This window comes from Daktulosphaira vitifoliae, unplaced genomic scaffold (assembly GCF_025091365.1).
Source record: "Daktulosphaira vitifoliae isolate Bord-2020 unplaced genomic scaffold, ASM2509136v1 Scaffold_3, whole genome shotgun sequence".
NCBI classification, from domain to species: domain Eukaryota; kingdom Metazoa; phylum Arthropoda; class Insecta; order Hemiptera; family Phylloxeridae; genus Daktulosphaira; species Daktulosphaira vitifoliae.
In genome coordinates this window covers 16,394,534-16,466,622 of record NW_026099574.1, presented here as the reverse complement: position 1 = coordinate 16,466,622, position 72,089 = coordinate 16,394,534, and the positions used below count along the sequence as shown (strand labels likewise).

Sequence of the window (72,089 nt, the reverse complement as noted above, 5' to 3'; positions counted from 1 at the left end):
CGATTTAAAAATTCTTAAGACCTAATTTAAAAACTGCAAAAGCTACTCAAAAAACTTAATTGAACGTGGCTTTTCTTCTTTCGCTTTCAAAACTCGTGTCGTGGTTTGGTTTGGTAAAGCTGTGGATTACTTCAAAACTCGTGATGTTATTGAACACTTAGTGACGTGATGCGCGTACATACGTGCCACTCTAATATTTCAAAGCCCAAACGTCACAACTCGCAGTGATCCGTAAGGATATTCAACGTTTCGGAGAAAAAAAATAATAAAGAAATAACTATCGTTTACTCTCTAAAAAGATTTTGCGAGAGCCTTGCAGTTAAGCTGTTTCATCTCCACCATGTCAATAACGGGCTAGGAACATTAATATTAACTATGTGTGTGTCTATGGAATATCACACGCACAGAATAGATATCAATGGAACATGACAGCAATCGCACGTTAAAAGTACGTTGCGTCAAACATGTTCTGAGTACCATAACACACAACTCAATATCTTTTTTTACAGTGTTTATGGTGGATTACCGTGAGCCAATTTTCAATGGATGTTGTAGCATATCAATAAATTTGTCGGTAACAGGCGAAGACCAAAACAATAATACCGATACTTAGTTTCAATCGCAATAAAAATTGTATCTAAACAGTTAATGCATTCAACAGCCAGCAATAACAAAATAGCTCAATTTTATATTTGGCTGATATTGCTAAAGCAAAGAATACTATTGACAAAGTATATTATAATATACACCGCCATTCAACTATTGGAATTAAGTACATATTTTTTCAGCGAAGAAACCCTAGTTTAAACATGACCATTTTGTATTTTCTTACTGCAATATATTACTGCTACATCTTATGAATTCAAGTAAGTTATAATAATCATAGAAAGCCAAAATTCACTTAAAAATATATTAATATTATATGGTATGTTTATGTTAATTAAACAGAAATTGTAAGTCTGTTTAACAACTTTATAATGGTGCTGTTTGTAACATTCCGAGAAAATAAGTTAATCAAACATTACGTTTGAGCAATACACGGACAACACAAACAAACTTAAAGCTACATTCTAAGTAGTTCAAAAGTTCCAAAAATGTTCTATCGAATTGGTAACCCTATCCAACTATCACTAGTTCATTCATCAATATATAATGAAGATATGCTTTGCCAACCATTTAACTTTCTAGTTTGCATCGTTAACTCGTTATACTGTATATTTTTATAGTTCAGTAAGGGAGGATTTTTAGTTTTCAGTACTATAAGGCTCTTGGGTTTTACCAGAACATTAAATTACAGCAACAGTTTTCTTATTATAATTATTATTTTTGGCGTACATAAGATTTCTATAAAATACAATTTCTCGAATATTGATTATACTAAATTCAACCAAATCATAACGGTTTTACATTTTAATTTAATATTTTATTATGAAATATTAATTGATAAATTGCTACACATTCATTTTCAATATTATTTTATTAAATGACGCTAAATTAATAACTCTAATTTTAATTATTTATTTGCGTTTGTTTAAAATTCAAATCACCAATAATTGAGTCGAAAACATGTACCAACAACAATGGTTCATTCAACCTCATTGGAATGTGTAGGTATTCAAAGGGGGTCTCAGTATTGGCTTAATATGATTAAGTCACGTATTCCTATTATACAAAGTTTGGCAACGGAGAAGAGACGACTGTTTTGGAATATTCACTAATAGTAGTGCAGGTTCTTAAGGATTTGCCTGCCGATTACTTTTTATCGCATTAAAACGTACAAATAATTACAGATAATCTTTGTTAGATTTTTTTGTTTGTCTTCCTTACCTTTTTTTTTAATATGAATTTAAAAAAACAATTGAAATGTACTTTCAAACTACATTCCAGTGAAAAAAAAAGCAATACATTAACCAATCCGCCGGAGGTTCTATGGAAAAATATAATAATATTTAAATCCGTCCGGATAACGTCGACCACTGTTGTTAACGTCTTGAAACTTCCTTCGCCCCAAATGAATTGCATATATATATATATATATTTATTCCCAACGGATGTCCGCTTTCAAACGGTTCTTGCTCACTATTTAAATATATATATGTATTTTGTCATCAAAATACATTTTATTCTATGTAATAGCTTTGTCTAATCTTCAAAAGTTTTAATACACTAAAAATTGTCAGTGAATATACAATTTTTTAATTTTTAAATTGAAACAGTATGACAGTTATCTAATTGATTTCTGGTGGCCATCGAAATTGTAGAAAACATATTCTCTTACTATCAAATATTCCTAGAGAACCGTTTAACATACAAAAACTAGAAACTTTACTCAAGTATCTCATGAAATATTCAGTAACCTGCATTTGAGCCCATTCCTACTTAACGCACTTTGAACATGAAAATTCTGAACCTACTAAATATCATAACAAAATACAGTGGGACCATCGGTGTTATTTTAATGATAACTCGCCAAAGTATTCAACGAAATGTCATCAAATTCAGCATTCTAAATTTTAAACTACCAACTCGCGTCTAAGTAAAAAAAATTATATGATATTTCTATTATTTGCATCACATTAATTAATTATTTGAATAAATACTATGTGTTATTGCTGTTTCTATATGTTGTGCGACATATTTTATTTCCGAAAATAAAGCGATACTGATTTATCACCAAATTTTATTCGGCTAAGAAATGAATTTTTAAAACATGAAGGCTACAAAAGGCAACATAAAATATACTCGTACCTACATGAGTTAAATCAACAATGTCACGTCTTTTTCGAGTTAACAAATACGCCAAAAAAATATTATGTGGTACTTTATTTTCACTGTAAAATATAACAAACCGCCATAATATAACTGCTTTGCGGTAGTAAAGGCCGCGATTGTATATCGAAGAAAGTTTTTAAATAGTTTTTTCAAACTTATCACACCACAAAAAAAATTATCTTATTTTTGCAATAAATAAAAATTCTCTTTTTATCTATTTTAATAATGACGCAATATATTTTAAAAAAGAATATGGTGGAAAAGAGAAAACATTAAATTAAATATAATTGTCATAAATAATTCAACTGGAAGCTTTTTTTATAAATTTCAGTAGAATTGATTGATCAACATAATATTTCATAAACACTGTATTATAACCCATTCTAATAATAGCACAAATGATAATACATAATCCTTTACCGGTTCATTTTAATGGCCATTAAATATTCAGTTTTGCGTTCAGATGGAAATATTATGATACATTTTTATTCAGTTTTGTGTTTAATATAAAACTTTTTTTTTTTTCGTGCTGTGATTCATTGTTCATTAATTTTTAGAGTAAACGTATGTATCATTTGCGATACTTAGTATTCAGTAAACACGTTGCATTTAAAAACTACAATATTTCCCTAGAAAAAAATCAATTTTCCCACCACTATCACATAATAATTATTTTCTATTTCAAATTTATGTTACTTAGATATGTTTATATGATAAAAAGCATAAATTTTATAAGACCATATGGTTACAAATAATATTTAATCAAATTGACGATAAGAGAAAAAGAGTTTTATGGGCAATTAACTTAAATTTAAAAAAAAACTACCCTCCTATTACATACGAAGCAAATAAAATATATAAAATGCTATAAAAAATCCAATTAGTTTAACGTATATTCTCATTTCCTTTTATTATAAAACATTTTTTTTTAGCTTTTAGGTTTTTATTATAATACTTTATAATTTAAGCCAGTAGCATAATTATGAGATCGCAGAGGTCGCGCTTGCAATCTCTGACGAAATCTCTAAATCTAAAAATTTCAAATATTATGTGGTAAGGGATAATTTTTTATTTTACATAGAATGTATGGTAATACTTTTAAAAAAATTCAACCTATTTATGTTTATAACATAATTTTTTTCAGCAATTATACTTCTAACTTAATTAAAAATGTATTATTGTTTTTAATTCGACAGTGTTAGATTCAACTACATTAATATCGTTTTCTTTTGACACATTAATTATAACAATTTGTTTAGTAAGAGCTGAGAATTTTCATGGACGGACATAAAAAAACACAATCACAAAACCATTACCTTTTCATCTTCGCATCGAAGCTAAAAAATTATTAATTAAATTGATAAACCAATAAGTCTCGGAAGTTGACGAATTTTCATGTTGACTATTTGATTTAATGCTAAATAAACTAGAAATTCATTATATATTTAGAGATTTTTAGATATTGGAACATATTGCTCAATTTTACAATTTTTCAAAGCATATTTTATCATTTTAAAAACTTATGTTTAATAATATTAAAAATTCTTACTACATAATCTTGTATTATATTATTTTTAATGTTAATTTTAAAAAAGTTGATAGACTCTTTTTGAAGGTTATAAGGAGTTTTTAAAAGTTTATTTGCGTGTTTTAGTATTTAAAAATAAAGCATAATTTACCAAAATACCATTTATACCAGAGTCAATATTAACTAGATTGAATACTTAGTTATTGGCTGCTTCCTACTACTACAAAAATTATAAGGATATAATAGTACATAGTGTATTTCTGAATCTACATTCTGAAGATGAACTATACCTGTTAAAAAAGCTCAATAACTTATTGAGAACCCGCAACGGAAAGTATTTTAGCATATATTAAATTAATTTTTGGTTTTTACCAAAGAATATTAACAAATTTGAAACTTAAAATATTTCTTTATCGGAAGCATTTGATTTGCAATCTTCGAAATAAATTAAATGTCTCGAAGAGTAAAACCGGTGCTGGAATATTAAAAAAATTAAAAAATGTGTTGAATAAAAAAATAGTGGATTTCAAACAATAATTTACATTTTTAAATATTAATAAGGCAAAAAACTTCAATGGACGGTCTTCCCGATGATAGACTGATAACGATATAACTCACTTAATATATGTGCCAATTGCATTGACTGGTGTAAAATGTAGCTTTTCAAAATATAAAATATTGCTCCTGGAACTTGGTGATCTTAAAATTTTGAAACATTAAAAAACGTTTAAGTATCCCAATGCAACACTTTTAAAGCTCAGAGTAAAATTATGCCTGACGAAATTTAATTTTAATACTTTTTCATTGGTGATCATGCTAATTTTTTTAATGAGTTTCAGATATATAAATTCAATTTAATACAGACAATTTACAATTATTATTTTATAAAATAAAAAAATATCTTTTTTTATATTTATTCATTTTGTATTGTTTTTTTTTTTTTTTTTGTATGATTAATTAAAAATTAAAAATTTATTTATTACTTAATTATTTAAGTAATGATTTAAAACATTAGTTTTTACTATAAATGGGCTTTTTAAATATTTATACAAAAAAATAAAATATCAGAGCATATTTTTACTTTTTTAAGCGCATAAGTACACGCTTATTTAATAATTTTTAAAAGAATTAAGTTCCAAGCTCTACTAGTCAGAATTTTCATTTATGTAGTTAAATAAATACTTAGCTACTCTTATACTAAATGACAACTTGATCATTTTTATAGATAGTCGTGTAATTAATTTAAAATAAAGCCTTAATAATTAAATATTTGCTGGTAAACACAAGACAAACTGCTCTGAAACAGTAAACAATGAACTATGCATACTGACATTATAAATGAATGAGCTAACAAACAGTTGGTTTGTTATGCATTGTAACAATTACTGCTGTTGTGCTGTATCATCATTTATTTAGAATATCTATGAATTTTTCAACGCGAAAATCAAATTCTCGAAGTATAATAATTTATACTCCTGATTTCATATAAAATAAAATAGAAAACAAGGAGGATCAATTTTATAAAATAATTGGAATGTTTTGATAAAATTTACTAAGATACGCTAGATCATTTTAAAGAGTTGGAAAAACCAAAAGTCTGATTTAATAACGAAAATTAAACTGAAAATATAGAGAAGAAATTTATCCTAGCAACTGTTTTACTTATCCATATTAAATAAAATATTTTTATTTTATTTCTTTTTCATAATCTCGACTTCTGGCTAATATATTTTTATGTGATAATTAATTTATATTTACTGTTAATTTCCTTTAATTTTGACAAATTATTTTTCTAGTAAAATTTTATGTCAATAATCTTTAGCTCAGATAAAGTTAAATGTTTACCTTTACCAAATATTGTCTCAAAAGTAATAAAATTAATGAGAATCGAATTTATATTAGACTCTATTTTTCATCATTTTTTATTTAAAGAGATTGATTTTTTTTTTTTTTTCAAACATGTAAAATACATGAATTATTATTTTAACGCGAAATTTCCTCAATTTAATTTTGTACGTTATAATTTTTTGTTTATTTAAAAATGCATAGTAAAATTTCAGTTAAATATTTATCCACATTTTAGTTAAAAATTAATTAAAAAAAACTCACCAGGCCGTTCCGTCCTAGTCAACCGGTTGTTTCTGACAATAGCATAGTCGTCGGTGTTGTGATCGGCGACAACAAATGCAAAGCGGTTTACGCGCACTCGAAAATCGCTTGGACTCGACGTCCGTCATTTTTAAACATCGAAAAGACAAATAAAATAACAAAAGTATTACTTATGGCAAAATTAAATTCACTCGAGAATTTAACGAGGGATTTTTTTTCATCTACGAATACTAAAATACTTGAACGGACTCGCGGTAGTTATTACTACGACGGCGGCGGTAAACGACTACGGTAAACTGTGGGAGCGCATAAAAATCACACCCGGAAACGTCGGACCGATCGAACAGGTGGTCCGGGAAATGATGAGCGACGGCGGCTGCTACGACTCTAGAGAGAGAGAGACCCCAGGGCCGTACCGTCGAGCGCGCACGCCCTCTTCTTTGCCACCCGGTTGAAGATCCGGCAGCGACCTGTGGAGAGACCTATAACGGCCGTCGGCGCCGTAGGAGGGGGTGAACAGGACGCAAAAGGTTTTACGACCGACACAACACTAGTCGGTGGACTTTACGCTCATTTTATGATCCATTCATTAAATACATGATGTACGCGTTGTTCAACGGGACGATAATTTTTTTTATTTTCAAAAAAAGTTATACTCCGTTGCTCCTTTCATTGAAATGTGTGTAGATGTTGGCGCAACAGACCACAACCGACTGCCGCGTTGACTACGCGAATAGTCATCGTGCTAATGTTCAAGCACCTCCCCCGCTCACGCTTTGGATGGGATCGAAAGACATTCGCTGGAAATGCGCGCACGACGCTTTTGGGTTTCCCCAGATGGCCTCAACATAACTTTTCTCTAACATAAAAGTGACCGCGTGTCAACCATTTGCTATACTTATGCCGTTGATTGTACAACCGTAAGTATTCAATTTTCTAATGCATATTATTATGTATATCATAACACATTTTACACTTTCAAGGTGAGAACACAATACATAAATCAATATTTCATACAAAATGTATCTAAATATTTTTCACGAGAGAAAAAAGGGACATTTATCAAATAATAAATTAAAAATTCAAATCTTTATTATATTTAATTTTCATTGAAGCAAACTGGAAAACAATAATAAATCTATTTACTTTACATGTTGACAATGTGTTAAATAAAATATGACAATAAAAACAATAAAAATTATTTATGAACTAGAGACCAAAATAATAAACGTGATGCTTAAGAAATGTTTACTTTCTCAGTAGAATTTTATTTAATTGTCATAAAGAATTGCTATAAATTTGTTAAAATGTATAACATTTAACAAAATTACCAAGATTTTTTTTAAATATTTTAAGAGATGAAAAATCTTCTATTTAAACGTTTATTGAATTATATAATGTTTAATACATACAATAATAAAAGGATTCTGTGTTATAAACGTTATAACATTCCGTTCAATAATTTTTTAAATAAAAAACATGTTTGTTTAAGAATAAATAGTAGTATAATACAATTTTTTTAACATTAAAATTTAAAGCTTAAAAAAGAAATTTACAAAAAAATAAACTAACGTTGTTGTTTTAAAGGCACCTATAAATGCATGTATGGTATATTATATTCCTCGTTATACAATTTATAAATTTCAATATATTTAGTTTACCTTGTTAATGGATAATCTGGGAAAAAAGTACAAGCATAACGAATATTTAATTAAGCTTATTGAATCTGAATATTGCTAATTCTCAACTTATTCAAAACAGGCTTTAAGTAAAGTAAAATTGAATAACTTTTAGTCTATATAATCTTGTATTAAAAAAAATGATTCATTTTCGTCACAGAACTTTAACAAAGTTAATTCTATCTTAGCATGCTTGAAAATTATAAAACGTTTAAGAACCTTTATTTAGTTTTATGTACAAATTAATTGTATAAATCATAAAATTCTTCTATCAACCGATCTGGGATAATTTATCCTTTTTCTGCATTTTGTCATGTTATTTTTTCCAATACTCGAGACTTTGTATTATATTATATTATATTTACTAAACCATATCATAAATACTAGTTATAATACAAATTATTCTATTAATACAGTAACCCAATATTAATATTAATTTGCAATTTATGTAGACAAAAATCAATTTAATCTAAACAACTATGGTTTTAAATTTACTAAAACAATAGGTGCATTAGTAAAACAATGAATTAAAAAATATCTTCATATGTACACCTTTTACATTCATAAGATAACAACAGTAGATCGCAGTTTTTACAAAATAAACACGAAAAATAAAAATAAAAATACTCATATCAAACACGTTTAATATAAAGCTTAGATTAGAAATTTAAATAAATGTAAATTTTGATTGATGGTTAATAAATATAAATTATTGCAAATCAATTATACTATTTTCTATTTTTTTGATCATAATAAATATGAACAGAAGATGATAACATATTCTTCTTAAAAAAAAAAATTCAGAGTTATATTCAGAATATTTTTTCGTAAGGGGTTCAAAATATATTGGATTGGATTAGGTTTGGTGGGGTTTATATACATTATATTTATATGTATTTTAAAAATTTCGGAGGGCCCGGAACACTTGAAAACTCCTATCCACGACCTTGTTCCTGTTTAGAATATTTTTTTTCAAATCGTACTTATTTTTTCCAATTTAATATATGTATGTATTTTTATTTATAATTTATTTATTCTTAGAATATTATATATGTTATAATGATTGATTTAGATATAGAACAAATTTCTCGTAATTTTTCAATTTTATCACAAAATTATTATTTATCAAAAATTGATCTGATAGTGAATGAACACGAAGAATAAGAATTGAAACGATCTCGTTTTTCTTTAAATCTTGATGAATATATTTTAACTAGATATATGTATTTTACCAGACTTAAGAGCTAAAATGTTTTTTCATTAGATAAAGTGTATGATAAGTATAAAAGTATTTTAAATCTAAATTTAATTAATATTCCAATTTCAAAAAATCAACATAATTTAAATATAACAAAAAACTTTTAAGCAAATGTGTTATAATTCACCTCAAACAAATTACTTATTGAAGAAATAAATATTTCTATGCGACATAATTAAGAATAAGACATAATATTTAATAAAAAAATAACTCAAGAATTCCGATTTTGCAATTATGAGGTATTTGAATTAAGGTTTTACTGTTTTTATAATAACTTTCATCAAAATATTGAGAATTTGGCTTCAATCGGAATTAAGCTACTTGAATAGTTAATAAACATAAGACACTGGTGTAGCCAGAATTTCACGATGGAACGGGTCTTGAAAAAAAAAAGTCTACTAAATCCATATTTTAGTCGTTTTTTTCCTCATTACGTCATTTTAGGAAGTTTGCTGTCAATGGGAGAGAAGGCATAACTCCCTTGACTTCCAGACTACGCCACTATATATATGTTTCNTCCTCATTACGTCATTTTAGGAAGTTTGCTGTCAATGGGAGAGAAGGCATAACTCCCTTGACTTCCAGACTACGCCACTATATGTTTCAAAAGTAAATTTTATTTTTGATCTCGTGAAAAGTGACAAAAAGTGAGTTCGTATATTGAAAATTTTCATATTATGAATATTTTAAACTTGAACATTATTGCCTCTATATAGAGTGATTCTCTATAGCGATCACCCTGTACATACATGACTGTATGGAATAAAACTTAGTCATAAAATAATTCATGAAAATGACAATTAATGTCTTATTTTGCTAATCTAAAAACGAATTTATAACAATATCGCCTTAACTATGGCACCAATATCATACAAAATAACTTCCCTCTCGATTATGAATTTCAAATACAGTATTCCTATATAGTAATGAAATCAAGTATATTATGCAGCATTGAACTTACTCAAACAAAATAAAAAATTTAATAACAACAACACATTACAATATATTGATTTCACTCTGTTATTGTATATTTTATGATTAAACTAATTGTTATTTTTGTCAAAGTTTTACTTTTAGGGTTAAATCAAAATTATAAGTAACATATAAAAAAAAAAGCAAAATGATTTTTTAATATCCAACAGTAAAATAATGGAACATTGTTTATTGGTATTTAATTAAGTAGGAAAATTCCATAAATTTGTCAAGTACCGTAATGTTCTTACATACTTTACCGTATTAAGATCAACATGCACACGTCTTTAGAAAAACCATGAGTATTCCATAATTTATTTGTTATTTAGGTATAATTTTCTCGACTTCAAAAATCAATTAACCGATAAATCAGTATAATATCAAATACTTTTCATATTTATTTTATCTCCAAAATGTTATTACAATAAATTAAAATTTTAAAATCAATGATGTTTTTGAAACTTATTAATATTTTGTTGTGTTTAATAAAACATGTGCTTTTCATATATTATATAAATTCAATAGTATTATTGAATCGATCTGGGAAAGTAACGAATCAATTATAATTTCCCTCAGTTCATCAAAAAATGCTTATAAGGATAAAATAAATAAAATTTTTATAATATTTACTGATATTACACCTTTGTATAGATTGTAATTTTTCTTAATAAAAAAGAAGAAGGGGACTTGATTAAAACATATTCAAAACGAACCATTTAAGTGCTCATTTTCCTCACTAATATTATCACTAGCATTATCTTCTACTGATTTTTCTTTTCTTTCAATTGGAGCAATTAACCAAGGATAATGTCTAAAAGACCAATCTTCATCTATTACATATTTTTGATACATACGACTTAAAAAATAAGATTTAAGAAATTAAATTAAAAATAGTGAAAAAATCAGTCTAAAATAATGACTATAATATATAACATCTATAGTTTTAAAACAGTTTGTTTATAAAATTGAAATTAAAATAATACTTAAAATAACAGATTTTTTCAAACGAAAATCCCTTCAATTAAAATTTTACCAATTAATCATCGTCAAGTATTATTTCTCCTTTTCTAAAAAAAATTAAGTCACTTCAAATTTCAAAATAAAAGCCAGTATTGCAATTTAGATTTTGGAAACCTTAGTTAAAAATTACATAAAATTCACCATATAAAAATGCTTACATCGTTATTATAATTTAAAAATCCTGAGCACACATTGAAATTTACTAATATAGTTATAAAAACTAGATCTAACTACCTTTGTAAATTAATTGAGCAACGCAGAAGTATCATAAGTTACCTCATGGGGACATATTATATATTACTCTTATTAATAAAATCATGTTATTAGATAATATCGGTAGCCCAATTTGAAGCAAGTGATAAAAATGTGTCGAAAAATATTAATTTTCTTACTTGTATTATTTACTTTCATTAGCGTTTATTTTTAATGATTATTAGTATATAAAAGATAACCAATTTTTTAAGTATCATTATAATTACAAGTATAAATAATTTAAAATACAACCCCATTTTTTCAATTATAATCATAAATATTTACTATTTTTTCAAAGTCAGGTGTTCATATTTTCTTAAACACTCTTTGTATTTATTACTAAGAGATCTATATTTTTTTCCAACCACAGTATCCGTATTAGATAGTTTATTTAATATAAGTGTCGAGTCCATCCTATTTTTTACTGTAAATTCCACATCAACCAATACAAGATTTGGACTAATCATAATAAAAAAAATAACATTATTGACGAGTTAAAAATGATGCAAAAGCAATAAGCACAAGGGAAGTTAAACATTCCAGGTGGAAAATTTAAAGCGGCGCAAAGTTTAAGAAATTATAAAAATATTTAAATTGTATAAAAAATTCTTATCTAATAACGAAATAATGTATTATTATATTACTTGGACAAGTGTTAAATTATATTATTTCAAAGATAAAAATTAATTTTATTTTTCAGAAAAGAAGGTAGCACAGTGGGGTAGCAGCATAAAGTGGACATGATGATATCTGATTTTTTTTTTATTGCTTCTATTAGTCCATTAAGGGCCATAGCGACCTCCCCCTAGGAGGAGGTTTTCTTAACCATTTATTCTCCGGGACGGGTGGTTAGTCCGTTCTCGGTAAAGTGGGATGGCGACTCCAATTACCGAAATGATCTCTCGTTGGGCAAATGAAGCCACCCGAGGCAGTGCGCGTCAAACACTGCCGCGTTACCGACTGGGCCACACCGTCCCACTATGATGATATCTGATAGTGATTAAAAACACTATCATAAGAAACGCTTCTAGTATTTAATAGTATTTAATTTTAAGAAACGAAGGATTATTCCAAAAGCAAAATTAACTCCTATTTTCATATTTATATCCGAATTTCAGGTTTTATGATTTATAAATTTTATAAGTGTGGTATATGGCCATTTGCACAAAGTAGATACATCGTCGAAACAATTTTTTTTTTACTTATAGTACGTAACATAAACTTAAATTTTACATATGTTTAAAGGACGCAGTATTTCTGAAACATTTCCAAAAGTTAAGTTGAAAAAATTGACTTTTATGAAAATGTTGCTATTTTGAATCCACCTCTGTGGACAGGTAAAGGGTCAGGTTTACAAAATATAATTATATGTATATATATAAATGAAAGAAAAATATCGAAGGTGTCTATATAAAAAAAAAATAATTTTGATTTGTTCATTTTTATAAATTTTAAATTCATAGTTTATTTATAAAAATAAATTTAATTCTTATTTTTCTTGTATATTTATAAATACAAATCATTTTTTTTTAATTATGAAGGGTGTTCGCATCATTTTAACAATCAATTAAATACTTTAAAACATTAACTATGCATTTTGAAAGTAGAATTTTCCAAAGTAATTAACAATTTTTAAAAATTGTATTTAACTTACCAAGTTTTCAAATTTGTCGATTTTTAACTTTTATCTTGGTTTTATAGGTCGTTTTATACATTGGCTTCTAAATTGTAATTTATTCTTTATTTTTAAAAGCAATCGACTTTTTCATCAATGTTCTAAAATGAACGATGACCTTATTACACAGAGTTATCCTTAATGTTTCTCGTTATACGAATTTAACGAATAATAATTATTTGTAATTTTATCGCCGTGAAATTTTCAATAAAATTAATATATGGGTATGTTTAACTTTATGTGAATGACAGCTCAATAAATTTATTTAAAGTTGTAATTCATCAATGAAAACATTAAAAGACGAGACTATGAGAAAATTAATTTCATCTATGTAAATTAAATTAATCACATGTTTATAAATGTAACTCTAATTTTAACCAAAAAGTGTTAGTAGATGGTTTTCAGGAAAACTTTTTACATAACTTAAATGCAAATTAATTATTTATTTAAACTAATCTTACTAAGTTTCGTAATTTTAATAGACATGTTTATATAGTTTTTAATTTATAACAGTTGTGTTGTATGGTGAAATATTTATTACCATTTATAATTTATTATTAAAAACGGATTGAATTATTGAGCGCACGAAATAAAATATGTAGCACCGTATATTTTATGGACCAACATTATTATCATATTATTTTGATTAATAAAGTAACAAACCAATTATACAATAAGGAGAAAAGTAATTCATAAACTTAAATCAACTATAAAAAATTGTTAAGTTTAGTTATTTAGTATTTTCTACAAAATATTATAGTTGGTCTAACTGCACAGGTTACTTTTTTTTTTTTTACTAAAAATTAGTTTGACTCTTTATTAAATTAAACTATATAATATTTTCTTCCGTGCAATAAAGGGACAGTTTTCTTAATCATTTTTCAAGAGTAGGAAACAAAATTTCTTGCAAAAAACCTGGTAATTTTTTTCTGCGAACAACATTTTTAATAATGATGAACCATTATTTAAATTACAATAATATCATATTATTTTACTTGTAATATAAAATGGTAAAATTTTAACCTCCCGTAATAAAACACCGCTTTAAGGCATACCTGTGATAAATTGATAAGCAGTGGCGTCAACAAGCATCGCAACCGGTTATCAGAGAGACACAGCTATTTAAAATATAGACATTTTCTGACAAATTGTGTACCAGCCAAGAGTAGCTGGTATTACCAGTTTGCAATTAGTAATAGTTTTATTACTTTAGCAATTTGTGAAAACAAAATAGGTTTTTTAAAGTTAAAAGACGATAAAATCAATTATATTTATGCAGAATAAGTCTTGGAGTTTCGTTATTTATAAAATTTAAAGTAGACTAAATGTAAACAATAGTATCTCTAGAGAACTGTTTTCACCATTCAAATAAGCCCAAAGGTTAATCGAAGTAAATAATTTAATTGGTATAAATTATTTGCTCCTCTTTACGTTTTTGATATTTGTTTTCGACCACATTAACAACCACAGTTCCGATTGTGGTAACAACTGAACTCAAATAAATAGTGATCAAATGGCCTGAAGCGAGGTATATTATAAATGTATACACTTGTTAATTTTTCTTAAATATGGTCTGATGGTATGGAACTAAATATATTAGTTCAGTATACATAATATTGATTTTTTATATTTATGACAATTTGGTTGCCACTTAATTGTTTTATCCCTTTCTAAAAATTATCTTGATAAATTAAATTATATGATAAAACTTAGATGCGATAATAGAGTCACAGTTTAAAGTTTACAATTTCCTTAGCTTAAATCTCAAAAATGTATAATAAAAGTGTTTTTTTATGACTCAGTGTTTTTAGGTTAACACTTTTGACAAAGTTTCTTAACGATTTAATATTGCAAATGTCACCAAAACAGCTTTCGATTAGTTTATGATTTATATTGTTTATGCGTAAATAGGCGTTTTAACATAATGGGTAACTTGTCATTTAACTTGTGGAAACTACTAATTATATGCTTTGTGAAAGTTTAGAACTATATTAGTACGAGAATATCAAATAATATATCCAATGGTAACTGACTGTTTAATAAAATTGTCAATCTGAACAAATTTAACGGGCTACATAATCATTACACTATCAACTCATTATCAAATGATAACATTTTGTAAAATCTTAAATTCTAAAATAATATATATGTTTAATAAAAAATTTAATCATTTTTCCAAAAATTACATTACTCATTTGTCTAAACGTGTAACCGTTCATTGACTCTCAATTGTTCCATTTTTGTAACTAACTTCTTATTATTAAACTTAATAAAATAAAGAGAAAATGAGTAGGATAAAATTGAAAGTTACTTTTAATTCGGGGTGTGGTTGAGGAGCGTTATAAAATAACATAAATATCGACTCTTATTGATTGTTAAAATCTTACCTGATAATTTTTCTTGGTTCTTATATCTTAAATAATTGTATTAATCAATGATTGATAAATAAAATAACATAATTCGATTTAGTTCATAACTTTAATACGTAAAAACTTCGTCAATGACGATCACAATATTCGCGTTTGGTTGGCTAGAACACGATAAGAACAGACCAGAGTAAGGGTTTGCTCTACCTTTTTATAATACTTTGTATCCCCAAAAATCATCATTGTCTTATTCTTACAGAATAACTGTTTATTGATAAGTAAACTTAAAATTAGAAATTATTACAGATAAATAGTATACAAATCATTTTGTCATTTTATATAACATTAACATGGTTTTTTATACTTAAGATTAGGGTTGATACAATGCGTTTAATTATTAAAATTAGAATAAAGAAATAGATAACAAATATAATTTATAGAGTTCTTCTCAGAAAGAGTGATTTTAAAAGTGACTATTTATTGATTTATGATTGAATTGTGTGCATTAAAATATAACTAAACAATATGCGTTTGTTGAATATTTCTCTTAAATGTTTATTTAAATTTTTTGATTGAAAAATATTATGTTCTTTTAAGAATATAAATATAATGTATAAATATCCCATGTTACGGTAGTGACGAGTATATTACGACAGTTGATAGTTTCTATTTAAAAGTGTGATTATTATTTTAGCTTTGATGCACTACTAAAAAGCTACTGTCTTTACTCCGTCATATTTTTTTCATTTCATTACACATGACTANAAAGCTACTGTCTTTACTCCGTCATATTTTTTTCATTTCATTACACATAACTACTCTGCTTTTATTGAACTGATTTACAAGCTGTGTTATTGAGCTTATGTAAAATTAATGCTAATACAATATATTTAAAAAAAGAACTATTTGAAAATATTGTATCTTTGAATAATTGGCCATTTAATACAAAAATCATACTTTTTTTCAAAATTGGTGGATTTTAAAGTGTTTTATATAGCAGTAGAATATCTACATCGTTCAAAACTAAAGTTATATGTTATAGTTTATTTATATAATTAAAAAAAATAGATATTCTGACGAATTGTTTTCTATGACCAATCAGACTCTAATGTCGAAAATCATAATTTTTAGTGGATATGTTAATTTTTATTAAATTAGTTTCAAATACACATTGAAGCATTTAATGACAGCAATTTTAATTAATTTTAGATATCTATCAATCCTAATAAAAAAAATTAATAGACTCCATTTTGCTGGATCTGCAATGTACTTTTTTTAAATTCATACTTATTTTAACTCATTAACCGTAAATGTTTTTCACTCATAAAAAAGTACGTGTTCTATATATTTTTTTATTCTTACTACATTTTTTTTCTCTTTCAGCTCACTAAAATACTAATATTTGAAAACATTCACTGTCTTATCTTTGTGTATAGGGAGACTGTTATATAAAAGAATAAGTTAAATGAAAAAAGGTTTCCGAAAAAAGAAAAAGGATTTGAGACACAATAGAAGAAGAAAAAAAAACGCAACCTTTTACAATGACCAATAGCTCGTCATCTGTACCAGAAACTTATAAACGTAACACATATACGTATACTATCGAGTATCCCGTTTTCTTTAAGTAAAGAATGATGTATCATTTTAAAATGAATACCTTATACAACTTGAATTTTAACGTAATGAAAATTTTACAATTATTATCATTTTACAAATTTTCGTTACATTAGCTGCAACAGCACTTTCATTAAAATTTCAATTTTTATATAATAGCATCAAAAAATGTTTAATAATAATTATTGATAATGTGTTTTTACGTATTTAATTTCAATGCAAAGCTAAAAAGACATTGGTTTTGTGATAGTACCCATTTTTTTATGACTATACATAAAAATTACCATGAAAACCCAACCGATTTTAATGATCGATACGTCAAAAGAACCCCATTTTAATCTAATTAAACCTACCACTGTCAAAAATGGAAAAATCTCCTTAAAATTTTAAAAAGTATCTTAAAATTACGCTACTGTGAAAAACGGTAATTTAAAATAAAAATATTTGCATTTTAAACAGCTACAACTATTTTTAAACCTAACAAAACATTAATAGAATGTACTAGGAAATAATTTTCTTTAGTATATCTATTAGAAAAGCTAACTATTAGCTTTCTTTTAATATGTTTTTTATGAAAATTATATTAATAGTCTAACTACAAGAAGCTTCTTGTTATAACCCTAGGATTATAATGACCTTTAAATGAATTTAGTATATACAAAATGCTTTCTTGTATACAGAAAATATCAATTGTATAAAACTGTGGGTATATAAACTGAAGGGACATATCCCCTAATCCCATAACATTTAATCACATGCGATGGTAATTAACTTTTAAAAATTTCTTGATATATAAATTTGTAGAGATGGTAAACGTTATTCTTTAAAAAATTTAATTTTATTCAATAAATCTAACAATTTTGACCATTATAGAATTCTTTTCATAACGTATTGCTTAGTTAATTTTAAACACCAATGTAACAAAAAATTAATTACATTTTTCTTGTTAATTAATTATAGCTTTAGGAACGAAAATTGTATTTTGTTATAGAATAAATCGAAAATATTGTTCCAAAATTAATAAAAAATTGTGATTTTTTTCTAAATGCTTTAAAAATTCCTAAATATAGCAATATCTAAACATAATATCACAATAATCAAAGTTAATGATTACATTATGCAAAATATAATTTTTGAAAAATATCATGTTCAATCACTATTTGTAGACAATCTATTAAATAAATTAACAAGAGTTGTAGATAAATTTCACTTGAATAAAATTATAGTTCTTTTTACATAATACTTGTAACTCTAAAAACTTCAAAAATTAAGTTGAAACCTTTAAATATATCTAATAGTAGACTTATGAATTCTATTGCTTAAAAACATATGATATTTTTAAGCAGGTGAAGTAATTTAAAATTAAGAAAAATATTTTATAACCAACTATTAAAAATATAAATGACACTTAGTAAATGAATACAAAAAAAAAAAAATAGTATATTAGCTAAAAATAACAATAAATTAAATTAACTTTTAAATAAAAAATTTAACTAATCTTACTTAGAAGCACTTTATTACAACAGACTTTTAATAGAAAATACAAAAATACAATATAAAGTCTTATGAAGTAATAAACTGTGATAATATTATGTAATTTACACAATTTTCATTTTGTATATGACATGAACACATTTAAGTTAAAATTAACATATACTTGAAAAATTACTTTACAAATCAATAATAAATTAAATAACAAATATTATGTTAACAAACGTTATCTATTTATCTTGTAATTTACAAAAGTATTACGCTTTACATATTTATACAAATCATTAAATTAGTTGTTAAACAAATTTGGAGGAATAGTATCAATTACACTAAAAAGTAAAGACGTGTTCAAAGACATTAGCTAGTATTTTCTTACAAATTAATTTTACTAGATAGAGGAAGACTAATGACTAGAGCTGCAAATATTTCAGAAAATAAAATATACAACTACTTAAATAAATGTATTTGTAAATTACACACACATTAAGAGACAACACGTTATAACACTTTCTTTCAAATATATTCTTAATGCATTGTCCAGTATGGCTTTAGAGTCTTTATTTCACTTTAATGTAACTTTTCAAAATCTTAATATTTTTTCTAAAAATATAAAGGTTCATTAAACATTTTTTTGTTTATCTTCTAACTAATATGTAAACTTTTACTCAACATTCAGAGTCAACTATATGAATGATTTTCATCAAATGTGTTAATTTAGATAGTTAAAACTATCAAACCCGTTTGTTAGCTATATAACAAGGTAGTGGTTCACACTTATCTACAGTTCTAATGAAGAGGATCTTGATGTCCAGTCTTCTTGGTTAATATTTTTTAAGTTTTCCTGATTGTAACTACTATCTGATTCTAATGCTATGACACTTTTCATGTCATTAAACTCTTCACCAGATATACAAGAGTTATCATTATTTTCTAGAAGTGTGTCATCACTATTTATAATACTCAAATCTATTTCTGAAATTTCTGATGCCCCGTACAAATCCTCATTAAGTTCTAGTTTTACATTTTCTATATATTCTTCACATATTGATTCGTCAATAGGGTTAGCTGTTTTATTATCTACTGCACTAGATTGTATTTTAACAACATTTTGAACACTGATATCACTTGACTTAAGTATTATTTCTTTTGGAATTACTTTTATGCTTTCCGATATATCTTTTGTTTGGGATTGAGGTCTTAAAACATATGTTGTTATAATTTTATTAGTTGTTAGTGGTGTTACTTTATTAATACTACTAAGTCGATTTTTTGTAATTGAGTTAGAATCAAGCTTTTGTCTGGTGATCAATACTTTTTTGCCTATTGCTGGACTTGACTTACCATTAATTGGTTTCTGATTAAAATCTTTTTCAGTCATAGCTTGCTGAAACTTATTTTGAATCAACTTAGACTCTAAAAACTTGTTTTGTAATTTATCAGATATTTTCAAAAATTGTTCTGGTACATTGGAGGAACTATCTTTTGTGGTAAGATCAGGGAAAATAATTTTACTTTTTCCTAATAACTTTTTATGAATTATTGTATTATTTAATTCATTAGATTTTTTTTTGGTGAAATTAGATGTATTTATAAACAAGCCGCTATGTTCAGATAGTTGTTTTTGACAAGTATCTTCTAATTCATTATCTTGAGATGAAAAGTCATCTTCAGAAAGTTCAATATCATCACTTAAATCATGTTCTTTATTTTCATCATATTCCATTTCTTCAGTATCTGAGTCAATATGAAAATTTTTCAAAGCTTCATCAGAAAAGGAACAATTAGCTTTACCACATTGGCATGTAAAAAATTTACTCTTGACTTTCCAAAACGCTGTCCCATAATCGTAACTAAAATAATACAAACATATAAGAAATTATTTGTAACGTATACATGAGATATACCTTAATGGTTCAAACTCTGAAATATCTTGCACAGCAAAAAAGGCAATTCTCGGAAATCTCTTATCATGATGATTAATAAATGAACGTACAGACATAAGATTTGGATCACAAGAATGATTAATGAATCGTGATACATTACTGTAGTTAAAGGCATCTATACAATATAACTCGGTAGCACCCTAGAATTAATCATTTTTCTTAAAAAAAAACACTTAAAATTATTTTCATTTAGATTACTGAAAAATAGACTAACAGGATTTTCTAGATTAAATAAATAAGAATCTTCTTTCAGTCTATTAGCTTTCTGATCAGTAATAATTTCTCCAACATATCTATAAATGTATAAAATATATGATAAAATTAAATTGTAATGAAATTATTTTGATATAATAATAACACTTACTCGCACACAAATGTCCCACGAGGAATAACTTGACGAGTTCGTACCCCCCACCCCATTCCAACATGTCTGTATAGTTCTAACTTTACTTTAATACCTTTTTGGATAACTCTATTGCCACATCGCTGTTTATGACATTTACAGCGTAAATTGCATTCATACAAAATTACACTTGGATCTATTAAATAAAAATCACAATATTAATTGACAATGTTAAATTTTAAACTAGCTTTACTTACTGAAATAATCAAATTCAGAATTAAGACGTCCATTTTCATCATATAAACAATCACCATTAGCTTGTACACATTTACAAGCATTGGTATTGCAAGCCCCTTCACAATTACAACTCTATTAAAAAAGATTTATTAATATTTAACTTGAAATAAAGAATTTTAAGTTTTAACTTACTGCTATATGAGACATAGCTGAATCAACATAATTTCCCACATCGTAACAATTTTCTTTAATATATGTAAAATCAACTGGTACTTCATCATCTATTTCGTTAACACATCTTATAGGTATTTCTTCACAGCCGTGAGTAATATCACTGTAAGAAAAAAAAATTAATATTAAATTTAAATTTTTATTTAAAAAAATAATTGACATACTCAGACACAACAACAGGTTTTTTTTTAATAAACACTTTATTATTTTCAACTAAAACCTTATCTAAAGTTTCTTGTTTCACAACATTCAGAGGCTTAATAGCTGTTACTGATTTTCTTTGATCAATTGAGATGTTTTTCAACAAATTATAGCATTTTGTGTTTGGTAAACAGTAGTCTATAGGTTTTTTTTTGCTCTTGTTTCGGTGATAAGCCATAGCACCTTGACTTAAAAGGAATGAAACAATGTCAGTAGCAGATTTTCTAGCAGCTATATGGCTGTAAATCAAGTTTTACACATAAGAAAAATGATAAAAATTAATTTTTATACAGGAATAGAAGTATATTGTGTGACTCAATTTACTATTAAAGTCAATTTAGCTATGAGTATACACATTAAAAATTAAAATAGGTACCCTCAAAGCTTTTGAATTTGAACTAATCCAAAAGTACAATTACATTAGCAATCAACAAATCATATCTTTTATGAGTGATAAGATCTTCCAATAAGACAAAATTAATTATGTTGTATAAAGGTTACTAATTTCATAATAGAGTTAAAAAAAAAAAAACTTACAGAGCAGTATCTCCAGCATCATTGACCATGTTAACTTCAGTATCATATTCAACTAAAGCTCTAACTACTCCCAAACATCCTGATATTGCTGCCCAATGTAAAGCTACATTATTTTCATCATCAGATATTCTAGTATTTGGGTTACAACTAATAAAGAATCTATAATAAAATTGTTTTGAATATCACATAAATTTCAATAATTGAAATAATTATTATTTTTTTTAAATATTGTTCTTACTTCACAACATCTATATGACTATTTTCACAAGCCCATACAAGAGGAGTCCACCCACCATTATCCTTCCAATTTATCATGGATGGTCTTTTTTTTACAATTAAACGACAACATTCTAATCTTCCATGCTTAGCGGCTAGATGTAATGAAGTCATACCTTGAGAGTCCTTTAAATAAAATTTAATGTTATTCATTTTAAAAATAAATAGTACATTAAAATTTACTTTGATTTCAGGAGCACCATTTTTTTTCAAAAGTAACTCAAGTACTTTAAAATGACCAAATTTAGCAGCCATTCTTAAAGGAGTTTTTTTTTTTTCATCAATATGATTAGGATCACTGCCAACTTGAAGGAGAATGTGAACTAGCATTAAATTCCCTTCAATACATGCAGCATGTAATGCAATACGATTTTGATGATCTTTAAATAAATATGTAGGATTTCCACCAGCACCTTAAATAAAAATTAAAAATATTATCTGCTATACTTTAACATTATTAAATTGTTTATTTACCCAAAATTGATAAAACCATTTCAACATCATTTGACTCACATGCCTGATACAATCCATGAATTGAGTACCTATAAATGAAATATTATACTAATATTTATACATTCCAAAAAAATAATAAGAATACCGATTTTAATCATATAATTTAAAATACTCTTTAATAATTTATCAATATAAAATTACTGACTATTATATTAGAAAGTAGGCTCTTAACAAAAATCAAATAATCAATATTAAGAAAACAATCAATTTAACTCGCATTTCATAATTAAATTTAATAAAAAATAGTAATAATGAAACTACTTACATAGTGCGACTAGAATCACACATTTCTTTTTGAAGTTTTTGTAAATATTTAGAAAATTCTAACAAATCAATTTCTGGTGGACAATTATCTGTAGTCAACTTTTCATGACCTACTTTTATTGTCATTCTTGATACATAATTCTTATTTTTTGTCTTCGATTTTTTAATTTTTATGCATTTTCGTAGCTCCAGGTCATACACATCAATTGTTCCACAATGAAGACATCCTTTGTCTTTTTGGTGACAACCAATATGAAAGAAATGTTTATTTTTACACATCATAAATATTCCCTGGAAAAAGAAAAAATATGCACAGATATTCACTGTATATATATATTTTTTTTTTTCTAATATTTTTATTAGTTTCGATGCAAAGCTGAGAAAATAATTTTACTATGTGTTTTTTTCAATTGAAACTACCATAAAATTATTAACATTTCAAAAATATTAATATTAAATATATTTTAAATTATTAAAATTTAGCCTGTTTTTCGAAAGCATGATTTTCTATTTTCTTTTTAAAATTCTAATAATTTTATTTATTTTTTAATAAATGTTTGAAAGTTCTTAGATAATTTATTATCTACATTTTAATCTTATAAAATATTTCAATTTTAACAGGATGCATAAAATGTTGTACTAAACAATTTGAAGATTAAATACATGTGAAACTAATATAAGCGTGTTAAAAACAAAAGGCACATAAAACTAAAATTTAGATTTTCTAGTTAGTTAGCAATAATAAAATTGTATGTAATATTTTTCATTGTAAAAAACTAAATTTGGTTGTTCTTTAATACTAAGCTTCATTTAAGATCAATAAAAATAAATATATTTTTTTAACTATATAAATTCTTACACATATATACAATTTTAAATATAAAGAATTAATTAGTTGATAAATTTCAAGGATTAAGGTTAACATTTTTAGTTTACTGAAATAAGTAACTAATCTTACCTCAGAGCAAAACTTTCCACAACGTGGGCAGCTATGATGCAAAAAAAACCGTTTCATATGATGAGCACAAAGAGTTAAAAAAGGTAATGCAACATTTGCTCGGAGCATAGGCATATATCCATAATTATCAAGATGAAAAGCTAATCTCATACAAGTTACGATTTTACCATCAACACAATCTTCAGCTTTGCAAATAATTTTACCTTCATCAACTACAATAACTTCAATATTTTTATAACATAAACATAAGTGATTGTTGTCCTGTAGTCTTTGACTAAAATCTAAAGTTTTTTCTAAATAGAAAAATTTGTTTTTAATCAAAGAGATTGCATAAAAAGTTTGTTTTGATAAAAAATATAAATTAAAAATACCTTCTATATCATTATTTGATAGTACACTGCTATCTACTTCATCTTGATAAGTTCTATCATTAGACACAGTACCAAAATCACTTGACACTAAAAAATGTAAAAATTAATGTTAATTTTAATCTAGAAAAATCTATCAGACTTATGAAAACATACCTGACATTGAATGTCTCTCCGAATAAGTTTCAGATGTATCATTATCAAAATATGCAGAATCTGAACTCATATGACTTGAAACATTTTTTTTTATATTATTTTTGCGATCTTTTGGATTTGATTTTTTTTTAAATATATTATATCTTCCTCCTCTAAAAAATTTCTTTTTTTTCTTTTTGGGTTCAAAAATATTTTTTTTTTTATTAAAATCTTTCAAATTCTCGGTTTCTTCAGATAGTTCTATTTTTGAAACAGTAAAATCAGCAGGTTCTACAGTTGGTTCTTTTTTAACTTTTGTCACCAATTTTTTTTTTGAGTTTGTTTCCATGTTAAAAGTTTTTTCTTTACGAGCAATAGCTGATTTTAAAACTGATTGATTACTGTCATTAGATCTTCTTGAAGATCTTTTTAAAGGAGGAGTTTCGAAAGAAGTTTCATCTAATTTTTTTTTCTTTAAATAAGAATTTGTACTGTAGTCTGTTAGATTACTTGAGCTTACATATGAATCAGGCTTATTTTCATTTGGTCTTAATGTAAGAATAATTCTGGGTTTGACAACAACAGGTTCAACGGCCTCTTTCTTAATATTAGATGTGTTTAAGGATGTACTATCAGCTTCAGTTTGTGTTTCATACATTTTTTTTCGAGATCTTATACTTGCTACCAATTCTTCATCAACTTGGCCATTTAATTTTAACATAAGTTCAGCAATCTCGTCATCTGGACTTTTTTCAACATCTACTTTTATATTATTTTGAATAACATTGGTCATTCCAGAATTAATATCATCAGGATGTTCTTCATTATCAGAATCAGCTTCATTGATAAAACGGTTTTTCATCCTAGATAAAATTTCTTGAATATCAGGTCGACTATTTCTCCCATCTTTCAAATGGCTCATGTTAGACTTGTGAAAAATCCAATATTACTTTAAAAAATAATAAAAATATAAGTTGATAAAAATATAATTCAATCATAACTTTTATATAAATTTTATAAAAATTATTTTTTTAAATTAAAACAATTCAAAACCTAATTATAGTTTTAGAAAATATATAAATAAGATAACATATGCACTATAAAAATTACTTAAATATGTTATCAATAACTATGTAATTGAGTAAGAATTTAAAGTATACTTACTCTAAAAAATAATAATAATACACAAATCATTAATAATAGACAACATTTAAGTCACTAGTTTAAAATTACATACTCAATAAATACATGTTATAAAGATCATTAATTTGAACCTGTAAGTTTATAATGTATAAATGCAAGAAACTAATGAAATATTTCATGATTTTGGTAAATGAAACAAAATACTTAGTTCATTGCAATATAAAACTATATAAAATTATTTTCAAACAAATTTTCATGTAATTGAACTGTATTAGATTCTGAAATAGAATAAACTACTAAAATTACATGACAAATCAATAATTCTTTAATAAATACACAGAACTTGCTAACTAAGTATTGAATGACCTATTGAAAAGACAACAAATAAGTTGATAACAAAAACAACATTATGTGTGTGCTTAGTTAAAGTAACCACTAATGAACTATTCGTTCATTTTAAAAAATAAGTGTAATAGAACGCTTTTAAGTTATTTACACAAAATTCTAATAAAACTGAGTGGAAAAACAACTACCCAAAACATTGACAATTGATTGGTAACAACTACACTAATCTTACCTTGAACTCTTACATCATTTCTTAAAATAAAGAGGACATTCCTAAGATGACAGTAGAATTACCTAAACAGGGACAGAATATATCAATTAGCTTCACACTAGAATAGATTTTTAAGAACTAAAATCTTAAAACGGACTGATTACAAACGGACAACGGCGCTGTTGCTGTAGAAGACAAACTCGAACAGCAACATTCAGCCGAAGCGACGGCGATGGGTGACGACGAAGACTTTCTTCAGTGAACGAAAACACGCATGATCATCAATGACTTTATATTTATATGGCTGGCTGTGCTATCGGTGCACCACTGCTGCCAACGTTGACGCCATCTTCTCACCACCGTCGGTAGTTATGACTCGCGCGCTCAGTTCACTATATTTTCATATTTTGCTCCTCCGTGATAATTGTCCTCCCTACGTAATTAAAACATATTTTCCAAGAAACTCTCAATAGCCCAATTACTAAAGATTTCGAACTTCAAGTTCAGTTCTAAAGATATTCCCTATGAGATGACTTACCTCTCTTCCACGACAAAGTAGACAGTTATTTAACGATGGTCAAATAGGTTTAGCTTTTTAAGAAAATATGCCTAAACTATTCGAGTCATTAAGTTAGATAAAATTGAAAATAACATTAGGATTAGACGACTATTTAAAAAGGAGAAGTCTTTAAATAACAGAAGAAACAAATTTCTGTACTACCAACATGGTAAAAGTCCTTCCGCTGTTATTTTTGGGAACCCCTAGGTTCAAAGGCATTGCGGCGCGGCTGCACATTAGATATATTGACCAGCAACCAACGAACAAGCATCAACGCTGCGGGTTGGCGAATTGTTAACCTTTTTCCCCTCTCCAACCCTCTCCATCATATCAATAACATTTCCTCGTCGACAACTTGCGTTTCACATTATAAATAATTACGTCGCACACAATCGTTTCACCACTTATATACTAATAATTATTATCAGGTTATTATCATATCTTTCAAGTCATCGACCAATACATTTGACATAAAATAGAAATAATAAAATAAAGCTGCATCGACGGCTGATTACAAAGGAAGAGCTATTAACAACAAAACTTAATATTTATAACGACTGTAGTTCTTAATAGCCGGAAAAAACTGATAAACTTCTAATACTATTATGTAATTTTACTAGATGAATGTTCAATAAAATTACTAGCCGATAGATAATTCTTTAACCAAGTACACTGTAGCCCCCAAGATGTTGAATTCTGTTTTATTGATTTGAAACATGTAGAACCTATTGGTTTTATATAATTAAGTTTGATATAATTAATTTATTCAATATTTACCTTTCAATAAATATAAAAACACAAAGAGCTAAAAAACCAAATAAAAGTCTAAAGGAAGGCATTTAAATCTTATACTTAACGTGTTTGAACTTCTAACTTTGAAAAATATATAAATTCTAGAAATATTAATAACTCAAAACTTATGTAACATGGCATGGGTTTCCTATTAATCAAGTTTATCATCATAACAAACATAACTTTTTACTTTTCAATAATTATTCTTATTTATACTACACAAACTAAAACTGTAATACTTTATTAAAATTATTAATATTTATTGTTCTATGGTTTAATATTTTTTTTTATTTTGAAGATTTCGGGTACCTATAAAATGCGAACTACGTTGAGTTGTCATCTATATATTTATTGGAATAAATTTAAACAAATTAAGTAATTATTATTCTGATAAAATACTTAATACACTTGTTTTTTATTAAAATAGACGAACACCAAAATCAAGTATATATCAGATGTACACTTGTACTAGATATACTTAGATTATAAGTAATATCAATGAGGTAATGATGTTTTGAGGAGAAGTATATGACGTTTATCCAGTTTTGATTAAAGATTAAAAATTAACGTTCGTGTTCTTAAAAAAAGATTTATTCCTCTTCATTTTGTATACTTAATATATAATTATGTATAAATAAATATATAAATATATATATATATTTTTTTTTCTTCAAAATTGTCCTCTTACTCTATAGAAATTGAATAAATAAAACCATAGATATCTTCAATCTAAGACTCGCAATCTCTAATAGAGCATAAACATTATGGTTCTTTTTTACTACAGGTTTTGTGAAAAATATGTTAGCAGACTTCATTATTATTTTTAAGGATATTGTTAAATTTTAATTTTATTCTAATTGTACATATGATTTTCGAACATTTTTCTAATGGTGATGATCATACTTAAAGGTCTATAAGACAATGGCAATTCAAAAAGGAAATTAATTTTCCAGACGATATCTGAATATTTATTTGACTAAATATATACTTAAGTAGTATATATACATATATGTATAGCGTCGTAGATCTAAAATGACAAAAAGTAAAAAGGCTCGCGTTAAAATTTCACAAAGGAAACTACATAGCCTTAATGTTTATAAAAATGGATTTGTCCCTACTCTCTCTCAGATGTAGATATAGACTTCCCTAAACACAGGTTTGCCTAGACCATTTTCGTTGTTTATACTCAAAGGGTTCAAAAAGGGAAGAGGGGCTTTAACTCCTCTCATCTTTCTATCCATTTTTTTCCACACACAAAAAATTATACTTAATTAGGAAGGAGAAGAAATTTACTTCTACAACCACCTTTGTCAATTTTTACTTTACTTTTATTGTGCTTATAAAGTACAATTTTGCATAAATTATGGAAGGGGTCTTGGAGAAGCTTAGCACCTTTAATTTTAAATTCAATCCCTACAAAATGTTAAAAAAACAATATATATAATTATGAAAAAAGAAATTTTAGAGAGGAAAATTAGATAAAATAAGCCCCTCTAAAATATTTTTTTAATTGCGATTTTGCTAACAGGCATTACTTGTAGACCTCCTTATGTTCCTTGTGTATATGATGACATAATGAAGTAAAATCAAAAGTTGATTCTATGTAAATATAGCACTTAAAAAAAAAAAAAACTAAAAATAAATGTATTATTATCAGTAAAACCCGTTGGATTTTTATCTTAATTAGAAAAAACCTTGCCGTTCATATATGATATAACGGCAAGAAGAGAAAAGCAGAGTGTAAGTATTCCTCTAAACCTTATTAATTTAATTTTCTATAGGCTAATTAATGTTTAAATAGTTGAGCATCAATGTATTAAATAAATTGAAAGATGTTTAAGTGTACCCTAAATTGATTATATAATAAATTATTTCTGCTTTGAAGACAGGAAATGTTACATTTTATGAAAATATTATGTTTAAACTTATCAAAGACTAAACGTGAAATTGCAACTATGTAAAGGCGCAAATTCTTTCTATTTATAAATTCTTAATATTAGATTATAATAAATAGTATTTTAATATGTTTTTAATATTAACCGTCAAATTATTTAAGCTTTTTTAATGTGAGGTAAAATAAGTTATTTATTTTGGGTTAAATTTAGTAATTGAATTTATGGTTCATGAAGATAAGAAGTAGGTAAATATTTATTTTAGGTTTAAATAAAATATTTGCTTAGTACTACTCAATAAACGCCTTTTAAATTTTCATATTTGTGGTCAATTACTTCAGTTCATATAAAAATAATTGTATGTTAGATATAACATTTAACATTTATTTAATTATATAATAGTTTATATAATATTAATACTTCATATAAATAAGACCAAATATTAATGATACTAGAAATTATGTAGCAGTTCAGTTGAATTTAAAATATTAAAATATGAAAAATGAAATTTGAATATAATAAAAAAAAATTTGTTTTATTCTATGAGTCATAGATAGTAAACAGAACCCTTATGTTATGTTGGTAATAACCAAATAATGAAAAAATATTTTATCTTTTAAATTGTAGAATCTTGTATCAAACAATATTACACAAGAAATCTTATCAGTATATTAATACGAGCACGTGTTATACTGAGGAAAACATTAAAATAATCTTTTAGTATATTATTATTATAAATTATAAATTTTGAGTCTTTAAATAGTTGTATTAGTTTTATTTTTATATGTAAGTTAATATTTCTTTAAGCACTTGTATTATATTTATATAAAATAAAAATGAGCTGTAAAGTATTTATTTATTAAATATAAAGTACTTTTCTACTAAGTGATACTATTTATTTGCAGGCAATGGCTAAAAAAGGTCTTAAAAGAAAATTAAAAACTGATGAAGTGTCAAATGAAAAACCTAAAGTAGTTTTACCTTTAATACGTCGGTCTGATGAACCAATTCCTAAAAAAGTATTTTATTTTTATTTAATGATATATATAAGAGTATATTACATATTACAAGTGTTGTTCTTTTCTGGATAACAGTGGTCGATCTTAGAGGGATAGTGTTTGAATACTTCTCTGTAATAACTTATTTGATTATTAAAATAAGTATTTTTGTATATATTGTTCCCACGTGGTTAATTTACATACTTTTACTATTTAGTTACTTATTTGTAACTCATTAAATTTTTATATAAAACAATAAACTAGTTAATTTTTGTACAACAATCTTTAAAAAATATTTTTATTCTAGCAAGTAGGTTGTGTATTATACCAAATTTCATCTATAAAAATTTAGGTTTATTATGAAAATAATTTTTTTTTATTAAAATGAGTTAATAGTTAAAATATTAATAGATAAACAATAAAGATAAAATCTCAATTTTTTTTTGAAAATAAGTTAAGTTAAATAAATTAAGCAATCACCAGAAGTAAATAACTTTTAGCTACTGTAATTCAGACACGCTTATGTGTGAGAGGTTATATTTTATTGAATTTAATTTTTACATAAATTTTAGGTAAAATGGATCAATAAAGAAAGAATTTTAGTGTTTGCTACTCGTGGTATAAGTTTTCAACATCGTCACTTAATGAAAGATGTTATTAAAATGTTACCTCATTCAAAGCCAGCTAACAAAATGGAAAGGAAAGAAAACTTATTTGTTATTAATGAAGTACTACATATATATTATTAATTCTAGCATATTATATTATAATTCTTAAAAACTTTTTCTTAGTCAAATCTTAACTTTTTTTTTTGTAGATGTGTAAAATGGCAAACTGCAATAAATGCATTTTATTTGATGGGAGGCTTCAAAGAGATTTATACATGTGGTTTGCCAACATTTCAGATGGTCCAAGTGTAAAATTCCATGTAGAAAGTAGTAAGTTTTATAGATTATATTTATTTCTTATTTTAAATCATTAGTTTTTTTATTCATGCTGATTATTATTAAATTTAATAGTTTATACAAGTGCTGAACTGAAATTAACTGGAAATTGCTTAAAAGGATCTAGACCAATACTATCATTTGATAAATCTTTTGATGAATATCCTCAGTATGCATTATTAAGGGAAATGTTTATTCAAATTTTTGGTGTACCAAATTATCACCCTAAAAGCCAACCTTTTGTTGATAATGTACTTAACTTTTCTGTATTGGATAATAGAATTTGGTTTAGAAATTATCAAATTTTAGATAACAATGGAGCCATTGCAGAAATCGGTAAGTATATATTTTAAAATTTAGTGAACCTGCCATAATTTAATTTATTGAAGTTTATTTAGTGTCACCAATATAGATAATACAGTTTTGATTAGAGAGTCTAGTAGAAAATGGATAATAGTATAATGAAGATAAATGTTAAAGATTAAAAGTATTTAGGATTAATTGAAGTAAAATTGTATTTATAGATTACCATTTTAATTTTAAAGAAAGGGTATAATGAGTGATTTGAGATAAATAAGTAATGAAAATAATGGTAAATAAAGTAATTGAAGATTAAAATATATAGTCTGATCTATATAAGGAAATGGAAGCTTTTAAGAAGATATCATGTATATAAGATTTAGATGTCTTGCCAATTTTTTTTCTAAATGAAACATACTAATATCCTTATACTTTAGCTACAAATGTAGTTGAAAAACTATTGGTTTTAATTCAAGTTGTTTTTTTGCAACACTGTATTACTCTACTACTACTAAACCAATTTTCCTCAACAATATATTAAAAAATTACAAAATGTATTTAGTTGAAGCTATTTAAATTTTTAATACAAACTAATAACATAATTTTGAAAATTTTTCTTAAGTTAAGGAAAATGTTCCAAAAAATTACATCTGACATAAAATGTTCAAAGTTAATATTTTTATTCTTCACTAAATATTGAAATAAATTTTTTTTATATTAATGGAACATTACAAATTATCTATTGGCAATACTAGACATTTATTTTAATGGTGAAATATTTTTTTTTCTTTTAAATTTTTGTTTCAAAAATCTGTGTTGTTTAAATTTATGTCAAATTAATGTTTATAAAATATATTTTAAGAAAAAAAAACTATCAAAAAACTTAATTTTTATTAATTATTAGTCAATTAATACAAAAATCTTACAATTCTTGTTAAAAATGACCAATTTTGAAATGTTTTGTATAGAAACGGAACATCTGTTTTTAAAACTTAATGAAATTATAGTTTATGATATTGTATTATATAATTAAAAAGAAAATAAATTCTAATTATTTTCAAAAGACATTCTGACATCAAAACATGAGATCGATTAATAGTAGTCTCTAATGCTAAAATTATATAATTTTTCTTTAATTTGTTTTTAATCATTGTACCATAATGATTTTATCACAGTCGAATATCAAATAATACTAATTAAAAACAAATTTGGACTACACCTTGCTGGATCTCTACTGTACTTTAGCATTGAATTATTTTATTAGTTATAGCTGTATAGCAATATTATACTATAGCAAATATCTGATTTAGAGTTAAAAATTATACCTTAAAATTAAAAAATCTTATAGCATCTTACAGTAAAAATATATAAGTTTATCTAAAAATTTTTTTAATTGTCAGATACTAAATCAGTAGCATTATGTAAACATATTTGAAAAAGATTATCATATTTTTTCCCTATTAAAAGCACAATATACTTACCAAGTAAATTATCATTTTTTAGGACCAAGATTTGTTTTACAACCAATCCGGATTTTCAAAGGTAGTTTTAGTGGCGAAACACTTTGGGAAAATCCATTTTATATTACTCCAGCTAAGGTAATATATATTTCATGTTCTACTTATATGTATTTTATAGTAAATTTGATTTTCTTTCTATGTATAGACTAGACGTTTGCTTAAAGAAAGCAAGAAAGATAAATATACCAATAATAAGATTCAGCGTAAGGCTAAGAAAACTAAAGAACTCTTGAAATCATATAGAGTTAAACCAGAAGTTGAGATGTTTAGAGATGGAAATATAAAGGAAAAGGCTATTAAATTGTTAGCGAAAGATAAGAAATCTGTATTATAACAAGTGTAATTTGTTTTTTATATTTGATCTAATATACATATTAAAATCTGTAATAAATTGAAATAAAATATTTGTTTTTAATTATTTAAGAAGCACACGAATCAATAAAATTTTAAAATAAAAACATTAATTAACCCTAAAACGCACAAAATTAAAAAAAGTACACTATTACAACACAAAACAAAAATATAATATTAATAAAGAAATGTGAGCTATTATTTACAAATAAAATATAAATAGAGTAGATAAAATAATAAATATTAAAAATTATGAAACAAAAATTTTTTTTTAGTTACTACGCAAAAGATTTTTCAGACGCAAGGTCCATAATTTTTACAAGACACTGTCCAAATTCTTCGATAATAATACGTTGGCATTCTTCAGCTCCTGTATTTAGTTTTTTAGCTTCCATTCCTCTAGCTAAAAGGCATCGACATGTAGCTTGCACAACATCATTAGTAAAAAATTTAAAAGGTTGACTGAAAATACAATTTTGCAAATAAATAAATATCAAATAAATAGCAATTATTAAAACATTAAAATAAATAATAGCACATTTATATTATAAATATAGTTGTAACTCTAATGGAGAAATAGATTATACCTTGGAATATTATTAGCTGCTTGAATACTACCAAATGATGTAACAAAATTGGCCGATTTTGATCTAGATTTAAAATTATCAACACTTAATGATCCTGAATGATCTCCAAAAGGTGATATTTGTGAATCTTCGTCTATATTTCGACATCCAATACATTTGCAGTTTTGAGAACAAGCAATACGAGCTTCAAAGCATTCACAATAATTTTTTAAACATCCAGATCTCTTGCAGTTGCATCCTTTGGTATGTTGTCTTTCAGCTTGACCAACAAAACTTTTAATTTTTGGTCTAAATGCATTAGGATTTCTATCTAATACAGAACGAATAGCTTGAGCTCTATCTTCTTCATGTTCAATATTGTTAAAACATGAATTACAATTACATTGATAACAAAATTCACCATTTGCAAAACAATCACAATACCTAGATAGATAAAAATTAATACCACATTAAAAGTAATAAAAATAAAAATATTTTACAATTTAAGGCACTGCGATCTGGTGCAATTACAAGGTTTTTTGGTTTTGTTTAAATCATTAATAACTTTTGGTTTAGATTCTATTGAAGTTGATGTTGTAGTTGAAGATGATGGTCTTCCAATTTTTGGTAATGATGGAGTTAAATTTAATTCTTTATTTTCATCTTTTATAGATAACATTTCTTCGTCAATAGATTCTACTTTTAAAGTAGTTTTAGATGATGTTGATACCTAGGATATCAAGTACATACATTTTACTGTTAGAGGAACACACTATGTTTACTGAAAATACTTGTTTTGAAGTAATTGAGCTTATTGTTGATACATCACTATTAGACTTTTTTGATTCGGATGGCAAACTACAACTAGGTTTATTAGCTGGTAATATAGGTCGTTGTTGACTGGGTGTAACAGTCTGTATAATTAAAAAAAAATAAAATAAAAACATACAGAATATTTTTCTAATTTACAGATTTATACTTACATTGGGTGATGAAGTTGTAAGAACTTTTATATGGTTAGAAAGTGAATGCTGATTATTTGCTAAACTAATTTTAGTAGTAGGTGTTGTTTTGATAATAGATTTATGTGTTCCTGCTGATACAGTGACTATTTGAGGTTGTTTAAGTGATGAACTTGCTGTTGATGTTACAACAGATACAGCTGCAGATGGCAAGTTACTTGTACTAGTAGGTACAAGCCTTATATATTGCACCTAAATAGTTTTTTTTTTTTAAGATAAAATTTTAATATATATATATATATTACATTAAAAATAAAAATACTTGTTTATTTGGTAGCACTTGTTGTATTCCTGAATTATTTGGTACTTTAACCTGTTGTAAGCCACTTACGTTTGTAGCATTAACTGTTGGTAATCGAATATGTTGAATAGTTGGTACAGGTGAAGCTTGACCAACAATGGAAGGTAGTCTAATAACTTGATTATTACCATTATTTGTTGTTACAATAGTTCCTTGTTTAAAAACAGATCCCTAAAAATAATTGTACATTAATAAAATTTTATTATCAAGCAAATTAATAATACAATAATAACTATACTTGTCTAATATATATTTTTTGTTGTGGTATAACTGAATTTTTGGTTGTTATTAAAGTTGGAGCTGGCAATATTTTAGTCGGCACAGAAGATTTCAAATTAGATGGTACTTTCTTTAGTGTTCCAGAAAGTTTGTTTATTAACATACTCTAATATAAAACATATAGTAATAAATTAATCTTCTTTAAATTGTTTTTTTTATAAAACTAAGTTATACTTTGTTTTGTGTTGTACTAGAATTGGTAGTTACTGGTTGTAACCTACATCCAGGTGTAAGTAAACCCATTTGACGAGCTTGAGTTAATGTTATAGTTCTAGCAGTACTCAAATGAGGTCGTTGACCAACAGGAACATTCAATAATATTTGTTGTGTTCCTTTTCCAGTATTTAAATTTGGTATACTATTTACCATTACTTTGGTGAGTAACTATAGAACAATGAAATATATATACATATAAGTAGTTTAATTATTAAAATTTTCTTAATATTTACAGATTTTTTTGATGGTTGATTTCCAGAAGAACTTGGTGCACTTCTTTTAGTAGCACTATGAACTGTAACAATTTCAGGTTTTTGTCTTATTGAAACAACTATATTATCATGTTGGGATCCTGAAGATTCTAACTTTTCTTCTTTGATAGCTTGAGAAACAGAGTTCTGTGATTGAAATGGAGTGATGATTTCAGATTTTGGTTCTACTTCTTTGGGATTAGTGGATGGTTCAGTCTTAACTTCAGTATCAATTATATCACTACATACTTCTTCTTCAATTAAATCTAAATGATTTTCTACAGCCATTTGTTCAACAATTTCTTCAGGACGATTAGGATCATCAAATAAATTTAGTTCTGCTTGAAGTCTTTCAAGAGCTTCAAATTCTCCTGACATAAGTTTATCAGATGAGCTCAACATAGTCAAATAATCACTATCCAATACACTTGATCCACCTAAATCTTGACTATCAAAGTCTTAACAAGCAATTAAAGATATTATTTAAAAATACAATTTATCATAGTTTCATATTTAAGGTAAACAAAAAAGTTATTATAAATAATTAAAAACAATTAATTAATGAACAAAATATCTTGAACATTAAAGCATAATACAGTATTTATACTAAGTAGTTAACATAGATAACATCCTTTTATAAAAAATACCATTTTTTAAGTTGATTGTATTAATGAGAAACATTTCTTGAAAAAAAATTAAATTAAATGTTTGAAATGGATACAAGAAAATGTTTAAAGTAAAAATTATAAAAAATAGGTAGATTAAAAAACTCACAAATTAAATAAAATTATCTTGCAGTATTAATAGACAAGCTTACTTGCTTAGAATTTAAAATGCTAATCATATTTGGATTACAAACAGCATTTGAAATAATTTACGAAATATCTAATTAAATAATTAGCTCAATTTATATTTTCTCTCTTTTATCTCTAAGCTATGGTAATGATGGTAAAAATTCTTTGAATCTTAGATTAGTATAAGTACTCAAATAAAAGAATATTTATATTATTTGAATCTTATCAAAATGTAAATTTCAAAATATTTGGAAATGAGATATCATTTTACTTTAAACAGACACATAATATTTATGTGCATTAATTGATTCAACAAGGTTACATCAATTTTCACACACCTGTGTTTGACATCCTGATATTTAAAATTTGAAGTTATTGAAAAACAAAACGTTTTGCCAAGTAATGGCAATTTGTTTCACTTGTCCGCCTTCACTGAATTTGGGCACGCCCCACACAGGAGCAATTTAATTTATAGATAAATAGTTGCGTAGACATCTATCTGGATTATTTACACAAATCAATATTTAACTAAAAATTTTATTTGGCGGACTAAAATTGAATAAAATTGCGCGTTTTTAAAGCGTTGAAACACCATATTTGATTTTCAAAAAATTTTTACTTCTGACCAATCATGTTCGTCCGATACGTATGCACTCGATAACAAAAACAAAGTAAAAATGAGCGCCCGAAATGTACACGATCAATTTTTCTGTAATACTTCAGTATCAGTAGATGTGTTCACTAATTGTGTACAATTCAATTCTATTTTGTGAAGCTGTGTTTTCCTGATTATTAATTCATTTATATAACAAAACCTTGTTAGTTAAAAACAAAGAACTATTAAATCGAAAATTATACTGTATTTTATTTTAAAATTCAAAAGTCAACTAGGCTTGTGGTTAATGGTTACTTAATTATGTTTAAATTTGTTACAATGGTAGCAAAGTATCCAAAGAGAATATACATATAGTTAAACAGGGCGTTTCTTTGATTTGAGTATTATCATAGAATAGATAAGATATTATCTATTCTATCTATTCTATAGTATCAGATTGATATTATCAATTTATCATTTAGTCATTGCCAATATATTAATTTAACATTTGATAAAATAATTTAGTAAAAATGTTTAAAATCATTTATAATTTTAAAAACCTTACAAGTTAATAATTTTATACTGCATTTTACGATGTATTATTAAAATATGTAAATATAATTTCGAACTGAATATATCAAAATCATATATAAAAATTTTAATCGAAAAACATAGTTATAATTTTATTAAAGATATATGAATTATTTTTTATTACGTTCATTGTACTTTAGACCTACTAGAATTTGTTAACATTTAATTAATACTTAATAATATTTGTAGTTGTTGAAATAGTTTATTTATGATATATTAGAAAAAAAATTAAAATGTCGTTTTTAGAAGTAAGTCTTCTAATTTTATTATTAAACTACTATGACCAATATAATAATTTAAAATTATATAAAATCGTGGGGATTCCTTTACCATAGTTTAATTTTGAATTTCTCTAAAAAGAAATTCATTTAAAATTAATATATAAAAATTAGAATTATTCATAAATCTTAGTAATAAATTATGATCATAAAATTATATTTATTGTAAAACTGTTTATATTTGATTGGTTAGAATTTTACTATTAACATTATTTTATTCTCTTAAAGAAAAATTTATTTTTACTTAAACAAATTTTAAATCTATCAAAAACACTAATGATTAAGTTTTGAATTAAACAACAAACTTAAATATGAATTTTTTTTGTTATTTATTGTAAATATTTTTGAGTTTTCAATATATCAGTTTAGTTCTATATATTCTATATATTATGGATTTATTTACATGAATATAAATATTATTGATATAATATGATATATATTTTATATTTCAAACATTTCATTATATTTATATTAAAGTATTTGTATTCAAATCAAGATTATTATAAAATAATTACTTTATAATTATTATATATATATTTTTTGTTTTAGTGGCGCAGATTCAATTTTTTTGATATTAATCATAATGCTGACTCTAAGCGGATTTCACAAACAATTAGTGTAATTATTTAATTAAAATTTTTAATATATTGTTATTATATAATTAAAATATATGTGTTTTATAAAGAAATATATATGTGTCTGTGTGTGAAAGAGAATGAGAAAGTATAAACCTGATGGTTGACTTAACAAGTGGTATAATTTTTTTATATACTGTTTTTTTTTTCAAACAATTTTTATATTTATTTGCTCAGCTTTAATTCTTCTTAAATATTAATGATGAGTTAAAACTTAATTTGTTAGTATAGGAATCATTTGGAAAAAATATATATTTAAAGTTATTTTATATAAATGAGAACATAAATAATTTACATGATTATTTTATTATTTATTATTTATAAGATAATAATCAAATTAAGAAAATGACTGGTAAATTACAACTTTTGAATAAAATTTTCTGGTTATTCGCAATTTTAATTAATTAGCTGTTAATTATGTATACTACAATTAAAATTGGAGTATACATGTTCATGTTTGATTGAAACATAACTAAGAAAAATCAACAATACAATTTTCAATATTATTTTTATTTTCCAATTAATTTAGTAGTTCATGATAACAGATTTACTCTGTATATATTGTAAGGGTGTTACAGTAGGAAATATAATTAATATTCCTAATGAATAACTAAAATTTTATTAAAATACTTATATACTTAAACAATAAGTATAAATAGTTTATAATTATTCTTAAAAATAAATTGTAAAAAAAAAGGTAATAAAAAAACTTGGTGTCTAGTAAATTTTTTGTTATGCGATACATTTAAAATTGTACATGGAGGCTAATGAAAATATCTTAATTTTATAGTACTCAAATTAGCTAAGTTAAAAGGAAGTAAATTATTTTGAATTTTACTTTTAGGGATCTAATATAACTATTACAAGTAGTGGACATGGTCATTTAGTTATATGTGATGACAATGGACTTGTGCATTTAATTACTCGAACATTTCTTATCACTACATTTAGAGCGTATCAATTGTCTGTTCTTTTATCTACACAACTTCAAAATAACAACTTATTAATAACTATTGGTGTAAGATAATAATTGATGACTTTACCTTCATTTCGATTATATATTACTTAAATTATAGAGATAATTTGTTATTTATTTAGGAAGATGAATTGGATTCATATGCTTTGCTTAAAGTATGGGATTTGGAGCGAAGAGATCGTCAAAATAATCCAACATGTATACGTACATCTAAGTTACCAAAGTTAGAAAGAGCTACCACACTATGTGTGACAGATAATCGTTTGTTGATGGCTGTTGGATTTATAGATGGTTCTATAGTATTATATAAAGGAGATTTATCAAGAGATCGAAATTCAAAACCAAAAGTATTAAAGAACTTGGGTCAGGAAATTACAGGAATGGCTTTTAAATATGTTGTTAATAATCAATGGTATCTCTTTGTTTCTACGGCTTCGTCTGTCCAGCAATTTAATTTATCTTCCAAAGATTCTTATCCCATGGTAAAAACTTTTACAATTTTTTAGTTGATAAAATTAAAATTAATTTTGATTTATCTTTAGACTGTCTTAGATGCAGTTGGTTGTGATTTTAAATGTTCAGTATTAGTAAATGGTCCTGATGGTCACTTTATGATTGCTAAAGAGGACGTAAGTAATTAAAGTGGTAGTTCTAGAAAATAATATACAAAGTATTTAATTTTAAAATATATTTTTTTACTTACAATAGAGCCATTATTTTGTGTGAGGAAACTAATAGAAAAGTTTATTGAAAAAAAGGAAAAGCTGTGTTTGGTATTTATAGATTTGAAGAAAGTGTATGATATAGTACCGAGAGAGGTTTTAAAGTGGGTATTAATGAAAAAAAAAGTCCCAACAAGGTACATTTATATAAAAGAGGATATGGATAATGGCAATTGTACCAGAGTAAAAAGTGTAGTAAGAGTAACAGAAGGTTTTAGAGTAAGGGTATCAGCTCTTGAAGAAAAGGGTTTAAGAATAAGTAGGAATAAGACAGAGTATATAGAGTACGAGTTTGACAAAGGAGAACACGAGATAGATGAAATGAGGAGGTCAGTGACAATAGGCAAGGACGTTATAGAAGAGGTGGAAAGTGTTAATTATATAGGATCAGTTGTGCAAAAGAGCAGTGGTATTAACGAGAATGTAAGACACAAGTTTAAGTGCGGGTGGTTGAAGTGGAGAGAAATGTTTGGTGTATTATGTGATAAAAGAATTCCAATGAGTTTGAAAGGTAAGTTCTATAAGACTGTAGTGAAACCAGATATGTTGTATGGTTCAGAATATTGGGGGGTTAACAAGAGAATAGAGCAGAGAAGAGAATGCTTAGATGGAGTAACTAAAGAAGATAGGATTACGAACGAACATATAAAAAGGAGTATAGGTGTAGCGTCAATCATAGATAAAATGATAGAAAATAGACTTAGATGGTTTAAAATAGCAAACATATGTTGTAACGTAAAATAGGTATTTATATGTTTTAGGCAATATATTGTTACACAGTTGATAGCCGAGGTCCATGCTATGTTGTAGGAGGTCAAAAAATTATACTTCATTGGTTTCGTAGTTATCTAATTATAGTTTCTAAAGATTCAGGAAAGTCTCATAATACTGTGACAGTTTCTAGTACTACAAAACATTCGTAAGAATTATCATATTTTTTATGTATACATAATCATAATTATATTTGTTTTATTTTTCAGTGATGAAATTGCAGCAGTTTCATTAACTATTTTAGACATTCAAAATAAATTTATAGTATTTACTACCACTATGCGTGAAATTATATCTGTTTTGTCAGAGTGGGGATCATTATATGTTTTAACAGCTAGTGGTAGTCTATCTCAGTTAATTGAGAAAGATTTGCAATCAAAATTGTCTGTTCTTTTTAAAAAGAATTTATATGATGTGGCAGTACGTATGGCTAAGAGCCAACAATATGATTCTCAAGCGCTTATTAATATATTTCGTCAATATGGTGATCATTTATATACTAAAGGTGATCACAGTGGTGCTGTAGAGCAGTATATTAAAACAATTGGAAAACTTGAACCGTCATATGTCATTAAGAAAGTAAATTCTTATGCGATAAACAATTTTACAATTATAGTTTATTTAAATTATATGTGTTAGTTTTTAGATTCACAATATATTGATAGCTTAACTACTTATTTACATGCTTTGCATAAATCAGGAGCTGCGACCAAAGACCATACCACATTATTGTTTAATTGTTATTCAAAACTTAATAGCTTAGATAAACTCCAAGAATTTATTTTAGTAAGTATGCTTTAAGTCGTGTAATATTGAGTTAATATATAATTTTAAGAGTTGTTATTAAATAAATAAAAAATAATTATATAAATAATAATAATAATAATGCTGCACATTTTAATTAGAAAAAAAACAACTCAATTTTTTATATTAGTTTTATAATGTTTTCCTTTCTTTGAATTTATATTTCAGAACATCAAACATTTTTTTACATATTTAAAATAAAATACAATGAAAAAATAAATATCAAAATAGATTAATACAATATTACTTATGACCTATAATGTGTATATATAATTTTTTTTTTTCAATGTTAGTTCTTTCATAAAAAATAATTCAATAAAGAAATAAGTCATTTAAGTTATTTAATTTTAATATTCTCTCTTAAAAGCTATTGTTTGTGGTAGAGAGAATAGGAAAATTAACATAGTCTAGCACAATTGAATCAATCCACAGTGTTTACATACTGAAATTATTATATTGAATTACGTAGTTTGTTTAAATAAACCTACAATTTAACTAATTTTTTCCCTAAGTGTATTGATTTCAAAATGGATTATTTTTAGGTCAAAAATGATAATATTGAATTTGATGTTGATGTAGCTATTAAAGTTTGTAGGAAATCTTCACCAGAAAATGCTCTTGCATTGGCCAAGAAGCATAACAGACATTCTTTGTATATAAAAATACTTTTAGATGATCAACATGACTATTCTGCTGCATTAGAGTATGTTAAAAATCTTTCCATTGATGAAGTATGTTATCTTATTTCTAATGCTTAGGATAAAAAGTAATATACTTTTTTTGTTATAGTCTGTGCAAATTATAAAACAGTATAGTAATGTGTTTATGGAAAATGTTCCCATGGATACTGTAAACTTCTTAAAGAAACTATGTTCTGCATGCTACTCTAACACTAATGTAATTTTTTTTTTATTATGCATTTAATAATCTTTAAAACATTTGATTTATTGTTCATCTTAAGGAAAATACTCTAATAAATTGTGCTTGCCCTGAAGATTTTATTTACTTATTATTGGATGATTCTCAGCTTTTAGTTGAATTTTTGGATCATTTCAGGGATGTAAGTAAATTTTAAATATATTTATTTTTTTATACAAATTTATATTTTAATACTTAAGAATATTATTTTATAAAGTATTAAGGCAAAATAATTTCTTTTAAAAGTATCTAAAATGCTTTGGTATTCAGGATATATTATCCAAAAATACTAATAAAAATATTGAAAATTAAATAGTTTTAATATATTTTAATAATCTTAGAAACCCCATTATTTACTGTTCAAATATAAGTCTATATTAAGAATTATTGACATTCAGTTTTTAGGGAAATGGTCAATTTCAATAATTAACATATACATTGAACACTGTTTAATTGTTTGGAAAAAAGCAAATAATACTGATAGCCGTGTTGAAATAGAAAAAAAAATTCTCAATATATTAGAATCAGCAGATGTTAACTGTGATTACTTACAAGTATTAATTTTGGCAACATCATTTGAGTTTAAACCAGCTGTTGTGTATATTTATGAACATAATAAACAGTTTAGTGTTTTATACATTATTAATTATTATAGTTATATAAATATTATGCATTATTTAATCTAGATTTGTTAAGTTGGTCCATTATTATTTGTCTCTGAATGATTACAATGGTGCAATTGAATGCTGTAGACGGCATGGTCATACTGAGCCAAAATTGTGGATTATAGTATTTAAGTCTGCTATATCTGATGAACATTTTCCTTTGAATGTTCTAGAAGAAGTATTGAATGAAATTGGTAAATTATTAACTAATAATTGTTTTGATTAATTAAAAATAAATAAATAATAATATTATATATATATATAAAATTATACTTTAAAAAAATTTATTTTATGTTTTTACAAGAAAATAGGTTGTTTAAATCACACAATTTTGTCTTCAAAATCTTTAAAGTTTTTTATTTTAAATTTCAATGGTACACACTTTTTCTACAATATCTTTTTGTTCTATTCTATCGGATGTATTTAAACTATAAAAATATGATTAATTAAAAAAGGTTCTTAATTGATGTTATTTTCAATGTCTAAATATATTATTTTACAATTTATAGTATCTTTAATTTCTTAAAAATAAGTTTTTACTGCAAATTAAATTTAAATTTATCAGATTTTACAATTAAATAATTTTAGAATTAAAATGTCTTAATAAAAAAATATTCAAATATTTAAGTAACTAGAAGTAAAAAAAAACTTATTTAAATAAAATATATTTTCTTTAATATTAGTCATGTTTAAAATATAAAAACTAGTTTCAAATACTAAGTAATTTATTAAAATTAATATTTTTAGTTAAGTTGATATTCTATGCAGATTTTGTTATTTTTAGAAATGAAATCTTTATTGTCATCTTACTTCATTTTATCATCATTAGCTAAATCAAAAGTTATTAATATTGGCCATATTCGAGCTTTTCTTACAAATTTATTTACTACTGAAAAAAGAACACTAGAAAAAGATAAAGAAATGGTTAATAAATATGAAAAAGATACAGAAAACATAAATAATACTATAGAAAAACTAAAAAACAAGTAATAATTAAAGTATTAATATATAATTAAATATTTTTAATTGTATAATTTTTAAATAATTATTTTTAGTGCTATAGTTTTTCAAGGTTTACGGTGTAGTGCATGTAATAATCAACTTGAACTTCCCAGTGTACATTTTATGTGTCAACATTCCTATCACCAACAGTAAGTTAACTATATTAATTAAATATTATAGTTTAGAAGTGAATTTTTACTTTATTTTTTTAATTGTTACATAAATTAAAAGAATTTGAAAGTAATTTTTATTAATGAAAAAACAAATTATAGGTAGTTCTATTATATATTGTTAAGCTGAAAATCATATATTTACAATATATCAAAATTTACTGGTATTATTCACTATCAATTTTTTTCAAAAGTTGAGATATCAATATTTTGATATTTTTATTATTAAATTCTGCTAATTTATTAGCAATTTATTTATTAGCTGATTAACATATTTTTGTATCAAATTTTTTGTTTCCAATTATTACGTTGTATACTCATATATTATCCTTCTAGTGGGCACTGTTGTAAAGTTTTTAACCTTTTTGGAGAAAGTGTTTTTTTTATTATTTTTCTATTTAAAACTTTATTTACATGCATCGGTATTCTGTTACAGTACACTTATCTATGATTTTTGAAATAAAATGTTTTTTTTTTGTCCTGATATGATAATTAATTACATAGAATATTACAACAAGTGTAATATTCTATTATTTAAACAATTCAGTTTAGAAATTACTTCATCAGTTTATGAGTAAATGAACAAATGTAAAAAACTATATATGTATAGTTTATCATAAACCACATGATTACTCACAAAAGAAATTAGTTTTTTTTTAGTTACATATATTTCTTGATTACTTTATCAATTTGCGAGTAATCGAGTGGTTTATGATAAACTGATTACTTGTATACATTTTATTATTTACAAGATTTTGATTTTTTTTTTTTACATAATTAAAATAAACTGTTGCACATTTTGTAATATGTGTCTACTTTGGTTGTACAAGAAAGGTATACCGGCTTGAAGAAAATTATACAACTTTGGTTCATCAAATTTATTGTTATAATTTTACAAATAAAGTACACTATAGAACTAATATTAGACCAATGTTGTTTAGTTGATATTAATTATTAGTTTGTTCTAATCTTTAATGACAAAAATTTTGTTTTTTTCAATATATAAATATAGGTAATTGGTATATTTCAAATATTTCTAGTCCTTAATTATTGTAGTATTTGATGAATATTATAGTAGTGATATTATTTTTATCAAACAGATTATAAACATATTTTGCCTTATTTTTAAAGTATCTCTTTTTATATTCTTTTTTATTTATAGTTTGATTATTACATTTAATTAACAAATTAATTATCAAAATTAGGTCATATAATAATATTAGTGTCTATAAATTTGACCTTAAAATCAAAATGTTTCATTTATAAAATTTATTTATTAATAATAGAATACTCTATTAAATCAATGAAAAAGACTTAGTCTTTATTAATTTTCAATTGAAGTAAATTAATTAAATTATCACAATACCACTAGTGCTCTAATTGTATTATTGTATCTAATAAGTAATAAAATCTATTGTTGCAAATTATTTTGTTTTTTTGACAGTTGTTTCCAAGCTTTTTCAGAAAATGATGATGAATGTCCAGCTTGTATTTCCAATAACAAGCAAATAATTGATATAATACGTACTCAGGTAAAAATGTTCTATCTATACTTTTATTGATATTAAGGATTAAATATTACTAATTTTCTTTTTAGAGCATGATTAAAGATCATAATGAATTATTCCACAGTCAATTGGAACGGACTAATGATAGTTTTTCACTTCTTTCAGAATATTTTGGTCGATGCCTATTTGATAATGATTCTGCAATAGTTGATAAACAGTTTTTTAAATTTAATACTGTTGTTCCTAAAAAAATAACTCCTAAAACTGTTACCAACTCTGTAGAAATACCCTTAGGATCAAGCCCTAAAATAATTAATTCAAACATTTCAAATAGTGTAGCAACTTTTGAACCAAAGAATCCATTTGATGAAGATGTTAGTAATATGGATTATGATGATAATAAAAATCCATTTAATGATGATTATGATGACAGTTTGAATCCTTTTGCCAATGAAGATTAAATCAATAATTAAACTCGAATAAAAAAAAAAATTTTAGTTTAATAATTTATTTTAAATATATAAATGCAATACAATTAATAAAATAAATAACTAATATTTATTGTACATAAATAATAATAAATGAAATAAAACCAAAAATTATAATAGTTTTTTTTATATACTTATATATTAAAAACAATGGTTAGTTTTATTAGCTAACAATATAAACATATGTAATATTTATGGAATTGATTAGTGTTTGTTTAATAACTATTAAATACTTATGAACTTTATTTTTATTTCTTATATAAATAATCAATAATAAAACACTTTCAGTCCTTTCGAATGAATGATCTACCACTGAAAAAAAAAAACGCTATTAATTTTATATTTAATAAAAATTAACAGTTTATCAAATAAGTATTTATGTTAATTTTAGGCATAATTTGATTAAAATGATACTATTTTAAGAGAAGGTAAATTAATAAAATTTGAAAGATCTTAATTTTTAATTTCAGAGTATAAATTGTATATATTGATTTAAGTGAAATAAGTATTACCAAAAAAATTTTAAAATTCATATATTCGTACTTTAATAAAAAATCATATTTTGCTTCATAGATTTTGATAAATAATGTCATTAGTTTATTAAAACCTTATGAACCTTTTTATTTTAATTTTTAATTTTCCTAGTCAACCAAAAAAAATTCTAAGCTTTGATTATGTTATTCAGGCTATGTAATACAATATAAAATTATTTTCTAAATAATCTTTTAAAATTATGGAAATGAAGTTTTTTTTTTTTTATATAATAACACGTAATTGATTATTATTTGATATAATGGCATATAACTTACGTAATTGTTTTCTTTTCATTAGATTTTTTAGAATCTGGACGAGCTCTGTTGAGAATTTTTATAAAATCTGTAGTTTTTGCTCTCATACAAGAATGTATATATGCTTTTGTACACTTAATGTGATAATGTAAGTAATCACGAAACATGTGTATTAAATTAATTGTATTTTCTCGGGCAGCTCTATTAGTATGTCTTGGAAATAATACTAAAAGATGCAACAATTGTATTAATTATTTTATTTACTAAGATATAATCTTTTATCACTACATCAAATTAAAAAAATTAATTACTAACCAAAAGTTATGTAACCCACTTCATCGCCAACTCGAGCATTAGTATCTTGTAGTTCAAGTGGTGGTTCTTTGTGTGTAAATAAAACTTGTGGAGAAGTTTGACTAGCTCGTCTTCCTTCTCTCAATTCTTGCATAAAAACTTTACCCAAAACTACATCATCACTATCCCTAAATACTGTACTAAATACAACAGTTACTCTATCTGCCTTAGCCTCAACATACCTTAAATATATTTGTTGTCAAATATGAATAAATTTAAATTACTACTAAAATACATATATACATAAATACTTACATAGTTTCATCTTCTCGATAATTAATAACTGCTCTTTTATGACCTTCTTCCCCTTTTTCTTGAAAGTCAAAATACTTTTCAAAAACTGATGCAAAACAGTTTCGTTTTAATTGTCCAATTTTTTTTACTAATTCTTCCCAATCATTAGGAATTTTTTCCAGGTCAATAAGTAATGAAAAGTTAAAGCCAGATTCAGATTCAGTAACATAAGAACCATAAATACGATTTAATAATTCTGTAGCACCATGTTCTTGAAGTTCAGTATAAAACTTTAATGCTATACTTACCTTTAAAAAAAAAAGCTTATTGGCTAAATTTACAATTTTTATTTTAAATTTGTTCACTTACTCTAAGCATGTTCTTTTGACCATCTAAATTAGAAATATGAAACAACACACCCGCATAATCTGATATGAATATGTTGGTAGTTTCGGGTTTGTTCCTAAAAGAAGCCCAAATATATGAATGAATAAAAAATTATATTATTTAATTGTAATTATATATACTTACCCGGATAAAGAATTTTTAATGCGCACAGTAATAGACTCTTCGACAACACGATTATTAGTTTCCAAAAGAATCATTTTTAATTTTACTTGCACGTTCGATTCTTATGAAAAAAATTTAGCTCGACATTAAGTTAAAATTATTGAGCAACTATCAAATATTGTTAAAAATTTCATAAAATTAATTCAACATTAATAATTTGCGTGAACTCAACAATTTTAATAATAATTAAAAAATAAAAATTGCTAGTCTATTAATCACTGGAAAAGATAAAAACCATTATTTAGTTATACTATGCCTATCTAGCAATATACATGAGGAATCATATTATCAAAAATATTAGTGAGATAATATGACCGGATATACAGTATGGCATTTATACTGTATCGGATATATAATAAATATCCCTATTTTGAATTTAAAGATAAAATTATAAAGTTGTGTATACTGATTATGCACGTGTATCAATCTTAAGTAGATATTGCAGAGAATAGATAAACTTATGTTTAAGACTTCTGTATCTAGCATTAACATTTTTAGTATTACGTTACCTTAACAAATATTGTCATTTCGATTTCTGTGCGTAAAGAGTATTTAATTTTTGATAAAAACTGATATGATCAAAATTACAACCGACTAGTAATATTGGCTGTTGTAATTATTGTTTTACATACCTAGAAGCTTTTTAATTTTATAGTCTGTGAAATTACTTTTTTTTTAAATTATTTTGAATGTCTGTTATTTGAAAAGTGACAATGAAAGTAAAAATATTAACACGAAATCCTGATGACTATTTGAGAGAAACCAAACGAGATATTCAAAAAGGTGTTATCATTAATTTATTTAATAGTTTTAAGTTTTATATTAAAATAGAATTTTTTAGATTAAAAACAATTTTTTGTATAATATTGACTGCTTATTTTTTAAACAAAATTATTTTAAATAATTTAGATATGGAAATGATGTTATCAAGCTATTAAAATGTTTATTTTTTAATGTTTTTTTTATATTCTAGTTCCTCGAAATTATGATCCAAATCTTCATCCTTTTCAAGCTTCACGGGAGTATGTACGTGCTCTTAATGCTGTAAAATTAGAAAGAGTATTCGCTAAACCATTTATTGGCAATTTGGATGGTCATAGAGAAGGAATATTTTGCATGGCTAAACATCCTAAATCATTATCTACAGTAGCAAGTGGATCTTATGATGGTGAAATACGTCTTTGGAATTTAGCTAAAAAAAAAAGCATTTATGCTGTGAATGGTCATGATAAATTTGTAAGAGGATTGTGTTTTAACCAAGATGGTTCTAAATTGTTGAGTGTTGGGGATGACTCTACAGTTAAAGCTTGGAATACAGATGATGAGTTTGAAACTCCAAATCAAACTTTTATATCACAGGTATATGATACTATTTTTATAAAAAAGTTATAGTAATGTTATTTTTTTATATTATTTTCATTTTAGTCTGTGCTATATGATATTAGTCATAAGTGGTTAGATGACAGAATATTTGCAACATGTGGTGATGTGGTACAATTATGGGATATAACTCGAAGTCAACCTACATCTATTTTACAATGGGGTGTTGACAGTTTACACCATATTGCATTTAACCAAATTGATACTCATGTGTTAGGTATTATTTTTGAATTATTTTAGATTCTAAAATGGGTATAACAAAAAATAACTTAGAATAATTGCAAGTAAACTTTTTTAAAGCTAAACAATATAACATTGATCTGACTTAGTACTTTTGGGTTTAAGTTGAAGAACTTAGGAGTATTTTATTTACTACTTACTACTTGTTTAATGTATTTTAAATATTATCCGAACATTATATTAACATGGTAATCATAATATAACAAAGTTGTTATAATATATATTTTATAATGTTTTAGTTTTTAAGCTCGAGTAATTTAAAATTCAACAATTGACTTTTTTTTATTATCAAACAAAAATAATAATCTCTGATAAAATTTTAATAGTTATGTTAAAAAGTGATTTATTAAATTTTCAGAAGATGAATTAGTTAAATATTACTAAAATAGAAAGATTAGTTGGAAATATTACTTTTAAAAAATATAACAAAATTATTACATTTTATAAATTTTGTTTGTTTAGATTTTATTATTACATTTGACATGTTGTGAAATTTTGTTTATAACTTCAAACAACCACAAATATTTATACCACTATATAAACAATTTTAACTAGCATTATTAAAATATTTTTTAATTTACTGTGTTAAACTATACTAATTAATAAGATATAAAAGGTATAATATTATAAAGTTCATTATGATCTATTGTTGATTTTTTTTTTTAAGATTCTTTTTTGTAAAATTATGTTTTTGACACTATGGTACAGATGTAATCAGGCAATATTTAATAAAATGTTAATTTTTCAATGAAAATAGTAAACATTTCATTTAAAAATACAATACAAATAATTTATTATTTTATTCTAGCTTCATGTGCTAGTGATCGAAGTATTATTATTTATGATGCTCGAGAGGTAAGGCCTATGAGAAAAGTAGTGATGAAACTGAAATCAAATCAGTTAGCTTGGAATCCTATGGAAGCATACATTTTTACTGTTGCTAATGAAGATTATAAGTAATTATACATTTTATTATATTTATATCTTCTAATTATTTTTTAGTTTATTTCAAAATGAATATGACATTTCATCATTGTAGGTATTATTAATGAATATTGTTTCTACCATCTTTTGAAAAGAATATTACATGTTGTTTTTATCCTCTATAAAATGAGTTCTATTGAATGGTTCTTAGTATCAATGTTTTTTAACACAAAAATATCTCTGAGAAAATAGTTAGCACTGTATTTATATTTTGAACTTATAGCTATACCTTGTAATATAAGACAATTGCATCATATTATTATATTTGTTATAAATATTATTTTATAAAAATTTTATTTTAACTTAGATATATGTATATTTTTTCTATTATTAAGCTGTTATTCTTATGATACGAGAAATCTAAAACGTCCAATTCATGTTCATATGGACCATGTATCAGCTGTCACATGTATTGATTATGCTCCAACTGGTCAAGAATTTGTTACTGGAAGTTATGATAAGTCTGTTAGAATATTTGAAAGTAATAATGTATGTATTGTTTTATTTTAATATATATAATGCCTAGTTATGTTTTCACAAAACCCACCCCCCTTTAAAAAAGGGGGGTGGGTTTTGAAATACCAATTTGTGAGCGTATAATTTTTAATATAAATAGTACATGAGTATTAATTTTTTTGGGCTACCTGTTAATTAAAAGAATTTTTAGTAGGTATAATCCGTATACCCACATATACAGTTCTGGCTAAAAGTTTGAAGACATACTAGAAAATTATATTTTTTTTAGTTTATTCAATTATTTGATAAAAATTACTTCCTTAATTTGCATAATATTAATGTGTAGAATGTAATTTTAACATTTTCTTATAATTCTTAATCTATTTTTTAGAAATCATATAAAAAAAATGAGAAAATTTTACTTAAACCGATTTTCTTGAAAATAATCTCCTATTGCTTTTATAATTTCTTTACAAATTTTTGGCATTCTATCAACCAGTTTTTGTAATGTTTCTAATTTTATATTGTTCTACGCTTTCTTTAAGTAATTTCAGAGACTATTTAGGCTGGTTAGTTTTAAATGGTTTTGTGTGGCGTTGTAATATACAGTCATATTGCTCTTCATGATTCCTTCAATTCTTTAAATTTGACCGACTCCTGCAAGACTGAAACTGCCCCAATCCACCACAGAACATTCCCCATGTTGCACAGTAAGCATTATACCACTGTGGTTTGTAACTTTCATTGATTTTTCGATGAACATATTGTCTCTGATAATTCCCAAAAAGTTCAAATTTTGATTTGTCTCTTCACAAAACCAATTTTCACTGATCCATGGTCCAGTTAACATGGTCTTTAGTAAAATAAAGTCTCTTTTGTTTGTTTATCGGTTGAAGAAGTGGTTTTTTGATCACTATACGACCAAACATACTTTTTTCTCAAATTTGGCATTTGACTGTACTCAAAGAAAGTGACAATCCAAATATTCATTGATTTTCGAATGAATTTTTGATTTCAAACGATCATTTTTGCTAATAGTATAAATTGATGGTTGTCAATCAATTACTACCAAAAGATGGTAAATATATTTAAATGTTGTAATTTGTCAAGAGAATGACAAAAGTTTGTTCCAAAATCATTAAAGCTAAAGGTACGTTCAACAAATAAGCTAAAGTAAATTTTTTATATTTTATTATTTTTTTCAATTTTATTTCTATAAAACACATTAAAAATAATCGGAAATGTTAAAAATATGTTATGCATGTTGAATAAAGTAATTAAAATAAGTGTATTTCATAAAATAAATGAATAAATGAAATAAATGTAATTTTCTCGTGTGTATTCAAAATTTTGGTTGTACTGTAGCTCTCAAATACCACTGGTAATGCTAATTAAATATGTTGTTATTTATATAAATATCATTATTCTATAAATTTAGGGTCATTCAAGAGAAGTTTATCATACTAAACGAATGCAACATTTAACTAGTGTTGCTTGGTCCTTGGATAACAAATATGTTTTAAGTGCATCTGATGAAATGAATATAAGAATTTGGAAAGCAAATGCATCAGAAAAATTAGGAACTGTTAGTAATAAAAAAATTTAATATAATAATATAGTATAATTAATTACTATTAATGTCTTATATGTATTTTAGTTGAGACCTCGTGAACAAACTGCAATGGCTTACAATGCAACTTTAAAAGAGAAATATGCAGCTCACCCTCAAGTAAAGAGAATTGCAAAACATAGACAAATACCAAAACATATTTATCATGAACGTCAACAACAATTAGAATCTAGAAAAAAATTAAAAAGAAAGTATGTTATCTATAAATGAAAATTCTTTATATAATTTTGTATTTTTGTACTTATATTATTAAAAATGTTTAAATTTTATAGGGAAGAAAATATTCGAAGACATTCAAAGAAAAACTCTGTGCCAATTGTTCTAGAAAAATACAAAAATGTTATAGCAGAAGTTGTTTAAAATTCAAAATACAAATACAAATAGTTAAATTTTTTCAACTTATTATTTTTTATTTTGTTCATATCAATAAAAAAAAAAAGTATTACTATAATTCCTTGTTGTTTTTGAATATTATTATTTTTTATAAATGATAAAATAATAGCTATTTATTATATTGATAAATTGCTTATGATGTGGTTTTTTATGAAAAACAAAAGGGTAATTAAGGTTCATTTTTAGCTTCGATGCGAAGTTGAGAAGGTATTAATTTTACTAAGATGTGTTTATTTTTTTTTTTTTGTGTCTGTTATCACTTTTTCTCAGCTCTCACCAAACCGATTTTTTTCAATGATACGCCAAAAGATCACAAATCGTATCTAGTCGAAAACATTACCCTCAAAAATTGAAAAAAATTCCCTCGTTCCCCGTAATTGGGGGAAACCTCCAAAAAAATTACAAATTTAAGAATCGCTAATTTTCGAAAATTGTTTTACTTGAAATTGCCATAACTTTTTTTAAAAATAACCGAATCAATATAATTTTTTTTTTTATATAGATGCATGATATCATTACCTTTCATTTGGTATATTTTTTTTTTATATGTGACCCTTTACTTGCCCACAGGGGGGGATTTAAAATGACAACTTTTTCAAAAAAAATTAATTTTTTCAACTTGACTTTTGAAAATGTTCCGGAAAGTCTGACACTTTTATATATATCTTAAATTAAAGCTAATGTAATATACTTTATCATGAAAAAAAAAAATTCTCACTTTATTTTGTCTTCATGGTGAAAATGGCTACCAAATGCTATTATTGTGTGAAAATTCTCGATTTTATTTTTGACATTTTTAACTTTATAATGCTATGACATATTGAAAAGTGTATGGATCAACATAATTTTTTTATGAGAAATAATATTTTTTAATAATCCCTTTTTCATTCGACATACATTATCTTAATCAGGATATTAATAAGGAACTAGCAAATTATGTAGCTTTTGGAATAATCCACCAATTTTTTTAAAATTAAACACTATCTAAAGATTTGCATCTAAGCGTTTTTTTCTTATAGTGATTTTAATCACTGTCAGATATCATTATACTTGATCCATCTATGCCATGTCACCACTGTGCCGCGACCCCCCTGTGCTGGGTTTTTAATACATACACCAATAATCACTGTGTGAAAAAAAAGGTTAATCTTACCCAATTTATTAATTTTTCTCGTTGTATACAGTGTGGCTCATGAAAAGTTGTCAACTCAAGCTCATTTTTACTCATGTTTTAAAATATTGCAACAAAATAAAAATTAATGAATAATCAGAAAAAAATTAATTTTTTGGAATATTTGGGTATTAAAAAAAAATTTTTTAGATGTATATTTTTGTAAAGAAAAACTCTGTGGAAATCTAAAGGTTTATTTATTTGAGAGAGGGGGAATATTTACATATCAATGACACTTTTTCTTTATTAGTTGTTAAAAAGTATACGATAAATCTGACTCTCAATACCAGTGTTAAATAGTTCAAGCCTTATAAATTTTTTATACCAAAATAAACTTAACAACTTTTGAAATATTACTTCGGAATGATAAAAATAATATAACATACCTCACCACTACTCTATATTTTAAATATTTATAATTTTCGTCAAAAATGTTATCGACCAGTCATTTTCAAATTAGATAATTTTTTATTTCATAAGCTAGTTAAATATGTATGTAAACAAAAATAGTATGTTTTTTTTGCAGCCATTTGCATAAAGAAGATAGTGTATGGACAATTTTAGTAGTACATAACATATGTTTAAAGCTTGGAGAATTTTCCAAAATTGTTATATGTTACATTGGAAAAGTTCTACTTTTTAGTCGTATATTCGATTGTGAACCTTCTCTGTACAAAGGAAAATGATCCAAATTATAAAAAAATTTATGTAAGAAGAAAGGAATATATAATATGAAAAGTAATAAAAAATTTAGAATATTTACAAAAATTCTCTGTTAATATGTCAAATAATATAACAATTGCTTGGCATATACGTATATTACATTATAATATAATTGATAATTATCAATGAAAAATTTATAATCTGTATTTTAGCTTTGATGCGAAGCTGAGAAGGTATTAATTTTACTATGATATGATTTTTTTTTTTTTATGTCTGTTGCCACTTTTTGTCAGCTCTCACTGGACCGATTTCTTTCAACAATACGTCAAAAGATCACAAATCGTATCTAGTTGAAGACATTACCCTTAAAAAAATTTGCCCTCGTTCCCCGCAAATGGGGGAAATATCCAAAAAAATTACAAATTTAATAATCGGTAAATTTTGTCATTTTTTTCACTTTTTTTTCTTAAAACTTCCATAAATTTTTCAAAAATCAATAAATCAACATAATTTTTTTTTTATACTAAAACTTTAGATATTTCCCTTTTATTTAATATCATTTTTTTGAAAATCTAATACTTAACCTGCTCATTGGGGGGGATTGAAAATAGCAACTTTTTTACAAAAACTAACTATTTCAACTTAGTTTTTGAAAATGTTCCGGAAATACTGCGTCCTTTAAACATATGTCGAATTAAATCTTATGTCATGTACTATAAAATTAAAAAAAAAAATTTGTCCCGACGACCTATCTTCTATGCGCAAATGGCTAACGTATTCAAAAATATGGTATTTTTTATTAAAATTCTGGGTTTTGTATTTTATTTTATTTTAAAATATCTTATTAGGGGAATACACTGACTTTCATGAATATTATATAATTTAATTGACATAGAATAAAGTTCATAAGAGTTAAGAAATTAAACTTATTAAAATTTTTTTTTCTTTTTAAAAGTCGAAAAAGTAATTTTAAAATTTGAGTTAACTTAAATATCATGCGACGAAAGCAATGAACAGTTGTCGTTTCGGTAACACCTGTGTCTTTCACACTTAGGGAACTAGGTTGAAATCCGTCTGTGGCAATTAATATTTTGCATTTTTTTTGAGTTAGAATAAAATATTAAAATCATTTGATTTTTACCTCATTTAGATTCAATAACTTCAATAAATATAAAGGATCCTATCACTATAGTCTCCCCTCGTGAAAAGAAATTTATATTCATGTTAATATTATTTTACTATGTGGTTCTTTTTGTGGCTACGATTTATTTTGCCAACCCTCACTAGACCTAATTTTTTCAACGATACGTCAAATACAATTCGTATTAAGTTTAAGTTATTACTCTTAAAAATCGAAAAAATATTCCTTATTCAAATAAAAAATAGCTTAACCAGCTTTTTCCATAAAAACAATTTAAATCATTAATTTCTAATATTTTTAAAGTATTTATTGTCGAATTAGATTTGATATGATACAAGTATTCAACTACAAAAGTAAATAATTTTACATTGTAATTTATTAATTTTTTAACTCTATTTGTGTGTGCTACTACCAGTCTATAATATTCTAAATTGTTTTGTAATATGTTGCTATATATATCATAAATTTAAAAAAAAAATGATTTTTAGTTTCACCTGAATTTAACGATGGATTTTTACAATTATAATCAAATTTTATAATACGCTCAATTGAGTAAATTTTTTTAATAACTTTGTTTTGATTGGTTCATTTAGTTAAAGTAAATCATTAAAATTAATTGAGTTCTGAATATTTCAATTGTAGAATCTTTTTAAACACCAAAAGTTATTAGGAAATGATTACTATTATTTCTATTTTAGTTATCTATTACGATAAAAATGCAAAAAAATCGAATTTTTCTAATAAATGTACTGTAAATAATAATTATAAAATTTCCAGATTGCATATTAATCTTAAAAATTTCATTTTTTCTATTTAATAATGTCAATTTCAAACTTGCGAGTTGAGCTAAAAGTTATGGTAACAAATTCATTTTTTTTTTTATTAAAACTTTAATTTTAAAGGACAAAAAAAGTAGATTCAAAATTTTTACTTTTAACATATAAAAATAAAAATCAATAATAATTTGAAAACAATTAATTTGAAAAATTATATAATATATAATTAAAAGAATTACTAATCTGGGTATAATTAAGGAAATAGAAGTTGATGTTGCTTTTGTAATTATCCATCAAATTTTTAAAATTAAACACTATCTACAGATTTGCATCGAAGCGTTTCTTACGATAGTGATTTTAATCACTGTCAGATTAAACCTATACTGGACCCAACTATGCAACGTCCCCACTATGCCACGACCCCACTGGGTTGGGGTTTTTTTTAGAATGACTATTAATAGTAGTTTTAGCGTTCAAATCTGAGAATCCTAATTATATCACAATTGAATTATAATAGAGATATCTATTATGATATCAACATATTATAATTTTAATATACTAATATTAACACATTTGTTGAAAAAAAAATTTTTGATAATCCGAGCACGCTAAGTAATTTTCCGAGAAAAGTGTTTTTTTCCTTGTTCTATTATATAATAAGATAATATATTAAAAGTTTTGTATGATATTAAATAAATTATTATACAAAACCATAAAAACTAGGGTTGTAAAGGGGACTTAGCTACCGTAACAATTAATTCAAATGATTCCTATGCACAGGTTGATTAAATTGTACTTTATACTTTAATTTAAACTAAGGTTTTCACATCAAAATAATAATAATAATAGCAGATTTTTAATTATTTTTTTAACAGAAAACCAACGAGTTCCATTTAAAAAGAAATTTTTCCAAGTACTGATTTTAATAAATAAAAAGTTTACATTTGTTAAAAATTTGTTTTGTTATGATTTTATGATGATTTTTTATTATGTTTTTTTCTATTTGATTTAAATATTTTTATGTAAAAAACATTTTCAATATTTTATATTTTTCTTTCTTTTTAAAATTTTAACGTATATAAAATGTATTTTTAAACGTTTATCTAGTGCTGTTTTAACTTTTGTAAAATAAATGAATTAATACAATTTTCATTTATAAATCTCTTAAGTATTTTCCTTTTATATATTATATTTGTTTTGGAAACCTAACACTTAACTGTTCATTTGGAGGACAAATTTTGTATGAAAACTATTTAAACTCATGAAAATCTGACCGAATTACTTCGAACGTAAAAAAAAATTCTTACCGATGACTTATTTTCTATATATGAACGTACCCCAAAGTTAAATAGAATATTGTTTTTATATAAAAATCACAGTTTATCAAATTGTCATTTCCATATGGATATAAAGAGATAAAGCGGCTCTCTTCCAAAAAAAAAATGTTCTAGCCATCAAAGTTTATAATAAATTACAATTTTAATTTCATAACTGAAGTAATAATTAATTAACAAGTGTTAGAATAATTGAACTATAATGTCTCATTTTTCATATACTTTCTCCGTAAAAATTATAGAATGATTTTAATCACTTTCAGATATCATTTATATTTGTCCCAATTATGCCATGTCAATACTGTACCATAACCCTACGGTGATAAGACTTTATAGTTATTTTTAAAAATTTATAAAGGCATATTATTATTACTTCATATAATTAATTTTAGAACGGAGAATTAACTAATGAAAGCAGGAGAAAAATGTTGGTGTTTTTTGATGAATGTATGATGACNAGAACGGAGAATTAACTAATGAAAGCAGGAGAAAAATGTTAGATAGAAGTATAAACTATAGAATCTTTAAAGATCTATTTGACAAATTTTATTGCCTACATCATATGAATGATAATGAAATCGAGGAATTATACAGAAACCAAGATTTAAACAGTAAGTAAAACTCTAATTATAATGTAAATATCACTTTTATTTTCAACAAATACTATTAAATTAATGTTTTAAATTTAATGTATTGGCATATTTTTTCGCTGTATCGTTCAAGAAAATAGGTACCACAACATTTTGATTTGAAAATTAAATAAAGTGAAGTTTTTTCTCACATTGTTAATGGTTTAAATCTCATAAATAAATGTAATCATGATTAATGCTAATTTCATTACAATTTTATTGTAATATTCATATTTTTTCATAAAATTTGTTTTATATTATATAATTAAAAATATATAAATAAGTTCTATTGTTAACGTATACAACACTTAAAATACACATCATTCTAAAGGTTATACTTGTGTATAATGTTTTGTGGTATCGAAACGATGTTGTTCCTCAGAAGTTAGAGGATTCATCTCGATGTTAATTTTAATGATATCTGATACTTGTTTTCCTATTTCCACCAACGCTGATACAAAATGTTTAGCAGCATCAGGTCCTCGATACATTACTGGTTCCTCCGGTAATCCCTGACACATGTTTTGCGGTAATATTTTGGAGTTGCGTACTAAGTAAAAACAATAACTCATTGGTTTATGTTTTTGTATAATCATAGACTTGTCCGATATTTGTTCCATCGTTCGAACAAGTAAACTTTCCATGTCAGCGTAGATAATTAATGGTATTGGTTCTTCTCGTCTTGTGTTTTTAAAACGTAATATTGAAAGATCAGAGTTAGGCTGTGGTAGAACAATGCGAGCCTCCTAGAATTTTCCACACATTTTTACATGTTCTTTAAGTCCCTCTTTCCCACTCGGACGAGATAATAACGGTTGCTCGTTAAATACGCTGAGATACCGTTTACAATGATATTCTTGTCGTTTACTTTTTGAGCGTTGTTTTGATACAAGCCTTGAAAATTTTGAGATGTAACAATAGTGGTTAGTTTCATTATTTTTCAAGTATAGTAAATCAATATGATCTGTAGCGGTTTTGGATTTAGTTACACGCAATGGAAAAACAATGTTTTTATTGTCCAACGCATACACATTTACCGATATTGTAGGATTTTTTCGTTCGAAGCGATTAATTTGTTCAATTGGTGTTGGAAAATCAATACCAAAAAAATCTATGTTCAAACGTTGTTCTAATTCAACATATGCAACATTCCAATCACTTCTTTTAACTCTTTTATTGTAATGACATAAGATTGACCATTTGAAACATTGTTGATCATCGTTTTTAATATTTACAACAGCCTTTTTGTTTTTTATACACGATGGTAATTCAATATGCGATGATCCCTTCAGTGGGTTAAATTTATGTACTCTCAACAAAATACCATCAATTGATATTAGCGATCATCCACTTTGCTTGATTTCCATTTCTTGTTTTTCAGTTTCCAACTTTAATGTTATTTTTTCCAATACTGATGTAAAATCGGTTCCTAAGTCTACTGTTTTATTACGCAACTTAAATGATACATCTTTGAACTCATCAGTTACACTATGAAAGTACGTTGTATGCAGTAAAACTTTGAATTTTACCATACCCTTTACAGTTAACATTTTTAATAAATTTATTATTTCGTGATTTATTTCAATCATGAAATCGACAATGTCATCAACGATTGTATTATTTTTCATAAAAAAATATCTTACACCACCTTTAAGGCCGAATTAATTTCTTTGAATCCTGATCCTACTAAGTCCATACACTGTTTTTTTGTAACTTTTACCATATTTGAGTCCAAACTATATGTTGGAAAACAGTTTTTTATAGGTTTTCCTATAGTGCAATAAATTGTTGGTCTATGATTCAAATTATTGTTGCAATGTTTTTGAAGACGATCGCTGTCCCCGAATATTGCACCACAACCACAAACTGTATCAGACATCATAATTTATACAACTAAATAATGAAAAAAAAAATATAGAGTAACATTCCACGGTTTTTTTTAAATATCATTTATTATGTTATACTATGAAAATTTTCTTATTTGACGTAAAAAGTATATTTTTATTTAAATAATAATTAACCTTTAACAAATTAATTTTCTACAAGCAAAGTAATTCTAATCATATAATCAATTATATGTATAGACTATCATTTTAAAATTATAAAAATAGTTTTTTTATTCATTTTCATGTAGCAAATATATTAATACTAATGATTGTACCAAAACCTTTTTTTTCTTTTATACTTTATAATCTCTCCACATAAATCTATATATACATATTTAAATTTGTAACAAAGTTTTAAGCTTACAATGTGAAAATATCTACAAAATCAGATAATATCATTTATATAACAAAATATTGAAAAAAATGTATATAGATTTGTATACCATTTTTTTATATCATTTGATATATTATATTATGAATAGTTTTTATTTGGTGTAAAAAGTACATTTCTTTTTAAATAATAATTAAACCTTCAACAAATTAATTTTCTATAAGTAAAGTAGTACTGATGATATAATCAATTATATGTATAAGATATCATTTTAGAATTATAAAAATAGTTTTTTTTCATTCATTTTCCTATAACTAATATATTAATACTAATGATTATACCGATATTAATCTCTCCACATAAATTAAAAAGATTAATTTTTTTAGTATATATATATTTATATGTAGGATTTATTATTTATAAATTAAAATTTAAAAATATAAATATAAATTATTAATAAAGTTTTAAGCTTACAATGTGAAAATATCAACAAAATGATAATTTGTTATTAGGAAAATTTTATTTCATTCAATTACAATACAATTTTATGTTTGTAAAATAAAGAATGAAGACCTAGCCATCGTGATCAGTCGATTCCAGTGCTTTGTGTCATTCATCAGTCTCTGTACTGGGTTGTCGCTGTCCGGCTTATTGCATAAAGTCAAGTCATTGTTTTTCCTTCTTTCAACTACTTATTCTTGTCCTCTACATTTCAGAGTACTTGTGTCTTGCACTTCGTCTGCACCTCATACCTAGATGTTACCCTTATTCCCTTCCTATATCAACGGCCTTTCGACACCAACAGCTAATCCGGAGTGTCAGCCGAGCACGGTAACTGCTGTATGATCACGTGTACATGAATACCTAAACAGCAGACTTAATATCANAACTGCTGTATGATCACGTGTACATGAATACCTAAACAGCAGACTCAATATCATTGTCGTATACAGTACTCTACCCCCCTTTCTGTTTGTGTTACGACAGAATTGTGAACTGGTTGGTAAAAATGACACTGAAATGACTCACAATGTAAGAACAAAAGATTATAGATACGCTTTAAGTAAATAAATAGATGAGAGAACAAAACCATTTAATTTAATTAAAAAATATAGATTGATATTTACAAATTGTTATGCATAGAGAGTTTTATTACAGATTTAACAGCGATTTATATATTGAATTGTTATGTTAAACTATTCAAAATAATAATTAATTTTAATAATTGTTTCATTTTCTCTTCGTTAATTTTCTAAGTGAATTGTGATAAGCTTTCCGAATATCTTTCTGAATTCTAAAAATATATATATATATATATATAAATCATTAATTGATTAAACTAATTACATATCATTTTAGCTTCGATGCGAAGCTGAGAAGATATTAATTTTACCATGATGTGTTTATTTATTTCCCTCGTTTCCCGTAAATGGGGGAAATCTCCAAAATAATTACAAATTAAAAAATCGATATTTTTCGATATTTTTTCAATTTTTTTTACTTAAATCAACCATAACTTTTTTAAAAATTACCATATCAATAAAATTTTTATTTTGCCCTGGTTCCCTGTAAATAGTGAAAATCCCTCAAAAAATTACGATTTTCAAAATCGATAAATTTCAACATTTTTAAACTTTTTTTTCTAAAAATTGCTATTACTTATTGAAAATGAACGAATCAGAATTCTTTTTTAAATTGAAACCATAGATATTTCTCTTTCATTTGATATAAATTTTTTGAAAATGTGACGCTTTATCTACCTATAGAGGGTTTCAAAATAGCAACTTCTGCACAAAATTTGAACTTTTTCAACTTAAGTTTTAAAAATCCGGATTTGTGAAAAATTGTTCCGGAAATATTCCAAGCTTTAAACATATGCTAAAATAATGTTAAGTTAAAAAAAAAAATTTTTGTCCCGACAACTTATCTTGTTCAAATCCAAATGTTAATGAGTATATTTTTGTTTTATCGCAGATATTGTCCATATCTTTGAAATATTTTTAGTCGGTGTCCTTAGCTAAAATAATAGATTTAAAAAAAGAAGTTTGTCGAATAAAAGAGGTATATAAATAGAATTTATTATAAAAAAAATTTTATTGATCCTTACATTTTTCAAAAAGTTATAAAATTATAATCGAAGATAAAATTATACGTAATATTCATTTTACCTAAATGGGTGATTCTTGATGGGTCGTGAACATTACAGGCAGATGTTGATATAGTAACATCTTGATGAGTGATTTTTAATCCTAATGAATTAAGAACCCAGTATATTTGTATTGGCGTTGTAGTTCTATTACTGTTACAACATCTACGATAAATATTATAAATTCTTAGCTCAATTATTGTGACAAACCGCAATGCTTGTTTCTTAAATTGATCAATATTCATACGTTCGTGCACTTAATGAAATAAAATCTGTGTGTTAATTCAGTTATATGTAAAAGTAAAATGTTAATACCAATAATAATTTCATTCATAATAATCACATTCCGACATTTAAATGTCACTAAATATTATTAATTTATTATAACATTATAAATAATAAATTATGCCTGATTTAGTTTTTTATATTACTTAAAAATCAAAAAGACTTGCTAAAACTTTTTAATTATACATCATGTATAATACATGATGTATTAGATTTGTTTGAAGTGAATATATCAAAACATTTTTAATTTCCACCAATATACATATAAATCACACCATAAGTTTACCAAATACTTATGTTGAAATATATTTAGAATTATTAATGTAGTGGAGGGTAGTAAAGGGGCGAATCTCCCCATTAATCTTTGTTCTTAAACCTATCTTGACCCACTTACAAAAATCTCTAAATACGAATATAATAGGATAACTTAGCCATCTCGTTATAATTATCGCAGCGCAACCGTATATTGAAAAAAGTAGGTCGCAGTCGAGAAATTACTGCTTATTTCAATAATCAAAATATGGAGTGTTTTAACATAAAATTATGATATTTAATAATTACACTTGTTAACATTCCAACTGTTTTACATTTTATTTTGAATTTTACAAAACAAATGTTTTTTTATTAGAGCTGGTTATTGTTATGAATCGCCTGTCTTCAAAAATATTTCAATGACAACGCGTGTTAAAGAGCGGTCCTCATCACCGCTAAAAAATAAATATTAAAGAATAATTTTTTTTCTATTAGATATCTAAATATTGTTTTATGAATTCTCTATTCTCGCCTAGACCCATTCTAGGGAAAATTTAAACTTGATAGGTTTTTCATAGCCATACTCTATCATTACTTATTTTTGGTCGATTAATTTATCTGTTAATGGTTTATGTGGTTTCGTAAAATAAACGCATATCAATGACTTCATGATGATTTTTATGGATTCTAAAATGTATGAATTAGTATGGTTACTTAAAAATATCAACTTACTGTAAAATATCAGTTTTCCAAAAACGGGTTATGAAAATATCACATTAAACGTACGGGTATTCTCCAAAAAAATTTAGGAATTTCTATTAGAATATATTTATTTTATAAATAGTGACGAAATTTAGAACTTTCAAAGTGAATACTGAAAGGAGATCTAAACTCTTCGCAAAAAGTATATGAATATTATATGTCTTATAACGTGGATTTTAAGTTATAATTTTATAAATAGCCATGAATTTTTTTTTTTTGCTCAAATAATTTTTTTAATATTGATTCGTAGTAGGGTTTTCAGTAAGAAATAATAATTTGTATAATTTAAAATTAACCCACCAATAAAATTGTGATTGTGCCTTAGACAAACACTATAATTAAATTAGAAGCTGACCTTTAGAATCGGGTGTATTTTAAGTCTTGTATGCGCTACAATAGCACTTATTTATAGTTGTCTAATTTTATTAAAAATACAACAAATTATAACAATTTAAAACGAATTTAAAGAAAAATATAAATGTTATAATAAAATTGTATTGCTTGTAATATAGCGAAAAAATGTACATTTAGTACATTAAATTTACAGCATCAGTTAAAATAGTATTTGGCCAAAATAAAATTCAACTTTATTATCATAATAATTATGATAATAAACTCTAATTATTAGAGTTTTACTTACTGTTATTAACTTCATCTTTAAATAGTTTTTCGATTTTACTATCTTCCATATCGTATATGAAATCATAAGATTTTAATAGATTTCGAAATTCATCATACGACATACCTCCAGTATTTTCGTAATTACTTTTAAAGTAATATTCCATAAAGGATGATGCTTCATCGTTAAATTGGCCTGCCTAAAATGAATTGAATTATTAGAAGTAATAATAATATTATTAGATTTATCTATAAAAACCCAGCACAGTGGGAACTGTGTATAGATGTTATCTGAATTTAAAAACACTTCTATTAATAATATTTCGATACCAATCTGAGTACAGTGTTAAAGTTTTAGAAGAAATTGTTAGATTATTTCAATAACAACATCAACTCCTTGTTTGAACGCTACCCCACAGGTAATACTAGTGCGGGTTGGTCAACACACTCGTTAATTTTTGTCTCTACTCATGGAGGAGAAAGCATTCTTTCTAACAGTCCATTCCCTTGCTTAAGTAGAGGAATAGACTGTATGAATGAATAAAATAAATTTAAAGCATATAATCATTTAACTATATTATAAATATAAACCAAAAAATATTATATATATATGCAGAGTGATTTTTTTATCATAACCCACTCAATTATTTACAGAATAATAATAATTTAAACATTTTTTTTTTTATTATCTTTAGTTACACATTATTCTTGAATTTTTTACTATGTAATACTTTTTATGTTCATCCCTTATGCCTTGTAAGGGTGTCAACTTTGTTTTTTTTAAATGGGAACACATATTTTTAATTTAATAAAATGTTTGAGTTTTTAATTCAATAGTAAATGGCATTTGAATTTTTAATGAAACTTAATTTGTTTATTAGATATAAACACTTAAAGTTTCAGTTTTCAGAGTTAATATATTGGTATAATACACAAGGGATTACAAATACAGGTAGCTAATTGGTTTTTTATGATATTGCTATTACAGTCACGGATTGTTTATTATCAATTATGACTATCAATAGATATACTTTTTGTATTGTCAGTTAGTATATTTATAAACTCACAACAATGTGCCTTACTACCATTGATAATAACAATGATGTGTACCTGCTATTATAGATGTCATAAAAAATCAATTAGCTACATGTATTTGTAATAACTTGTGTATTATACCTATATATTAACTCAAAAATTTGAAACTTTAAATGTTTATATCTAATAAACAAATTAAGTTTTATTAAAAATTCAAATGCCATTTATTATTGAATTAAANAAAGTTATATTAAAAATTCAAATGCCATTTACTATTAAATTAAAAACTCAAACATTTTATTAAATTAAAAATATGTGTTACCATTTAAAAAAACAAAGTTGACCCCCTTACAAGACATAAGGGATGAACTTAAAAAGTATTACATAGTTAAAAATTCAATGAATAATGTGTAACTAAAGATAATAAAAAAAACCCAACCCGACCCAGCACAGTGGGATCGCGGCATAGTGGGGACGTTGCATAGTTGGGTCCAGTATAGATTTAATTTGACAGTGATTAAAATCACTATCATAAGAAACGCTTCGATGCAAATCTGTAGATAGTGTTTAATTCTAAGAAATTGGTGGATAATTACAAAAGCTACATGATCTGCTAGTTANAGAAATTGGTGGATAATTACAAAAGCTACATTATCTGCTAGTTTCTTATTAATACCCTGATTAAGATAAAGTATGTCGAATGAAAAAGGGATTATTAAAAAATATTATTTCTCATAAAAAAATTGTGTTGATTCGTACACTTTTCAATGAGTTATAGCATTATAAAGTTAAAAATGTAACCAACCCAACCCAACATCAACTCCTATTTCCTTAATTATATCCAGATTAGTAATTCTTTTAATTATGTAATATATAATTTTTATAATTANTTTAATTATATATTATACAATTTTTATAATTAATTATTTTCAAATTATTATCGATTTTTAATATGTTAAAAGTAATCATTTTGAACCTACTTCTTCTTGTCCTTTAATGTGAAAGTTTTAATAAAAAAAAAAATGAATTTATTACCATAACTTTTAACTCAACTTGCAAGTTTGAAATAAATATTATTAAATAGAAAAAAATTAAATTGGTAGATTATTTCAAAAACAACAATAACACTTATTCCCTTAATTTTACCCCGATTTATAACTATAATATATGAATACATAATAATTACAGTAATTAAATTGAGTATGAAAGTGGTATTCAATAATATAATATTGTAATTTTTACGGAGATATTATAAAAATAAAAAGGAGTTGTATATTCATATACTTTTAATGCGTATACAAATTTAAAGGAATTTATGCAATACTTTTTAATAAAAAAATTTTGTTACTTATGAATAAATACACTAAACAAAAGGAACTTTCATCAGAAAAAAAATATACTTTTCTAAATAAACTTTTCGTGATGTTTTCAAATGTGCAATTAAACTTTTTCTATTACTTCTAAGTTTTAATATTATTACTTATTATTAAAAAATAAGTATTTACATATAAAAAAAAATAATTAAGAACAAAAAAAATTGTATTAAATTAATACTGATTTTGATTTTTAATATGTTAAAGGTAATCATTTTCAACCTACTTTTTATTGTTTTTTAAAATGAAAGTTTTAATGAAAAATACCTTCTCAGCTTCGCATCGAAGCTAAAAAATGAATTTGTTATCATAACTTATAGTTCAACTTGCAAGTTTGAAATTGACATTATTAAATTGAAAAAATTGAAATTTTTAAAATTAATATGCAATCANAACTTGCAAGTTTGAAATTGACATTATTAAATTGAAAAAAATGAAATTTTTAAGATTAATATGCAATCTGGAAATTTTATAATTACTAATTACAGTACATTTGTCAGAAAAATTCGATTTTTTTACATTTTTATCGTAATAGATAACTGAAATAGAAAGAATAGTAATCATATCCTAATAACTTTTGGTGTTTAAAAAGATTCTGCAATTGAAATATTCAGAACTTAATTAATTTTAATAATAAACTTTAACTAAATGAACCAATCAAAACAAAGTAGTTAAAAAGATTTACTCAATTGAGAGTATTATAAAATATAATTATAATTGTAAAAATCCATCATTAAATTCAGGTGAAACTAAAAATCATTTTTTTGTTAAATTTATGATTTATATAGCAACATATTACAAAACAATTTAGAATATTATAGACTGGTAGTAGTACACACAAATAGAGTTAAAAAATTAATAAATTATAAAGTAAAATTATTGACTTTAGTAGAATACTTTTATCATATCAAATCTAATTCGACAATAAATACTTTAAGAATATTAAAAATGAATGATTTANCGACAATAAATACTTTAAGAATATTAAAAATTAATGATTTTAATTGTTTGTATGGAAAAAGCTGGTTAAGCTACTTTTTATTTGAATAAGGAATATTTTTTTGATTTTTAAGAGTAATAACTTAAACTAATCATTAACTTAAATATCATTAAACTTAAATGAATCATTTGACGTATCGTTGAAAAAAGTAGGTTTAGTGAGGGTTGGCAAAATAAATCGTAGCCACAAAAAGAACCACATAGTAAAATAATATTAACATGAATATAAATTTCTTCTCACGAGTGGAGACTATAGTGATAAGATCCTTTATATTTATTGAAATTTTTTTTCTAAATACATTATAAGTACATCTTTCATTTGACATACTTTTTATTAAAATTGGACAATTTCCCCATATATAGGGGCGTCCAAAACTTGAAATATTGTAAAAAACATAGATCTTTTTCAACTACATTTTTGAAAATGTTCCTGAAATACTGCGTTCTTTAAACAAATATCAAATTAAAGCTTATTTTATGTACTATAAAATGAAGAAAAAAAATTTGTCCCGACGACCTATCTTCTATGCGCAAATGGCTACCATATTAAAAATATGCTATTTTAACAAATTTTTTTTTTAATTAAACACTATCTACAGATTTGCATCGAAGCGTTTTTTATGATAGTGATTTTAATCACTGTCAGATATCATCCATACTGGACCCAACTATGCCACGACCCCACTGTGCCACCACCCTACTATGCTACCGTTTTTTTAATTTTTTTTAATTTGTAAATTTTACGTTAAAAACTAGTAAATTACATTTTTTAATCGATTTTAAATCGATAACCAATTAATTANGTTGTTTTTATAATTAAATATACAAATTTTAATTCCAATTACTTTTTAAAGTTTATTTTAGAACGGAATATTAAATGATTTAGAAGTGTGCATAATTTTTGATTAATAATAATAGAAATAAAGTTTAATTTTTTAGCTTTAACGCGAAGCTGACAAGGTATCTATTTTAATATGTGTTTTTTTATTTATATTTTATTATTATTTTTTTGTGTTGGTTACCAATTTTTATCAGCTTTCACTGGACTGTTATTACCCAACTGCATTTTCAAATATACTAATAACTACATTATACTAATATAATAAATCAAAAAATATATTAATTATATTTTTGAAATTTAAATGAGATAGATATTTGGTAAAAAAATTTTATTGTAATAAAATAATTTGTCTTGTAACTTAATAAATGACTGAATTTATACAACTATTAACTATTTTCATGAAATTTTGCTTCTCAAATAAAATTTTAATAGCAAATTTTTTTATACAAAAAGGAAACTTGAAACGTGGTGTAGCTGAATAATTTTAACGCTAAAAAGTATTTTTTCGGGAAATCTAATATATCCAAAGTAAGATAGATAGTAAGATAAGTAAGAATAAAAAATAATCTATATCTCAATAAACATATAGATATCCCTAAAAATTTATTTTCAAATTAAAAAACATTTAACAATTAAATATTATTAAAAATTAAATGATATCTATTTACCGCATTTAAAGGAAAAGAAGTGCATAGTAGTCCATTTGAAAAACTGCTGGTTAAATACATAAAAATGAAAATGTAGAAACACATTTTTGGATTGACAATCGGTGTATTCGAATAAAACTGTGGAAATGATAGATTAAAAGAAATTCTATTTATCTAATATCACATCTATGTTTTTATAATGTTAAAAATGCCTTTTTAAGTATTTTTAAAATTGCAATAAAAAAAATTTACTAAATTAAATTTAATATTTAATAATACTTATTTAAAACTAAGTAAACATTTTATTTATCGATTACCATTCCATCGATACCATTATTGTACCAAAAATACTAGTAAAAACTTGTTTTCTTTTGTTTCAGTCAACATTGAATAATGAAATATAAGTCTATAAATTAATAAGCCTTGACGTTTTACAGATGGCTTTTTTTAAATAAATACTAAATTGGTCAATAAATAGTTAATATTAATTTTTTTATAAAAATGAAAAAAATTGAAAAACATTATATCTTGTTGTTACCTATTTATGAAACTAAAACTATAGCTATTTAACTAAAAATAAAGAAACAAATAATTTATTTTATTGATCATGTTAACTTATTTACCTCTCTGCTGTATTATTAGTGACATGATTTATAATAAAACTTAAGAAATGAAAAAAGTCGTCACTCAAAGTATTCGAACATTTTTCGACCCCTTAATTTACATTGTTCAATAGAAATTTCTATAGCACTTGTATCTCAACTACTGCTTATATAAATCCATATTGAGTGAAACTGTATATGTTGTAAATAAATCAATGGT

At 24.7% G+C, this 72,089-nt stretch overlaps 8 protein-coding genes across 28 annotated transcripts in view; 3 read left to right on the top strand and 5 right to left on the bottom strand.

Moving 5' to 3' along the window:
- The window catches only part of LOC126900317 (voltage-dependent calcium channel type A subunit alpha-1), a 126,445-nt gene extending 119,658 nt beyond the window's left edge, over positions 1 to 6,787 (bottom strand). For 9 of the 15 annotated variants that reach the window (XM_050675949.1, XM_050675943.1, XM_050675956.1 and 6 more), the window contains exon 1: positions 6,410 to 6,784. The gene's annotated coding sequence lies outside the window, so the exon portion shown is untranslated. Of the gene's footprint in view, positions 1 to 6,409 lie in introns of all 15 variants that reach the window. The other 6 variants (XM_050675944.1, XM_050675952.1, XM_050675946.1 and 3 more) reach the window with 3 other exon arrangements.
- Positions 6,788 to 18,854: 12,067 nt separating this feature from the next.
- LOC126900320 (histone-lysine N-methyltransferase EHMT1) lies at positions 18,855 to 26,838 on the bottom strand. 5 transcript variants are annotated; one of them, XR_007702833.1, is made up of 17 exons: positions 26,463 to 26,835; positions 24,764 to 25,691; positions 24,611 to 24,697; positions 24,240 to 24,532; positions 23,283 to 23,572; positions 22,979 to 23,046; positions 22,688 to 22,917; positions 22,467 to 22,630; positions 22,229 to 22,387; positions 21,655 to 21,930; positions 21,452 to 21,593; positions 21,280 to 21,391; positions 21,044 to 21,218; positions 20,894 to 20,972; positions 20,641 to 20,819; positions 19,407 to 20,586; positions 18,855 to 19,336 (listed from the first exon to the last, which is right to left on the bottom strand). XR_007702833.1 is itself a non-coding variant. In XM_050675967.1 (17 exons), the coding sequence occupies exons 3-17, from the start codon at positions 25,662 to 25,664 to the stop codon at positions 19,515 to 19,517; spliced, it is 4,227 nt and encodes a 1,408-aa protein (XP_050531924.1). In that variant the 5' UTR covers positions 25,665 to 25,691; positions 26,476 to 26,524; positions 26,599 to 26,838; the 3' UTR covers positions 18,855 to 19,514. The 5 variants fall into 5 exon arrangements, 4 of the variants coding, with proteins under 4 accessions (XP_050531924.1, XP_050531922.1, XP_050531921.1 ...); XM_050675967.1 differs by having other exon boundaries at positions 18,855 to 20,586; positions 26,476 to 26,524; positions 26,599 to 26,838; XM_050675964.1 differs by having other exon boundaries at positions 18,856 to 20,586; positions 26,463 to 26,524; positions 26,599 to 26,836.
- Positions 26,839 to 30,331: 3,493 nt separating this feature from the next.
- On the top strand, positions 30,332 to 33,864 carry LOC126900329 (ribosome biogenesis protein BRX1 homolog). 2 transcript variants are annotated; one of them, XM_050675975.1, is made up of 7 exons: positions 30,332 to 30,470; positions 30,590 to 30,703; positions 31,255 to 31,410; positions 31,500 to 31,620; positions 31,702 to 31,962; positions 33,430 to 33,524; positions 33,592 to 33,864. In XM_050675975.1, exons 2-7 carry the CDS (start codon positions 30,593 to 30,595, stop codon positions 33,778 to 33,780), a joined length of 933 nt encoding a protein of 310 aa, XP_050531932.1. In that variant the 5' UTR covers positions 30,332 to 30,470; positions 30,590 to 30,592; the 3' UTR covers positions 33,781 to 33,864. The 2 variants fall into 2 exon arrangements, with proteins under 2 accessions (XP_050531932.1, XP_050531933.1); XM_050675976.1 differs by lacking the exon at positions 30,332 to 30,470 and adding an exon at positions 30,509 to 30,527.
- Positions 33,775 to 38,098, bottom strand: LOC126900322 (protein lin-54 homolog). The gene is made up of 10 exons (XM_050675969.1): positions 37,565 to 38,098; positions 36,415 to 36,890; positions 36,140 to 36,349; positions 35,925 to 36,071; positions 35,648 to 35,857; positions 35,347 to 35,577; positions 35,155 to 35,277; positions 34,864 to 35,093; positions 34,385 to 34,807; positions 33,775 to 34,259 (listed from the first exon to the last, which is right to left on the bottom strand). The coding sequence occupies exons 1-10, from the start codon at positions 37,575 to 37,577 to the stop codon at positions 34,076 to 34,078; spliced, it is 2,247 nt and encodes a 748-aa protein (XP_050531926.1). The 5' UTR covers positions 37,578 to 38,098; the 3' UTR covers positions 33,775 to 34,075.
- Positions 38,099 to 38,460: 362 nt separating this feature from the next.
- LOC126900321 (vacuolar protein sorting-associated protein 11 homolog) lies at positions 38,461 to 47,454 on the top strand. Its single transcript, XM_050675968.1, has 17 exons — positions 38,461 to 38,660; positions 39,240 to 39,308; positions 40,170 to 40,343; positions 40,424 to 40,783; positions 40,844 to 40,930; positions 41,785 to 41,942; positions 42,004 to 42,373; positions 42,434 to 42,580; positions 43,141 to 43,329; positions 43,388 to 43,495; positions 43,560 to 43,658; positions 43,915 to 44,138; positions 44,203 to 44,375; positions 44,966 to 45,167; positions 45,237 to 45,332; positions 46,798 to 46,885; positions 46,951 to 47,454. The coding sequence occupies exons 1-17, from the start codon at positions 38,646 to 38,648 to the stop codon at positions 47,320 to 47,322; spliced, it is 2,931 nt and encodes a 976-aa protein (XP_050531925.1). The 5' UTR covers positions 38,461 to 38,645; the 3' UTR covers positions 47,323 to 47,454.
- Positions 47,455 to 47,508: 54 nt separating this feature from the next.
- LOC126900330 (actin-related protein 2/3 complex subunit 2) lies at positions 47,509 to 49,538 on the bottom strand. Its single transcript, XM_050675977.1, has 6 exons — positions 49,257 to 49,538; positions 49,095 to 49,188; positions 48,747 to 49,033; positions 48,453 to 48,673; positions 48,159 to 48,363; positions 47,509 to 47,661 (listed from the first exon to the last, which is right to left on the bottom strand). Exons 1-6 carry the CDS (start codon positions 49,328 to 49,330, stop codon positions 47,634 to 47,636), a joined length of 909 nt encoding a protein of 302 aa, XP_050531934.1. The 5' UTR covers positions 49,331 to 49,538; the 3' UTR covers positions 47,509 to 47,633.
- Positions 49,539 to 49,756: 218 nt separating this feature from the next.
- LOC126900326 (DDB1- and CUL4-associated factor 13) lies at positions 49,757 to 54,436 on the top strand. The gene is made up of 8 exons (XM_050675971.1): positions 49,757 to 50,078; positions 50,269 to 50,654; positions 50,721 to 50,892; positions 51,724 to 51,871; positions 52,235 to 52,388; positions 53,794 to 53,940; positions 54,013 to 54,176; positions 54,258 to 54,436. The coding sequence occupies exons 1-8, from the start codon at positions 50,009 to 50,011 to the stop codon at positions 54,343 to 54,345; spliced, it is 1,329 nt and encodes a 442-aa protein (XP_050531928.1). The 5' UTR covers positions 49,757 to 50,008; the 3' UTR covers positions 54,346 to 54,436.
- An 8,945-nt stretch (positions 54,437 to 63,381) lies between these two features.
- The window catches only part of LOC126900335 (uncharacterized), a 108,490-nt gene continuing 99,782 nt past the window's right edge, over positions 63,382 to 72,089 (bottom strand). Inside the window, exons 1-4 of one of the 2 annotated variants that reach the window (XM_050675985.1) lie at positions 71,289 to 71,456; positions 66,395 to 66,572; positions 64,478 to 64,711; positions 63,382 to 63,603 (exon numbers count right to left, since the gene is read on the bottom strand). In XM_050675985.1, the coding sequence (XP_050531942.1) occupies positions 63,554 to 63,603; positions 64,478 to 64,711; positions 66,395 to 66,572; positions 71,289 to 71,372 (546 nt within the window). In that variant the 5' untranslated portion in view covers positions 71,373 to 71,456 and the 3' untranslated portion in view covers positions 63,382 to 63,553. Of the gene's footprint in view, positions 63,604 to 64,477; positions 64,712 to 66,394; positions 66,573 to 71,288; positions 71,457 to 72,089 lie in introns of those variants that run through there. The other variant, XM_050675984.1, reaches the window with a different exon arrangement.

Bases quoted from the DNA above. Each gene is read 5' to 3' on its own strand.
- LOC126900320 (XM_050675965.1), bottom strand. From the start codon at position 25,664: ATGAGCCATTTGAAAGATGGGAGAAATAGTCGACCTGATATTCAAGAA. The intron at 23,047-23,282 runs GTAAGTAGTTTC...TTTCATTTATAG, and splicing joins TGTGATTCTAGTCGCACTAT to GTACTCAATTCATGGATTGT. The intron at 21,219-21,279 runs GTAAGTAAAGCT...TTTATTTAATAG, and splicing joins TTCTGAATTTGATTATTTCA to ATCCAAGTGTAATTTTGTAT.
- LOC126900329 (XM_050675975.1), top strand. From the start codon at position 30,593: ATGGCTAAAAAAGGTCTTAAAAGAAAATTAAAAACTGATGAAGTGTCA. The intron at 31,411-31,499 runs GTACTACATATA...TTTTTTTTGTAG, and splicing joins ACTTATTTGTTATTAATGAA to ATGTGTAAAATGGCAAACTG. The intron at 31,963-33,429 runs GTAAGTATATAT...ATCATTTTTTAG, and splicing joins TGGAGCCATTGCAGAAATCG to GACCAAGATTTGTTTTACAA.
- LOC126900322 (XM_050675969.1), bottom strand. The intron at 36,072-36,139 runs GTATAACTTAGT...GTTTTATATTAG, and splicing joins CTAGTACAACACAAAACAAA to AGTATGTTAATAAACAAACT. The intron at 35,578-35,647 runs GTATTTTTATTT...AAAACTATTTAG, and splicing joins AAGTGCTACCAAATAAACAA to GTGCAATATATAAGGCTTGT.
- LOC126900321 (XM_050675968.1), top strand. The intron at 39,309-40,169 runs GTAATTATTTAA...TTTTACTTTTAG, and splicing joins GGATTTCACAAACAATTAGT to GGATCTAATATAACTATTAC. The intron at 44,376-44,965 runs GTAAATTATTAA...TGTTATTTTTAG, and splicing joins AGAAGTATTGAATGAAATTG to AAATGAAATCTTTATTGTCA.
- LOC126900330 (XM_050675977.1), bottom strand. From the start codon at position 49,330: ATGATTCTTTTGGAAACTAATAATCGTGTTGTCGAAGAGTCTATTACT. The intron at 49,189-49,256 runs GTAAGTATATAT...GGCTTCTTTTAG, and splicing joins ATTAAAAATTCTTTATCCGG to GAACAAACCCGAAACTACCA. The intron at 48,364-48,452 runs GTTAGTAATTAA...TGCATCTTTTAG, and splicing joins AGTGGGTTACATAACTTTTG to TATTATTTCCAAGACATACT.
- LOC126900326 (XM_050675971.1), top strand. From the start codon at position 50,009: ATGAAAGTAAAAATATTAACACGAAATCCTGATGACTATTTGAGAGAA. The intron at 50,655-50,720 runs GTATATGATACT...TTTTCATTTTAG, and splicing joins ATCAAACTTTTATATCACAG to TCTGTGCTATATGATATTAG. The intron at 54,177-54,257 runs GTATGTTATCTA...TAAATTTTATAG, and splicing joins AGAAAAAAATTAAAAAGAAA to GGAAGAAAATATTCGAAGAC.